The sequence below is a fragment of the Scaptodrosophila lebanonensis genome, unplaced genomic scaffold (assembly GCF_003285725.1).
Source record: "Scaptodrosophila lebanonensis strain 11010-0011.00,11010-0021.00 unplaced genomic scaffold, SlebRS2 tig00000001-arrow-pilon, whole genome shotgun sequence".
Classification (NCBI taxonomy): domain Eukaryota; kingdom Metazoa; phylum Arthropoda; class Insecta; order Diptera; family Drosophilidae; genus Scaptodrosophila; species Scaptodrosophila lebanonensis.
In genome coordinates, this window is record NW_022060529.1 from 7,766,533 (window position 1) to 7,824,769 (window position 58,237).

The 58,237-nt window shown below is 38.8% G+C and overlaps 1 long non-coding RNA gene across 1 annotated transcript; it reads left to right on the plus strand.

Annotated features, from left to right (window-relative positions):
• Nucleotides 1-13,775: 13,775 nt before the first annotated feature.
• On the plus strand, nt 13,776-49,468 carry LOC115634525. Its single transcript, XR_003996445.1, has 3 exons — nt 13,776-13,890; nt 26,470-26,513; nt 49,452-49,468. It is a non-coding gene; the product is annotated as an uncharacterized LOC115634525 (long non-coding RNA).
• Nucleotides 49,469-58,237: the final 8,769 nt, after the last annotated feature.

Genomic DNA, 58,237 nt, shown 5'->3' on the forward strand with positions numbered 1-58,237 from the left:
AATTAGCCTTCGTGTTGCGTGTCTGCTGCTGCTGCTACTCCTACTGTTGGAAATTGTGGAAACCCCGAAAAGTTGCGTATGACAGCGGGATGACTGTGTGGGCGGGGCGGTATGGTACGGCATTGTGCTTAGATTCGTTTGACATCCTTCGGCAGTCCTCACTGCTGACTGCTGGCGGCCTTCGTCAACCGCAAATGTTGTCATTAACAATCAGTCGTGTTGCCAGCCAACACATTAGCCAGAGATCCACATACACAAAAAGCAAATTCAGCAACAGCAACTGCTTACAGACTGCCACAGTTCATTTATTTATTTAATTTGGCAGCTTAAAAGTTTTAGCTCTTGCTTTTTTGCACGTTGATTTAATTGAGTTTAAAGTTGGAGCAAAACGAAGTTCGAAGTTTTCAATCTAAGTAATTGGCACGGCAGTTTTACTTTTAAGAAAGTTTTGCGCAGATGTTTAAGATAAATCGCTCTGGTTACATTGAAAATTGATTCTTATATTTCTCAGTCTGAGCAATTAAATAAAGTTTCGACAATTGAGGCCATAGTCGCAGTTTATTTCCATTTCTTACTCGTATTGAACATACTTTGTTACGCCGGGCATGCGTATGCATAAAGTTCTAATTAAATCGATTTTTGAATATTCACCGATGCTTTTGTTGGAAAACGAATCAAAAATGTAGCCCAAGGGGATTTAATAAGATAGGGTTTCTGCCAATAATCCTCAACTCTTTTAAAGTTTCAAGTTTTCAGTTATATAAAATTGTATTTTCTTTTTTGTAGTAGCCATAAGGGCTAAAGGAATACCTTTATGTTTGTGAGGAAAAATATATTTATGCCAAAAGAATTTTGGTGAAACGAAATAGCAGAAGCAAATAAGAAACATTGCCTATATGAAACTGGTCATTATATCATTCATTTCAATTCATTAACTTTGGCTCATAATATTTTAAATGTTACTGTTTCAACAAAATCAATTAAAACAGCAGTGTTTATTTATATATTTTGGTAAACTAATTGAAATGCATAGAAATCGTAAAACCCGCTTTATTTAAACAAGCTAGAGTGAGCCAAAACTCTTCGTTTAACCTGCTCACAAAATGTAGCGGGCCAAAGAGCATTACCAATGTGTGCTCTTCTCACTCAACTTAATGTGGTTTTACGCACACTCGCATGAATAATTGTATGGGTTCCATCAGTTTGCATGTAATTTGAGGTTCATTTATCTTGGATTGCATGGGAAATGTGTGGTGTTGGTCGCCATTCAGTATAAAAAGAAGGAAATCATTTATTTGTATTTTTCTGTAATTTTCTTTGAAGCCAGCAATGCTTGGAAGTGTGTTGTTAATGAGCTTACCTTCAACGGCGTCTCCTCTTCACCTGCCTATGTCATTATCAGCTCTTAATGCGCACATCCTGATGGTGAAGCACTTGCTTCCTTTCATGAGCACTCCTTGCCCGGCCACTTGGCTATGCGATGAGCACTTCAGGCTCAGCCACTACAGTAGCAGAGCTGCAGAGCCGCAGAGCCGCAAAGCTCTTCGCAGCTCTTTTGCATAATTGAGGCCAATTTGTGAGCATTTCCTTGACACGTCAATCAAATGAAATTGTCTAGTGTATAACAGCAGCCGACATCAATTGACAGCCAAACATTTGATGATTCATTTCAGTTTTTGGTGATTTGATGAAATGAAATGAATACGAGCGCGCCGGCTGTTCTCTACTCATTATTTAGACCAAAACATTTCAGCGTGTCCACCACGAATGCAACCAAAGTGACTGCTAGTGCGACTGCGAGCTCGAGTGCTCGATTGTCACTCTGTGGCTAGTTACGAGCGTGTCCTGCGCTGTCCAGTCCTGTCCTGTGCTGGCCTGGGCTGGCCCCGAAAGCGTGCCCCAGAGAGACAATGAAATGCACTGCCTTTTATGCTAATGCGGCTATTAATGTGCGTGTCTGTCACCCTCCAAATGTGTGTGCGTGTGCATGTGTGTGTGTGCGTGTGTGTGTGTGTGCTTGCATATCTAGCGCGCAATTAGCTTAATTTGTGCCCGTGTCCAGTCAACTGCCACATACGTCTGTCCCTCAAGCTTAATTTGCATGCAAAACCATTTGATCAGCGCTAATCCATTTCAATATTGGCTGGGCGTCCAACTTTTTGCACTGATTATTTTATTTTACTTTTTTGCCTTGCCAACGCCAAATTATAAAATGTTCATATTTATGTTTGAATCATTTGAATATTTTCTGAATATTTTAACTTCTAATGTGCAATTTTCACTGTCCACTGCTGCTGCTGCTGCTGCTTTTCCCTTTTTTGCTGCATAACTTTTTAACTTGTGCCTATTTATACATACGTTATATGTATACTCGTATACATATGCATATGGAGATATGCATAAAACGAAAATATCAAGGGATCGCTGATTAGCATCGTTTTAATGTTTAATTAAAGCTCCTGTGGCTTTTGAAACGCATTTGCCACCATTAGCGAGACATTGTGCAACAACAATATTTACAGAAATGGAAATGTCTACACAAATTTACAAAATATTTGCATAGCGTTGTTTACTCCTATCTGCTTTGCCACTCTATTGCCAAAATTAATCTGCGAAAGAACAACGTTTTTTTTTTTTGTCAATTTTGTTTTTAATGCACAATTCATAAATTATCTTCCGTGGCGGCTGCAGCCAACTTCTTGTACAGGCGGCTGTTTTTGGCTTGTTTTGGTTTTTATGGCTTTCCATTTTGGCTGCCGTATAATTTTTGGTTTAATTACAAGCAGCAGCAAGTCTAGTGCATAAAACGCGGCGCTTGTTTATTTTTTAGTGTACTACGCTGACAGCAACGGAAATATTTGAAAAATATACTGTAATATACGAAATATTTCTATGTATTGTAAAAATGAATGCCGCCGAATTTCCCCAACCTAGCTGGCTAGTCCATGAAATAAACAAATATATGCCTGTGGCTTAGACGGCCACACAAAACCCATCTAAAACCGGAACTCAATTTAGCGACAAAATGCCTGAAATGCAGTTTGCAACTCAGCGATATAGATATAGATACTTGTATATATGTGTAGGTACTCATATGTGCATCGACGAAGCCTGCACGCATGCACACTCCCATACACACCCCAACTCACACTCTCAAAGCAGAGATGGAAGCGTGATCCGGAACTGTTACTTATTGGAATATAGCCAAAATATATTTATTATAGAAAGATGTCGTCAGCTGAAATAACATTTTTACAATCTACAACGCAGCAGAAAAACAGATTAATAAATTAAAGATTTAAACTGAAGACATTTTCTATTTTGCAATGTTCTTAAAATTAATACATTTATAAACATTTGTATTTATTAATGTGCATCAGCTAGGAAGATATATACATACTTTGTAAGATTTAACATAGAAAAGAACATATGATTTTCAAACATGATATGTCTCTCAACTGGTTTATAATAAGGATAGCGGTTAAGCAGGAATGCGATTGAATAATCCAGTTATAAGCAAGGATATTTTTAAAATAAATTTGTTTATTATATTTTTATTATTTTGTATTATTATATGAAGCTATATGATATATTACAAATAACAAATTGTTCTTTGTTAGACTGCGCTGTTTACCTTTCTTTGGCTTTGAGTTTCTGAATTGCAATACATTTGAAGATTTCGACCGCATAAAAAAAAACGTTGTTTTTAATTAAACTTTCAATTAAACAGGGTTATGCAGATATTTTGGTTTTACTTGTAGAATATATAGCTGTGTTTTTGAAAATACTTAAATTCAGAAAATGAAGATTATGATCTGAAACTTTATCTGTTGAAATATTTCATCAGAGATCTGTTTAGTTATTGAGATATCAGAGAGATATTTTATTTTATTTAAATTCTTCCATTCATTAAAACGTAGCGCATCCTTTCATTCAAATTAAAACAAATTCTCTACTTGTACTGTTTGTTAAATGGGGCTCGACTGCTCCATGAATTGGACTTGAAATATATAAACTATGAAGAACATTATTAATAAACATAAGAATGTTGCTGCCTTTTGACGACCCATCTAATTGATAATTCCGTATGCAATATACTAACTTGCAATAAATAGTAAGTAATTAGTAGATACAACAATCTACTTACGTAGTAGATTGTTTTGCTCGTCGAACGCTTTCTAGCTTATGCAACGTTGAACGAAAAGTCAGAATTGTAAGTAACGCGCACACCGCTGACACACACATTCCCGCACAATTCCTCACACTCCCGCACACTCCCGCACACTCCCACACACGCATGCATAAACATTGCATCTCATGCTCGTATTTTGGGGCATATCGAAACTTGTGCGGACATTTTTGCAAATTTTGCATATGAAAATTTTACGCGGTTAATAGGCGACATGTGCCTGTGTCATTGTGTGGGTGAGGGTGTGGGCTTGTCAGTGTCTGCCTGTGTGTTTGTGTGTGTGTGTGTGTATGTGAGTGTGCTTTTACACATATTATTTTTGCGATATTGTGCTCCAAATTTAATAATAATTTGCGCCCGCGCTGACATTTGTAATGGTACTTGGTAAGTTTGCAACTAAAATTGGTTTGTAATTTAATTTCTTGTCTGCGGATTTTCGTGTGTTTTTTTTGATGGTGTTGTTGTTGCTGTGCTTTTTGTGGCGCGTCATACGCGTCGGCTCTGAAATTAAATACATTCAAGGCAGTGGGAAATTAAAGGGCATGCAACTGAAATTCTGAGCTGATCTTGCAACGGCAGCACTTCACTTAATCAGGCGTCAAATGCGAGTGGCGGCAACAGCTTGAGCGCTCAGCTAATTAAATATTTGCATGCCAATTGTGGCAAGTGAAAAGGCAAGCAGGGCAAGGATGCGGACGTTCACGCACACACAGGAAAATAGTACATGCACTCAGAAAAATACATTACTCTGTAATGGAAAGCTTTTGAAAGTATATTAAATTTAAAGAAATAGAAAATACTTTTCTTAAAATAAGAAATCACAGTCTTATTCCAAATTTCTTCAAAAGTTTTTATATGGTTACTATATGTTCAAATTGGTAAAAACTTCCATTGTTACGGAACAAAATTTTCAAAAATGTGTGGAGTTATTTCTGAAACCTAGAAACTACTCTCCATTACATTAAAAAAAAAAAAATTTAAAAAATTTAATTATTAAACAAAATTAATTAATTAAATTAAAAAGAAAATTTATTTAATACATACATAGAAGACATGTTTATGTACAGTTTTAACAGTATATATTTACATCATCGTGTCTATGCGTTATATGCGTGCAGCACAAAGTTGAACCAAAGCAGCAACAACAACAAAAGCTGCGGGCAGCGCTGCGAGCAGAGGTGCAGAACATAAGAACTAACTGGGTGTAACTACTAAAATTGATTTCAAAATTCCAAGAATTACGGAATTTATAAAAAAAACACGAATTGCGGGGGAGTGGGGGGTGTATCAGAATAAAAAAATAAACTTGACCTGCCTAGGACTTAGGTTTGGTTATTCTAGCTCTTGTACTTCCTGAGATCCTTGCGCTCATACAGACAGACGGACATGGTTATATCGACTTGTCTTGTCATCCTGATCAATAATATATATACTTTGTGGGGTCTGCCACGCCTCCTTCTGTGTGTTACTGTATGTACATTCGCACAAAACTAGTATAGCATTTTAACCTTTGGGTACAGGCTATAAAAAACACTAGTTTTTAAAATGGCACACTCTTCAAAATACGCAAATTTTCGGGTGTTTTTGGATTTTTTGCAAGTGTAGACAGACACTTGCTCGCCGGCGCACTTTTCAGCTCAAGATGTGCTAATAATAATAATGAAAAGCAGCTCGGAGCATAAACCCAAAATGCGCAAATAATAATGAAGAAAAGGGGTGGGCCAAAGGGCCGAAAGGAAGAAGGTTGTGCTCATAAACTTGCACGACTACAGAAAGTCGCGGCGCCTCAGTTTACGACCGTGGATGGGAGGTGGTGGGGGTGGGTGTCTCATCCGAGCCACCCACACACGGCAGCTGCTCTGCTTAAGCGCTAAACAAGATAAATGTAATAATGTTTACGGTAGCTGGTATTTTGGCTGCTGTCTCTCGTTTGCTGTGCGCCGCGTTTAAAACGCGTCGCGCGACGTCGTCAGCTGACACACACAGACACACACACATGCAAACACCTTTTATGTAGGAATGTGCAGGCTGCGTGTCTGCACTGACCTGCCCCACGTTGGCCGCCCTCTCACTAGGGTTTTGTAGAATTCAAAAAGAGAACCGCTTGCTCTTAAGTCCTGCATGCGCTCTCGCCCATTTCGGACTTACTCTCTAGCCGCTCTCACAATATTGTATTGGTTTGAATTAAATTTTATGCCGCGCCAGCAAACAGGCTCTGCCACACGAGTGCCTCGGCAGCGTCGACGATGTTGACGTCGACGTCGAGCCGAACGGATGCACTGCAAAATGCCGGCTAAATTGAAGCTTTCCGTGCGCTTCCGCTTTTTGTTCGCTGCCGGCGTCGCTGTCAGAGACTATTGCACAGTTTTGTGGACGGGGATGAGAGACGGCCTCAAGTGCAGGCTGAAATAAATATCCCTCTTACCAACACTTCGTTGCCATCGTTGTCCTACTCGGCATTGTTGTTATCTCTGTGTGCGTCTTGATTTACAAATGTGTGTTCTTGCTTTATGAATACGAATAATATCGCTTTTGATTCCGGTATGGCTGTCATTAAATAAACAATAAAATTTCTTGCAATTGTTAGTCAACAACAACAATAATTTTAAATATAGTTTGCAAATTGTTTCAACTCATCTTATAACCTCCATAAAAATGGCCCAAAAGAATGGAAGCAATGTGTCCAAAAAATCAGTTCGCAGCACGTCAGCAGCGCTGCGTCGCCGTAAAGTCCACAGTCTGACGCTGCGCAGGCCACGTCAACGTCGGCACAGCGTCGTTCGCCAATTCGGGGAATTCCTTTGTGCGAAATTCTATCTGAGCGGCAGTAACAACAACAAGGCTGAAACGGCAAACAAAGACGATGATGCCCAAGTAAAAACGCTGAAAAGCAAAAGCAGCCGATTGCAAATAAGTACCGTTGTACGATGTTGCCACACGACTACGCACGAGCACGAAGCATGTCCAATACCGCGTCGCTGCAGACAGACTTGTTGATGAGCGATGTGATGTGATGCGATTCACAGTGCTGCCAATTTAGCTATATTCACGTCAAATGCCAAAATTCAATAACTGATATAATGCATTAAATACTGTTAAGCCTTAAAATTCACCCACACCACTTATCACATTTATACATACATACATATATATACATACATACGAAATTACCTGATCTACTTGTATAGAAAATATAATTACATAAGTGCCTCATCCGCTTAGATATAGGTTGAATTTTGTACATATTAAAATTAGTTTAAAATATTAGTTTTTAGTCAAACAAAAATAAATTTGTAATAAATGAAATTATAATGAAACTATAATTTTATACCAATATATATATCAGCATTAATTAAAAATCTGCTTTCAACACGCATTCTAATTGTTGAGACATTTCTGGCATATTTGAATTGCTGATCTGGCCTTATTTAACGCGCAAGAAATGGCAACATCGACGATGCGATGCGTCAAGTGCGCATAAAACCTAACGGCATTGAGAAGAGAGCCCCATCGAGAGCGAAAAAGAGCGCAGCGTCAAATGCAGGCGGCAACGGCGTCTGCCGAGTGAGGCGCCTCGTGCAAAGTTTAGTATGCCAATGCACTCGTCTGGCGCGCCTTGTCTGCTGACCGCCCAGAACACCCAGTTGAGCCGCCCAGACGCCGCACCACCACACTAATACCAACCCAATAAACGATTCATTTGTGCATTGCAATAGAGCGCCGACGCGTGGTGACAGGGCGCTCTTGTTCTCTTTCTCTCTCTCTCTCTCTCTCTATCTTGCACATTGAAGCCACCTTCAACACTGCCACAGCTTCGTTTACTGCTGACTGCTACTGAGACTGCAGTCGGCGTCGACTTCGGCGTCGTCTGGTGCCCGTGGCCACGTTTGGAGTTATCGTTGGCGCTTTCGAATGCACCACACAGCAGTTCTGGTTGTGCAAGTCCCCGAAAAGCTACTCGACCGCCTGCATGCCAATCCGTTTAGTTAAAACGGAACATTCGCTAAGTACGGTGCTGTTTACGGCAGTCAACCAAACTGTTCATAGCCCATGGTCCAACACAGTCACAGTCAGCCATTAACCCGAAATAAAAAACACTTGCCACAGTCGAGTTTAGACGTCGACCTGTGCGGAAGAACTCTGCAGACCAGATTTCAACTCCAATGCCATTAGCATGCGTGTCTAGTTTGTTCTGAGCCCGGCACGTAGCAGACAGCATAATGACACTTAACCGTTTACCGTTCAGCTTGTGCTGCAACGCAGACAGACAGAAACAGAAAGCAGCAGAGTTACTGCCGACGTTGCGCATACGCACTGTGTGCACTTCAAGTGCCATCAATCACACAGATTAGAAGTGTGTTTAGGTCAGGAAAAAATAAAACACGAAAAACAAAAGTAACTAAAAGTTGTAAAACAGCAAAATGAATTGTAAAAAAATAAACGAAATATTAAATGAAAATGTGCAATTGAATGTGGTGACAAAATTCATCAACAGTTCGTCTTTGCTTTAGTTGTAACTTTTCCATAATTGTTGTTGCTACTGTTTTCAAGCGAAAAAAGTTGGCGCGTCTCATGCAAAACGATCAACAAAACTCGAGACAAGAGAAGCAAAATGCATACGCAAATACAAAAAGTAATACGAAAACGTGCAATGTGAGTGCGCAAAATCAATTCACGGTAAAACCATATTTGCGTCGCGTCAAATATAATAAACAAATAACAATATTAACAATAATAATGTACTGGAAAGCAAAAAACTGCAATCAGCGGAAATTCCTCGACTTGGGAGCCAACACACACGTTATACGTAACATGATGACAAGCTGACAGGTAAGTCCAAGTTCTCCGCCATCTAACACAAACAGAGAGGAAGGGAGAGAGAGAAAATACTATATAGTTAGTTTTGTTCAAACTAAATAAAGATTAAAAATACAATTATAAGCTCAAGGAATGTAGTATCTAAACATTGCAAATTTAAGTCTATTTATTATGAGGAACATTTTTAGTTTATGGCTGATTTTATTTCTTAAATATTGCCTTAAGTAAGAAAGTGCATCTAATATTTCAAAAAAGATCAGTCTGGCATCGTAGATTTATTGCTTAAGATGAATTTATCTTATGCGATATCTTATAAGCCTTGACATAACAAACTATGCGCTCTGTAATCTTTGATATTCTCTGGATAGCGGATTTCCAATTTAAAGGCAGGAACATTTTTAATTTTATACAATTTAAAATATTAATAACAAATGTTTTCTCTCCTTGAAATCGGATTACAAAGAACGGAGAATTGAGCAATTTTTTTTATTGCAAAATTTTCATCATATTAGTAAATAAAAATAGCAGAAGCGAAATTTCTTTTAATATTAGTGGATTTTAGGCCAGAAATGAACTCTTCTTAAATAAATTTCTGCTTAACTCTTTAAAAATTATCAATTAAGTTGTAAGTTCCTAATCCAGATTTTATGTGGAAAAGAAAGTTCTTGGGTTAGCAACTATTTCTGCTTGTTTATGTTATCGCTCTTAGTCCATGCGATGTTCCTGTTTTATCTGCACGTAATGTTGCTACCAGATAAGAAAAAACCTTGTTGCCAGCTTCCCCCTTGTTAGAACGTGTGCAAAATTTGTGGGCCAGTCGGGCTCGGCCGGTCGGTTGGTCAATTGGACATAAGCACTGATAAATTCGTCTAAGCTAAACACATGTCAGGCGAGTTAAAATGGCTGCCAACACCAGAGCTCTGGTCAATAACTCTGGAGCGCACACGTTCTGCCGAATCATGCGCTATGTTGTTTTTGTTATATTTGTTGTCATGGTTTACGGCTCATGATAAATGGCCCAAAATACGAGTTTTAGTTAGAGTTCTGGCTAGTGCATGATGCGCAGTTCTCAGACTCTGAATCGCAATCAGAATCAGAATCAGATTCAGACTTGGCCTCAGAGTTCTTAAAGTCAATTACGAGCGTGTGCATAAGTTTCAAGTTTACATGTGAGTCGACAGAAAGCGGGTTTGTTGAGTGTGTGGGGAGGTGGGAGGGTCAACTATCTTATCAGCGTAACCACAGAGGCACACATCCGTACCTAATTATCTGTGTGTGTCTGTGCTTATCAGTGTGGCTCAGAGCAACCCCAAATGACAATTTCATTTAGCACTGCCGTCGATTGCATTCGCTGATAAGCAAATTAGCTTGCAAACTGGCCTATAATTGAGTTTGTGCGATTTTCGGGGGCGTAGCCACACAGCAGTAACAGTAGATGGCGAAGCGTGGAAAACAAAAGAAGAAAAACTTCTAAGCACTTTAGCCGACTGACTGGCTAACTACAGTATGCGAGCTCTAGCCGCAGGCGGTTCTCACATTTGTTATGGCCAAGCCAGCGAACTGGGCGCACACATACACACACAAACACACACACACAAAATATGAACGCTAAAAATCATAATAAAGAAAAGTGCCTGCAAAAAAATTGCTTAAAAATGAAATGAGAGCTGCTGAGCTCTGTGCGGATGAGCTAAGGTGAGGTGAGGCGTCAGGTGAGTTGACCAAAAAATAGACAAGAAAAATAGAAGGCAGGCAGGCAGGCGGCACACGAAATATTGGGAGAAAAAGAATTTCTACTTATAACGAGTTTTTATTACAAACGCGCGAAAGCGGAGCACAAACACAAACTCAAACCAACAGCGGCAACACCAACACCAACAAAAAAAAAGTATTAAAAAAGTAGTAAAAATAAGTAAAAATGGCCAGCCGAGCGGCGACGACGTCTAACTGAATTCCAAAGGCCCAACTAGGCACCGGGCTACATAAAAAGTAACAGCATTTTTGCCTACTACCAGACAATGCCGGCTGCCTTCACTCCCGAGGAGATGAGCCATGTTTATGGGCCGCTGAATTTATCACGACCACCAAAAAATCACGGCCGAGTAATAATGTCTCTGTAAAATAGTTGTGCAATGTTCCTCAGACATCAGTTGACAAATTGCTACGAGATATAATTATCATAAAATTAAAGAAACTCAGAACTTTCTGAAGCATTCCATTTAAGCGAGTAGATATTTGCATATTAACACACTAGCACATTTAACAAAGAGACCCGTTTTAAAAAAGCAGTAAAAAGTGACAAAAAATATTTAAAATTACTGTCACTAAAAGCTGCAAATAATTCCAAAACGTCAGTTAAAAATTTCGTATAGTTAGTAAGTGTTTAATTTAAAACCGCATTCAATTTATTTGAGTAGTCATGTTAAATAGGAGAAGTAAATTGCTCATTTGGGAATGTTCCAGAAATATTTAATTCATTCCTCTTAGATTCGTCTTTGTTAATATGAAATTTGTTGGTTTTATTATTTTTTTATTGGACCGTTTTTTTGTAAATGTATAAAAATTAAGAAAAATTTGGGGTTGCTTCAGCTAAAAAATTAAACGAATAGATTGCGTTTTAATTTTTGTAATATATGTAGATACTGGAAAGGGGTTACAGTAACATTATATTCCAAGTGTTGCAAAAATGTTATTAAATGATTCTTGAATCTGTCACCGCAATATGAGAAACCACCGTGTTGGCCATCTCTAGTTTGCCGACTCTTAGGCTGCCTCGCTGGCTGTGGCTGTGCAGTTGCGAGGCAAGATGAAGACCAAGACTGCGAAAGCATGAAGCAACATTATTCAAAAGAAAGCCAAGTTAAGGCATGCCAAACATACACACACTCACACAAACGCACACACACCGGTACACAAAAATACAAACAGACAGATAAAACTACATGGCAGCATAATGCAGAGACACAGCGGCAAATAGATGATGGAAGCAGCTAGGGGTGAGGTGGGCTGGTTAGATTGTTAGATGATGTTTGTGTGTGTGTGTTTGTGTGTGAGAGAGTGTGCGGCAGCTAGCACAGTTACAACTACAATGGCGGATCGGGCCAGGCATTAAACATCAGCAACAACAACAACAAGCACATGCCGACATTCTTTCTTTCGTACAACGACCTCGACTTTGATTTGTAGTTTTAGCCAACTGAAGAATTTGCTACTACGTGCTAAAGAGAGTGCGTGCGAGAATGAGAGAGAGAATTGCTGAAGAGCGTGGGCAAAGAGAGTGTTCGTGCAGCCCCAAAACTTGACCAAAAGTAGACAAACGGCCTCTAGACGACCTACACAAATGCTCCCACAGACAGACCGAAGCGTGAGCGACAGAGAGATAGACAGAGAGAGAGAGAAAGAGAGCCATAAGTCCAATACGAACGCCAACGTTGCGCTGCGCGTTGCGTTGCGTCGCTGCCGCAAGCTCGTGAGCGCCACTCGTCGGGTCGACGTCGTTGGCCGCATGGCATCGACGACACTTCGCTGCTTGGCTCGCTCGCCAACTCCATTCATTCGGGCTGCGCGTTTTGTCTGTGCCGGTCGCTAGTGCTGCTTGCTGGCCAACACTTTGCCCGCATAGTTGTTGCCGCATTTGTTAAACAAGCACACTCAAACATACACAAACATACATCTATACTAACTCCTAGCGCTCACTATAGACCTCTGTTCTTAGTGGTTGGTTGCCTATTCGAAGTGCAAAAGTACAAAATGAAATAAAATCAAAAACAAAAAACAACGCAAATAAAAGCAACAAAAGCAACGAAAATAACAAAGACCGCAGACATTGCAAAGAGTGTCAAAGTGTAATTGCCAGCTGTAAAGAGTGACGAACAAGTAAAATAAAATATGTAGCGACATTTAAAAATGGAAAAAAGCTAAAAGAAGCCGACGCCTGTCTGCTACAACAACAAAAATAATAAATACGAGTATATAAAAAAAAATTCAAAAAAGAAGTAAAATTAAATTGTTCAAAAAGCCAACACGACGTCATGCACTCATTCAGTCATTCAGACATTCAGTGATTTTGACAAGTCAGTCGTCAAGTTAGGCAGTCAGTCAGTCAGTCAGTCAGTCAGTCAATGAAAGCGTATGTGTCTCATATCGCAAACTAACACACACACCGACACATATTCGCACACACGCCAGACATTCGCACATGTACACGTCCGTCCAGCAAATGAAGCGGCGACGTCTCGAACAGTCTCAGCTACAGTTATCAAAAGCGCTGACGCTGCGCTGACTGCAGCGACGCAGACCGCAGGCAGCCGCTGACGCGCACGCCGACGCTGTCTGTATTTATATTTCATGTATGCAAGCTTGTTTTTTCTGCTTGCCTTCATTGTTGAGGTCGTTGTTGTTGTTAATGTGAGCAGTGCTATATCAGCTAACCGGATGTTGCACTCTGTGTGCCACGCCATCTTCATTAGCCCTGCCATGTAGTGGCCATCTTGGCCGGATTCGACAGAGTTGACTGCAATTTATTTATGATGCTGCCGATCTTACCTTGAACCGTAATTTTCACATTACTATCATCAGCTATCCAGTCCGATGCTGGGCCATGTTGCGCGCTTGCTAACTAACTGGCTTTGACTTTTGCCTTTTGTGACTTCAAAGTAAATGCTTTATTTTATGGCCGCAAATATAAAATGAAGAAAAAAAATAGCAAACGAAGAGGAAAAAAATGAATAAATCAAGCGAAATATTCTACAATACGTAAAAGCTTACTTCAATATTTGTCAATGAGCGCGCGTATAGCTTGAACTGAGCACCGAGCCCGAGATACTGGTGGTCTGCTAGCCTGACAGCCAACTAGCAAATGGCGCTGAGAGCGAGAGCAAATGGTAAGCGTAAAAAAACCTTACGATCTCACTGGCATGTTTGTTATTAAAGCTCAGTTCACACATGCAAATTATTTTTACCAAAGTGATGTTTGTTTCAAAAAGAAAAAGTAAAAAAGTACACAATTTTGTGTGAGCAGCATTTTTATCTGATCATACCAATAGTGTTTTTTCTTATCTTGTTGGTAATTAAATCTTACAATTAGCACATATATAGAGTTTTTTTTCGGAATTGGGGAATCAGTATATTTCTGAGTTCTGGATATCTTATTATCAAAGCATTTACAAATTGTTAGTAAAAAATCAAATAGTGAACTGTAGCATAGAGCACTCTACAAAGTAATCTGTGTTGATTTATTGGGATGTAGCTGGAATGTGGGAAAAGCAGAAATCATTTGTATTATAGTGCATGAGCATAAAAAATTTGGCTTAAAATTTTAATTGCTTTTGGAAGTATTTGAAGTCGAAGTAAATAAAGTAATAATTAACTAATTAATTAAATGATAATGGCAAGTGTTTTTAATAAAATTAAAAATATACAATTCGTAAAAAATTCTTTATCTTTTGGTAGAATATTTTGCCAATAGTCTCGATTCTATTTATTTTCGACTACCCCAAGTTTTTTTTTTTCGTTCCGCTTCCGATCAACGAATAATCATTTTAAATATGTAAAGATAAAATAAAAATCAGGTTTTTAATAGGAGGGAAGATGAAGGAATTGATGAAGCAGAACAGAAAATATTGTATTCTTTTTGTATGCATGTAAGGAGATTTAAAGTATTAAGCAACCTATTTACGAAAACGTCATTAATTTATTAGAATAATATGTAATTATTTTTGCATATAGAAACTCATTTAACTAATTTACTAAATTATTTATTCAGATATAAAATATCAATTTTGCACCCAGTTATATAGCGTATTTAATATAATTTGTTACCCACATAGCTTCTACTTGTATATATGAAATGGCCATTAAAGAGCCGCAAACTAGAGGCACGCTTGCAATGCCAGTTGCGCTCGCAAAATCCCCACACACGCCCTGGCCACAAGTGCCCGCATGTGGTTCAGCATATCGTACAAAAAACGATGTACGGGGCATGCTCGCAAATTGTGGGGCGCCACCCTCAAAGTGCGCTAATAAAACATTTAATTAAAACATTAAACGTCAAAGCGTCGACATCCACGCCTACGTCACATAATTAAACAGCGAACCACACACAAATACCCACACACACACACACATGTACGAGTAGAGAAAAGAGCTCCCATAGCAGCTGTCAAGCACCTGAATGACAGCACCCCAATAACAGATAGACTGACTGACAAAACCAAATACGCCCACTTACACGAACCCGAACACGGACATACACATACACACACACACACCGCACACATGCAGACGCCCTTTTTGATATACACTGACAATCATACTCATACAATCAAACGCTAATGCCCCCAGAGCGCACACGACAATTGTAGCACTAAAACTTTATCGCCCGCATTAAAAAACCATGGATTAAAATTCTACTCCAAATGAATGCGAGCAAGCCAGCGAATGCATACGAAATTCAATTCTTTTTTTTATGTAGCTTCCCTTCTTTTTGGAGCCCCCACATTTTGTCAGCTTTCTTTGCCCGGCTCTTTCGTTTGTAATAAAGATAAGAGCGCGAATTGCCAATCGAGGACTCTGGCACACCTGCAAAAGGTGTTGGCATTAGTGTTGGCATTCGCGTTGGCAAACAACTAAAACAACGGGCATTGTTCGACTGCCGCCGCTAATTGTGGTGCAAAAGCATTTTTCAAGCGTTTAACAATTTTGAGGAACAAAAACCCCCCAAAAATATAAATATATGTATGTATATGTATGTATATATACTTGTAGACGGGACCTAAAAGTCAGATAGACAGTGCAGACAATTTCATATAAAATGCATGAGCATGAAACCAATTCAATACTCAAAATACACGCCAAAGCAGCTACGCAGACAGCAGACAGATAGTCAGACAGACAGAGTGGTAGATTGGCAGACAAAGAGACAGATGGACGGTGGGACAGATGGATGGGATGTACATCGCAGCCATCGAGTCGATTCGAGTCGAGTAAAATGGATGTACGAACGAAGCCGTTAAATGCGGCAGACAGCAAACGGCAACAACTTTGCAGTAAACCGTGTAGCTGATGTCGTTGTTGGCGCAAAATCCAAATTACATACAACGACAACTCACGCTAACAAACTTATAGATACAAGATACTATGCCAAAACATGGCCAACACACACAAACACACACGCGCCAAACATAAAAAATTACCAAAAAAAAAAAAAAGAAAAAGTGAGGTGGATAGAGCGATATGGAGAGGGGGAAATATATCGCGAATTTAAAACAGTTTCGTTTCGTTTGGCAGAATTTAAAAAACATTTTCACGAAAAATTAAAAGCAGCCAGGATTGAGGGGGTAACACAAATACTAGTGGCTGGCAGCGGCAAAGTTTTCGAATTAATTTATTGATGCGACGATAAAGGAAAGAAGCAGAAGCAGCATCGGCATCAGCATCAGTAGTCAGCATATAAAGTCCAGAAAGAGCAGCATGGGGAGAAAAGAAAATTCTGGCCAGCAAACTAAAAGTGTGCGAGATAAACGTTTTATAGCCGCTATCATCAATGGCTGGCAATGATGGTAATGGACGTGAAGCTGGCTGAGAGTTCAGAGCTCAGATCGTACCGTCACATTCACTGCCAACAGAGTTTAATCAAATGCAGTAAAACATTTTTTGTTGGTGCTTTCAATGCTCACTGAATGAAATAAAAGTTGAAATACAGGACTGAATGCAGGACTGCATGCAAAGTATAAATTAAAAATACTTCTCAAGATGAAGTTGACGTTCTAAGAAATAATTCACTATGGTAATTGTATTTAAAGCTAGATACCTGTATATTTCAGCAATAATTTGGTGAGGTGCTCAGGCTAGACTCGAGTGCTCATTTATGCGAGATAAAAATCAGGCTGGTTGGAGGGGGGGGGGAATGATAATACTAGCAAGAAAAGAGACTCCCAGAAGCCAGCCCAGAAAACCAGTAGCTAAATTTAGAGCAAACTAAGTACATCAGAACTGTGAAGCAGTAACTAGACCGAAAATAAATATACAATATATTAACACTAGAGATCTAATACTCACAAAAATATGCTTAGAAATTTAATTTAAAATGTTATAAGTTTGATGTCAGTTTTTAATTTGTTTCATCAACAAAATTCTGCATTTAAGTTCAACTTTAGTTTTATCATCCAATCTTCCGTTGCCCCCCTACTGCCTACGCCCTTGACTCTGTACATGAAATGTACAAGAGTATACTAGGTTTGCGGGAGCTGAAAAATGTGACAGACAGAAGGAGGCGTGGCAGACCCCACAAAGTATATAAATTCTTGATCAGCGTGACACGACAAGTCGATTTAGCCGTGTCTGTCCGTCCGTATGAACACCTGGATCTCAGAGACTATAAGAAATAAAGACACCAAATTTTGCACAAAGATGCCTTCTGTGTGTACGCTATACAAGGTTGTTTTATTTTTGTGATTCCCCGATTTTCCATTCGTATAATCGCCTATATCTCAAATTTTAGTCCCAGATGCCTTATGGGAATACGCAGAAAATTTGTATTTTGGAATTTCCCTTCCTCCTCCCTCTCCCCCGCAAATCGTAACTCCCGTAATTCTTGGAATTTCGAACTCAAATTTTGGGGATATAAACATTATTTAAAGTAAATTCTAGTAATCAGCTCTTGGAAGTGTACAAATGATCGGTTGGTTATTATGTATGCCTAGTTTCACTATGATAGACCGATTTAACAAGAAGTTATGCCCATAAATATATTTGCTGCCCAAGCGCTGCCCGCAGTTGTTGTTGATGCTTTGGTTGACTGCAAACATGTTTACACATACACGAATAGACTCACATAGACGTAATTGCTTTGTATATGTGCAATTATACACCCTTTACGTGAGTTCGAATGCCGATAGAGGTAAAATCAATCCAAATTTGTTTTTTAATTTTCTTAATTTTTTTAATTTCTATAATTATTGTAAACAGAGTATTTTAAAGTCGGGACATCGGACTTTAGCTTTTTTTTAGTTGTTTTGTATTTTACAACCCCATTTCCAATGTTTCTATTTCGTTACTTATGTGTAACATTAAACCATAGGGAAAATTGCCGCCGGAAAAAGGTCTTATGTCTCACTCGTTTTTATACCTTTCCGTATCAATAATTCTTCTCATTCAATTAAAAAAACTGTTGTAATTACTTTAAGACACAAAAAATAAATAATTCAACACTAGGTTTGGGAACATCCAAAACTATTTAGAATTCTAATGTTTAGAATTGATGTTACTGATATATTTTTTCTTAGTGTATATACTTTGTTAATAAGAAGCTGATAATTTTTGTATATTTATTGAATGATCGGGGATATAAACATTATTTAAAGTAAATTCTAGTAATCAGCTCTTGGAAGTGTACAAATGATCGGTGAATATCACTTACCAGCATTTAAGGAGATATATCTGAACTGAGGAGCTTTGTAAGCAAGTAATTCAACAGTGAACTTGTGAGCACTGATCGCATCATTAACTGAAAATATATTACTCATGCGCACCGTTTCCAATACGTAGGCATTACGCATACGCCTTAAGTAAATGTACATTTTGTATTTACGTATGCGAACAAAAAAGAAATTCCCAAAAGTAAAGCGAAGCAACGTTGTATCTGATTAAAAGCGTATAAAAAGCCATACGACTTGGTCGAGTCGCACCTACACACACCTACCAGCAGACAGACATACAGATATATGCATATATTTACATACATACGTACACATTGGGGTGTCACAAATAAAAAATATGCACATACCAAGCAGTCATCAGTCGCTAAGTTAGAAAAAAAACCAAAACACACACACGCACACACCTAAAGCGTTTGCTTTTTTCTTTTTATTTGCTGTACAATTTATACAGAATTAAAAAATGTATTTCTACTTGTTCAATAACCGATAACATTTCGCTTTCCGACTTTGACTTTGCACGCTTCTTTGTATTTATAGTCAGACATATATACTATAGACTATATATAGGAAAGTATGTTTGTACGTAGCTTGTTTGGATTTGTTGTTGCGGCTGCTGGCATATCAGCAGTTTAAGCGCAGATGCAAATTTGTATTCCGTTTTTATACGTATTATGTGGCTCTCAATCGCTATTGTAGCTGAAATAGTCACCAAGCTTGTTTTTAGTGCTTCGAAGGCTTTTTGTTGGTGTTTTTTATTCCCTGTATTTGTTTTAAAACGATTTGTGCTTTTTGTTTTCATTTCTATTTCATTTGTACTGTGCGATTTATTATATTGCATTCCACGCGGCTGCTGTTGTTGCTTGCCTGTGTATCTGTATTTGTATCTGTATCTGTGTCTGTGTATCTGTGCCCTTCTGACTGTAGATATTTATTGTTGTTATTGTAAGTGCGCATTGGCAACTGCTGCAATTTATGGCCAAGGGACCCCGAAATATGCGCTGCTGTAGCTAATAAAATATTGAAACATAACAATTTCCATGATTTTTGCCAAAGTTGCAAAATAAACAAATAAAAAAGCCACTTCTGATAGTTTCGGATGCAAATATTCTGTATTTTATTTTATTGTTGTCGAATTCGGTACAGCTGAGTTTTTAATTGAGAGCATAAAAAGATATTGAATAAATGCGTTGAAAGCAACGTGGAAGGGAATTAGTTATGTTGTATGCATAGGATATTGATGATGGATTGCTATTGACATGACAAAGCACAAAACAAAAAATATATTTTAGGTATATCTTCCAAAATATTTGAACATACCAAACAAAGTTTAGTTGGAAAGAACCTAAACCCAAGTCCATGGGTGCTACACCAAGACTGAAATAAAAAGAAAAAATTTGTTTCAATCTTTGGCATGGCTTTTGATTAAATGATTTATAGTACATTCCTTAATTCACATTCATTCATTCAACTTTTAAAATATAAACACTTAAAATATGAATTATGAGCTACATAAATTAAATACACACAAAACAACAGATACTTACGACTATACGAGTATTACAACTCCGATCTGGCAGCGCGCTTTATAAGACAAATAAATTAAGCCCTGCCAGTTTATTCGCAATTAATGCAACTTGTTACTGAGTTAAGTAGAGAGAGAGTATTTTGGGGTGGCTATAGCAAATAAATGAAGCAAAGGATTATAAAGGCAATAATTAAATAAAACACTCACAGAGTCTATAGTATTTACAATTCGCATTTTCAATCAGCAGTCATTGTCTTGTATCTGGCTAAGTATTTGTACGGAAAGCCCTTAAATGCAAGCATACTTAGAGGCGTTAGGCCATTTGACTAAATGGTCAACGTTTTGAAAGCAGTATAATAAAATTAACTGAAGAAACCATTTCGAATCGCTGGGCCAACACACAATGCGCAAAATGTTGGCTATTTTCGTGCGTATTACGTCAACAAGCGAAGCGACGCGCCAAATTTATACCGACCAGCAGAGAGTCATTCAAACAGACAGACAGACGGACAGTCAAACAGACAGATACATAGTATATAGCACACTGTAGTACAAACAGATAGGCAGACAAAAGGACGGATAGACAGGCCCACATGTTTGCCGTTTTTGCATATGAGAAAATGCCGCTACAATTGCGAATTGCGCAGACACATGTGTGCGATATATGTATAAAAGAGCTATAAACAAATAAAAGCACGAGGGAGACAACAAAAGTGAGAAAATATAAAGCACAACCAAATTCAAACAGCGAACATACAAGTGTGTATTGTGTTTTATGTTTACAGAAAACAGCCGACAATACAACACGAGATAAAATTTTGCTGAATGCAAGAACAGCAGGCACCAAAGTAAACAAAAAAAAAAACCAAGAAATAAGAAAGAGGAAAATTTGAAAGCAGCAGTTATCTAGATTAACATTAATTTTCCATTAGAAGCAACTAATGTGGTTGTGGCTTAAGGACTTGAGCAAGCTTTCCTAATTTCCAATTCTGATTTTATTCGTTCAACCAGCAGAGGGCTACATACTTTAATAAGTGATCGTCAGACATTAATCCAGCTAGGTTTCTGATGGAGCTAACCTATTGCACATATTTTGTATCATTGACATGTATTATTATTGAGGAATAAACTATATTTTACTCTTACTATATGTTCCAAAATATATCTGTTTTATATATGTTTGTATATGTTTTAAGCTTGTTGCAAGGCAAATATTATTATACAGGAATAAATAAAGTAAAAACTATAAGTTGCGTGAGTAAGTTTGAAATACTCGTAATCGATTAGTCAAATGATTTAAGCTTTTAATTATATGTAAGCATTCTTTTACAAACACAACTGACTTTACAAAAGTAGACTTTATAAAATAATTGCTTTGATAACAATTATTGATCGGCCAAACTACATTGCCTTTAGGAAAATGATAAACTAATCAAACACGCCTACAGTACTTACTTACAATCAATCCAAAGGCATGAATGAACAGATATTTATTCACCAAAATAAAAGATTCATATTGATACTGTTATATTATTCTATATTATATGAAATTTTATTCATATTACTGTTTTCATCAAAGTCTGCAAAACTGCGTTTCCTGCCCCTCTCTGAAAAGGAGTAAAATGAAACTGTCTGACTGAAGCAGAAAATCCATTAATAACCGTAGCTTATCATTTTGTGCGTTGGCGTTGCTTAAATATGCAACCTCAGTCCAAGATAATGCTGCGTAACGACAACACCTGTCGCTGCTGCACATTCATGTTGTTGTAGTCTTTGTTGTTGTTGTTGTTGATGATGATAACAGCGACGATTATGTCGTTCAACAAGCTGTTGCTATATCTGTTATTTCTACTGCCACTGCCAGTTCCACTGCCATTGCCACTGTCAACGCAACTGTTGGCCAGCGTCGCATTTAATGTGCTCACATAAATTTTGCAAATCAAAATTGCGTTTTATGAACGCCAAATGTCGACGTCGTCATGTTGCGAGTCTTCATTGTTGTTGTTCTTGTTCTTGTTCTTGTTGTAGTTGTATCAGTAGCTGTAGCGGTAGCGGTAGCGGTAGTTGTTGCTGTGGCTACTGTTGATGTTGATGTGTGTTAGTCGCAAAGTTTTCGGGCAACCCATGAAAATTTATGGCATTTACAAGCACGTAGCCACTATACACACACATACATACATACATACATACATACATAATTCCCCGAAGCCACATAAAAGCGTGTGTCCGTGATCCGTGGTCGGTTTCTGGTCGCTCTTCGAATTGACGCAGACGCTGCGGCGCCAGCAACGTCAAGATTGATGGCCCGTTGAATTGCTCGTGCTGGCTTGGTTGCTGTCCCAAGCCACCGCTCGAGCTTCTTCTGCTTGCTGCCAACAGCTCGCAATATGAATTACTCATTGCTCATTTTTGTTGCAATTTATTTGGCCTGGTCATTGTTGTTGCCTGCCACTACCACTACCACTGCCACTGCTGCTGCCACTGCAGCCACTATCGCAATTGCAATTTTTCTCGCGCATTCTTTATGGCAAGCTGTTTTTCTCACAAGATTTTTCATGTCTTCGTTGTCTGCCATTTCTGGCATATTTTGTCGATCTTTAGTTAAAAATACACAAAGGACTTGAACGTGTGTCTCTCAGTTGTAGCTGAGTGTGTGCGTTTTTATTTTTATTTTTTTGAAGGGGGTGGGTGTGCTTACTCTAATAGTCCTTAAATTATGTTGCCATCGCTTTAAAATGATTACGTTTGCCTGCTTTTCATATTCGTTGCTGCCACTTACACACATGCTGTCGCAATTACAACTAATGTGGTAACTGCGTGTTGCAAATGTGGCTGACATCATTAGGAGCCAACACACATACGCACAAGCACAAACACACACAGCTAGCCAGTTGGCGAGCAGTTAACTTCCGTTAGTCAGATTAATTTCCTTAGCGCGGCACAACATGGCGTATGTGTAATCAAGTGAATTGTGCCACACACACATACACGCACATTTGTATTTACAGTAACAGCTCGATAGTACGCAATATAAGAATAACATATTCCTTCCTCCAAATAACCATGATTAATAAAAAAACAACTTCAGAATATCAATTAAACATGTTTTATTTATGTCCTTAGCTTCGCATAAATTTGGAAGGGCTAAAAAAACTTTGCGACTTAGTGCGCTCAAAATATGTGAAATTTTATCAGAGATTCGCCAATGTGCGTATTCACAAAATGTGAAGCGTTTTAAGCAAACATTTTGGCTATCAAGCGGTGTATGCATGATTTGGTTCGCACAAATTGACGGACACTCAAAAAATTGTGTGAAAATTTATCACTTTCAGCATATTTTGTGAGCCACATTCGCATGATGTGGCAGCAGCTTTTTTGAAAATGACATTTTCGGATGAAAGGAGCACTAAAGGACATCCCTTCAAAAGATTTCAAGCACTTTTGCATATATTCGTGGTTATTTCAGCATTATCTTGTCACAGCTCATTCTTTGCATATAGTAGAAGCATATATTATGTACATCGACTGCATTGTTTGTCGATGAAAATAAATAAATAAATAAATATTATATATATATTATATACATTAGGGAATGCTGTTAATAAGGAAAAACGTAAGCCTTTCTCAAATAAGGAGAAGAAGTACCCGAAAGTAAAGGTAGACGAAAGTGATATTAAAAAGATAACTGTTAAGTCTATGAACACTGAAACAATTATCAATGTCTTAATTAACGAAATTTTACTGTACATACTTATGTATGTATGCTTAATCATGAAAACTGCCATTTTTCATCAAAGTAATTACGGCGCATTTTTATTTGTCTGCCTGTTACGCCCAAAAAGAAAGCAGAAGGAAAGTACAATGGCTAAGAGAAGAAACTTCTTTTTCGCATGGTGGGGGGAGGTGGAGGGCGACAAAGCAAACGGAAAATGCTCAGCACGCACACACTAGTCTAAATTGTACTCGCACAGTCACACGTACAACGGAAGGACCTTCCTTGTCCAGTGGACCCTGGGGCCAGGGTGCTTGTCCATTTTTATGTAGCGCCAAATTAAATCATTTGATATGCATTAAAATTTTATGCGCCATTTTATTTGCGCACTCAGACAGCGTCAGACAAATGACAATAGCAACAACAAAATACAACCACAATGTTTTTGCTTTGTTTGCAACTTGCTTGACATAATTTTTTGCACAACAATTTAGCATAGCCTACTTATGTGGGCGTCGAACATTTTTCAGCATAAATTTTTTATGCGGAATTAAACCGAGCAGAGCATAGAAATTTATGGTCATACAATAGAAAATTAATATGCCAAATATGTTTTTGGGGGAGGCGGTGTGTTGGCAGACATGCCCATGATGTAGCGGCTCTGAATTGGCGAGCCACCCTGCTGGCTTATATAATATGTATTAAAACTTATTTGTATATGTATATAAGTATATAAAGATGTATATTTTGCATGTTTGTTTATTTCTTCAGTTTTTGTGTGTATGTGTGATTTGCTTGTTGTATTTGCGAAATGTTTATTGTAATTTTTGTTTTTGGCAAGCGCAACAACATGTAAGCCCTTCAACAGACGCCCGCTGTGCCCAAAAATATTAACGAGCCAAAGTTGCGCGAGCCAAAAAATAGAGATGTCCGTTAAGGTGAAGAGGTCGGCGCAGAGGTGTGGAGTTGCTTGCCTAGCTGATTGCCAAAAACTGTGCAAGTCCTTGGCGCAACTTGAAAAGGAAACTATGTTTGTGATGTTAGGCGCCACACCCACACACACAAACACACACATAGCAACAAACAAACATACACATACTTGTTAAAGCAAAAGGTGCTGGCTCACATTTTTGGCAATGAGCTGAAGCATTTGCTCCACGCTCGTTTGTTTTTGGCCATTTTTCCGTATAGGCAGCGCGTTTTATTGTTGTATTGCAGCCTTTTTAGGTGCATATTTCCACCCCGCACCGTACCAGCCTGCTTGCCTGCCAGCGAGCCTGCAATTGCCTCCTTTTGGCAGTGCCATGTGGCTTGGCAGTTCTCTTTTTGCAAGCTGAACTGCAATTTGAAATACAATGGCATTCAGGCAACGAAGCCAACAGCCCAGCTGCCAGCCTTCCCTCTCTCTGCCTACATTTTTACCTTCCGGCCACCTGCCCCTTTGTCCACCCCACCTAACTTATATTGGTGCTGCTGGCAGGCACAGGTTGCCATAATTTTCAAGTGACCCAACCAAACCAACAACCAACAAGAGCAAAAACAGCGCATATCTGCAGCTGCCTCTACAAGTATGTATGTGCTTGTGTTTTTGCGTTGTTATCACACACATACATGGCTACACTGAAAGAATTATGGCTATTTTGGTCACTTACCAAAAATTGAAATATCTCCTCGAAATCATCACCATCATCATCAGAAACCAATGTTGAAGTTTTGATTTTAATCTTGGACTAAAAAGGAAGTGCACTTTAAAGGGTGTGTCCGCATTGACGATGGTAGACACAATAGTATCCGGCCTGATGAGTAGTGATGATTGTTGTTTGTTAGCCACTTGTGAGTTAAGCGTGCAAAGAACCTCATCTTCTTATGTGTTACAAAACTTTGATTTGAAATATAAGACGGTGCTAGATTTTTCACAAAGGAGTCTGCCCTTATGCAAGTATTCCAGCAGTTTTTTGTTGGGTGCCTAATTAGACTTATTAATCAATAGTGTTTTATTTATATATTTGTTATTAAGACTTTTGATAAAGGAATTATTAAAATTACTATCACATTTAGAAACGTGAGAAGACTTGAACTTTTATGTTCGACCTGAGAATTAAACAGGTTCATAAAATGCGGTTCAGATCTATAGAGTTATAAAAATTAAGAAATTCGTTATATTTTTATGCGACTTATAGGTTGTCAATTCATTTATTGTTAAAACCTTTATTATATGACAAAGAAAGTGCTTTGTAAATTTTTTCTCAAAATAGTCAAACATTTTAAAATTAGTTCAATGTGCATAGTCCAGTTATTTTAGGGAATTTGATGGTCCCTTCCTATAAACATGATGTTGAAACTGCTCAAAACAACTATAATACACTCCTAAAGAACCTATGTACAAATTATATAATATATATTTTTTGTTAATTTATTGGATATTTTGATTAAGGATATGGATCAAAATAATGATCGTAGATTATGGACTCTTCTAGCTGATTTATCAAAAAATAAAACAAAGATCTCCTTTCGATTCTCTTATTCGTTCGCATTATCGCACATTTTATGAAATTGAAGAAATATGCTCACCGTTTATTTCTCTAGGTGCTGCAGGTACATTTATATCTAGAGGTGTATGGCAGCATTGTTGGTTGGTCTAAATGATTTATGGAAACTGCAGCGTTCGTAATTTGTTTTCGTTTTTTGTTGTGTGCTAGTTATACCTTTGATATTGTCATTCAGGCTAAATCAGTAAGCCAAATACTATGTAATTTAACATACTTTTATGTTTTTCATATTCTTCCAGCATGCTTGGTCCTTCGCTCGTTTTCCTCATCCTGTGTGAAGCTGGTAAGTACATGGCACATTTCCTCAGCATACGTATATTTACTTTGCCTTGTGTGTCGTTGCCTTTGAGATTGAAAACCAAATGGGGCCGACATTGTAAGCAGAAGAGGTTGCCTGTTTACTTTTGTGGTGCGCTCAATGAAGTTTTATTTTATTTTGTGCGCCGCGGGCGTCAGATTCTCGAAGGTTACTTGATGTCTGGGCGGCAGCTGTTTGGGGGCTGCCTTGTGGGTTTCTCATTACTGAAAATACCCAACGCGGTCATAGCCACAACAACAGGAGTGTTTATTTTCACAGGATTGTTAAAGCAATTGAAAGAGCCTCGACTTGAATTGAAAGTGGAGTTAAGTTGTATGCTTAGCAACGCGTGGGGCGGACAAAGTGGGCGACGCAGCCACGAGTGAATCTCTTAATTATAAGTGGCAGACTGTCAAGCCCCAGCAGGAATAGATGGGTTTGCTAATCAATGGCATAGGGCAGACCTTACATCCACGGCTCAGCTATGTACATTTTAAATTGCCTTCAGGTCACAATGTCAAGAGTTCATTAAAGGCTCGTGTAAATTGAAAGTTCAGTCAGTTGGCATTTTATTAGGTGAGCTGTCTGTTTGAATTTTAAATAACTTTACCGCAGGGCCTTGGCTCCACAAAAAATATACTAAAAGCTTGTTTAATTAACTTAAACATGACTTAAATATTGCACTAAATACTTAATTATACGAAGATTATTTGCGAAATGAAGTCAGATTTAGAAGTTACAGTCTTTTGCATTTTAATTAAATTAACTTACATTTGTTGCAATTTAATTTAAATGTTAATTTATAGAAACTTAGTAGCAATCCAGTTCGAAGAAAAAAGGAATATAACTATGACAGGAATAGGCAGGACTTGCATTGGAATTTAGTTGGGAGCAAATACATAATGCTGTACATTTTTAAACACTACAAATTGTTTCCAATAAGGAATGCTTTTGCGTTTGCGTTTGCTTTACTTAACAAATACAATGAGTGCATTATTCTATACTATCCGTTACAAATACTATATTTTGAGCGCTGCTAAATGCGACAAAGCTAACAAGAAGTGTATGTGTATTATATGTATAAATACCAATTTGTGTTCCTGTATATTCAGCTCATACTTCCACACAATTCCTGCATGTTTTGTGAAATATTTGAACCGAATTTGCGCTGCATGCCATTCAAATATGTTTTGTGGTAAAAATTTTAACAGCTGTCGTTTTTTTCTTATATTCGCTGTGCTTGTATTTTATTGTTTAGAGCTACATGAGCAACGCATAAGCACACACACACACACACACACACGCGCGCGCACACACATAAACGGACGCACAATTGTGCCATTGTCTATGCATTTTGTAGTCTATTTTGTTGCTGGAGTTGTTTTTGTTGTTGGTGCCGTTGTAGTTGTAGTTGTATTTGTAGTTGTTGTTACTTACTACAAATGTTTCTTTGCTGTGTTTTGCTTAACAAGTCGGGGGAGTAAGGCAGACAGCGCCGACAGACAATACAGCTGTCTTTCTGTCTGTCCATCCCTTCATCCCTCCATTCTTCTGTTCGGCTGCTTCGGCTGTCTCTTTGGTGTCTTTTGCTGTCTTTCCATTCAGCACAAACACACACATAAGAAAAACTGTATAGTTGTGGTTGTAGTTTTGTGTTGAGCATGCGGTTTTCTCAATTGTTGTTATTGTTGCTTCTGCCGCTGCCTCTGCTGCTTCTGCTGTTTCTGCTGCTGTGCATTTGCAAGTTTTAGTTTTTGTTTGGCTGCTGCTTCTTGCTTTTATATGTAGTTTTTATAGACTCCGCACTTGTCGCAGTCTATTGTCTTGGCAGACGCACCCACACATTCACACACACAAACACACATTTACTCAGCGTGATAGACAGCCACCCACTTACACACACACACACACACACATGAGCACACACTCAATTCCATACACATACACATCTTTTTACCAACGCTTCGTTTACTTATTTTGTTAGTCATGTGACGGGTGCTCCCGTTTTTGCGCTTTTACTTACGGTTTTCATGGCTTGCCAGTTTTTGCTTCCATTTGCTATTTCGGTAGCTCCTGTGCATTTACTTGTAGCAGAAATATGAAAAGAAAACATTATATTGTCACTGCAACAAAAGGTAAGTCTAAGAAAATAAGCCCAATCTGCTATTCTACTTTTTCTCTCGATTTTTTTTTTTTTTTTTTTTTTTTTTTTTTTTTTTTGTTGACAACTAATTTGGGCGTATTATAAAACTTAAATGCGATGTAATTTAGTTGGTTAGGCTAGCCGAGGAGGATAGACTCCAACTGGGTTGCCACTGAAATATGACAGCAAAGTACACTTTTGAGCGAGGTTGCATTTGGGCTGTCACTTTGGTGAAGTGGCCAACGCACATGGGACAAGGAATTTTAGTTTAAAGTGGCAAGTTGGTAAAGTCTTTTAATACCTGTGTAATTTAACCATAAGTTTAAGCTGTTTAAAAAGTTTTTAATAAATAAAATACGATTCTTTAGGAACTTACACAATTCAACTTTCTCAACAAGAGAATGTTTCGGTTATGTTTAATTTGTGGCTATTAATCTTAAACAAAATGGTTTCTTTTTCCAAACAAGAAAGTGTGCAACAAAGTAGCAAGTTTGAAAATGATTCTTATAAATGAAAGTTGGGTTTTTAATTATTCTATATATTATTTAATTATCTTTTCTTTAATATCTATTAACCGAAATGCTAACTTGTACATGTAGGCCATGAAGGGTCAATCTAAAAGCAATTGAATGTGTACCATTGTTATTGTTTCTTTCCTTTTTTGTTGAGTGTAATGAAATTACATTACACTAAACGGTTTATATGCCTGCCTGACCAAAGCTAAAGCTGCTTTTTGAATTCATTGGCATTGTAAAACCCATTGCGTCGACTAGGCATCACATTTTTATATAGTTGTTACATGCAGTTGTCGTCCAATGAATATAAATGTATGCGTATGTCTCGCCTTAGCTAAAAGTTGTATTTTAAAGCCACTCTTGTGCACGCCCTTCATACGTCAATGTCATTGTCCTTGTGCTGATGTTGTCGGTGTTCCTAGCGCTGACGCTGGTGCTACTCCTGCTGCTGCTGTCATATTGTGTCACCTTTGTTTGTGTCAGCATGCCACGCCCCTTAAATAGCTGGCGGGCAGACGTCGCGTGCGGACGCCATTGCAGTTAACAGTCAACAGCAGTTCCGTTTCATATTTGCGACGACAGTGATGGGAATGTTAAGAAAAAGGGGGCGGGGGGCGTGTGTGATGACGAGAACGAGGACATAAAAACGTTGTCGTTTTTTGTTAGCACTGATTATATCGCCATTATTAGAAGCCGCTGCCTTAGCTGCCAACGCTGCGTGTCTGTGCGTGCATGGGAGTGCCAACATACTTGACGTATATGACGTTGCATGCATGCTGACAGGCGGCGCGCCAGCCCTTCTCCTATCCTTACCCAATCTCTATCCTTACATGGGGCACTTGCTGGGCCCACTACGTGCCTATCAGTGCATCCCATGTATCGTTGATGCCACAAATGCTGCATTGCATTGCTGTTGTAGTTGTTGTGGTTGTACGACTGTCTTCGCTAGGTGTTTTGCACTAATTGTTTGCGGTTTTGCTTGCAGTTATTAATGGCACAAGCCTTGCCTTCTCTCCCCCTCTCCCCCTCTCTACTTCTCCATTTCTCTGCGTCTTTTGCGCTCTTCTGATCTTCTCTGACGTCGTAAATTCTAATGAGGTCATTGCTTGACAATCGCATTTGCCATGCAACATTTGCTGGGCGCACTTGCTGTTGTTGTTTGTATTATTATAGTTGTTGCAACGCAAACGCCATCAACATCGTCATAGCCATCGTCATCGTTTGCCGCCGTCGTTGTCGTTGCCGTTGTTGCTAACGTCGCCGTTTTTCATTCTGTTATGGGCAACGCCGCTGCGCGTTGCTTTCATTTCCGTTTCCGTTACTCCGGTCTACTCTTCTGCCACCTACTGCTCTTGTCTCCTGCCCGTGCTCGTGCTCCTGCTCGTGCTCAGTGTGGTTGTCATTAGGCGATGCGCCTGTCGCCCTCCACTCAACGCCACATTTCATTTGATTTTAGTTCATTTTAACTGTCTTTTGTTTTATACGCTTTGGCAGTCTGTGCCATTGGGCGCTTGCTGGTGGTAGTGGTTTGCTGGGTGGTTTTCTGCGACATAATTTATGCGACAAGGCATGCAGGAGATAAATTTCTGGCGTTTGCCATTTTTTGCTTGCGTTCGTTCGTTTTATTTGGGTCTAAATAAATTAAAGGAGTCGGCGGGCCAACGAATCACCCAACCACCCATCCAACCAACCAACCAAACACTGAGGCACCCAAAGGCCGCCATCAGCGCTGCCTGTTGATTAATGCGCGCTTTTAATTGCGCTCAAAAACTGTCCGAGGCGACACGCTCGCCTTAATTTGCAAAACACAATAATGCACTTGCATCAGCCCAAAAAAGTATGCTCTAAAAAATTTCAAACTCCACCAATACCACCAATATAGTCGCACGCACACAAGCAAGGTGAAAGGCCATTGTTGTACTGTTGTCATGCAGTAACAACATTAAAGGCAACCTTAATAACAACAACAAACAACAAAAACAAACTACATTGAGGCCGCCACAAAATCACAGCCGATCCACACGCCGTATACGTAATGTGAGCTAAAACCAAAGTCATGCTTTAAATTGCACGCAGCCGGTGGCATGTGCAGTAGCAGTGCATGTGTATAAGTAGTAGGTGTGTGTACATATGAAATGAATACATACATAGATATATACTTGTATGCATATACTATATGTCTGTTGCATGAGCACACTAATTTACAAGTCAGAGGCACTTACACACATAAGGGCGACAGCGTATGCCACTTACCTGTAAGCTGCAACCGGCAAGGTGAAATCTGCAACCTGCAACCTGCAGCCTGCAGTCGGCTGCCAACTTGCAGCTGCCATCTCTGTGTGACATGCACGAACATGTCTCATGTAAAATAGCATTTTCATGCGTTTGTTAATTAAAAGTGTAAATGTCGGTTGTTGGTCGGGCCCCGTTCTGAGTGTGCGTGCGTGTGTGTGTGTGTGGACATGGATATGGATGTGAGTTCAGTTGCCACTGCGCCGATGCGTTTTTGAGGTAAACCATAAATAATGAATGAAATTAACAACACAGCATGGGCTGAGAATTGAAATTTGGAGTGGATTGTGGTATGTGGCGTGGTATGGTGTTGCGAATTTGTAAAAACCTTCATGTGGCACACACATTCGCATATACGTTCACATATGCATTTGTGTATGTGCATTGAATTGACTTAAAGTTGCACGCATTTATGCAAAATTATAGCCTATTGCGGCAATTGTGATTTACGTGTGTTAGCTTCAAGCTCGCCCTTTCATTGCGCCCACTCGATGCCCGGCGGCTGCTTTTAAGTGCAGCATGGAGAAATAATGGTCGCCACAAAGAACTCTCGATGGGCGACGCTTGTCGGTTGCTGGTCGCTGGTAGCTGGTCGTTGGTCGACACTTGTGCCCAGTACGTTTTGGGCCATGCGTTTGACGCTCTCTACTCGTAGGTGCAAGTTGCGTTTATTTTGTGCCTGTGGACCTTTGAATTATGGCCACCATAAATTTTGGCTAAGGCCAAGCGCAAGAGTTCACAAAAGCAAAAAAAGGAAAAAAACCAACGAAAAAAAAGCATGGCGACTGAAGTGGATATAAGAATTGAGCAGGGAACGAATAGCGAACAAAGATCGAAATAATGATAGGAATGCGGCTGTTGGCCAAAGCAGTGCATTATATTATGCGTTAAGTAAGTGCCAAGCTAATGCTTTGCCTTTATATATTGCGAAATTATGCAAATGACTTTAATTGAATTGAATTGAACTGAATGGAAAGGTATATTTTACCAATCGTATTTTTCTTCCTTTACATACAAAGATCTTGTACCTGTTGGCTATCTAATTAGTTTTTTAATTTATTTAAAAGCACTGTCAATCGTTCCTCGCCTTAAATACTTCTGCCTTTTCAATTTCATTTGAAATATACATTTTTTGCGCAGACCTGTTTTTCTTGTATTTTATTTTGTATTGTACTGTATTTTTATTTTGTTGTCCTTATCGCATAGTGAATTAATTCAAGCAAAAAGCGCTAAGGGGCTATATACCTTTCACCTTTTTTCAATGTGATTCCAATTTCTTTATAAAATAACAATTCTCTGTTCCGGTGTTCTGACAACAAAATGTTAACTAGGGAACAAATTGAGTAACTTCAATGTAAATGCTTAGCGATTAGCAGTTTGGTAAATCAATGTTGAAAACAGTCTTTAATTTAACCGTAAGTGGAGTCCTTAAGTATTTTCAACTGCTTTTGTTGATTATACGCTTCGCAAGTGGATATTATATTATTATATGCAACACATAAATTACCTTCAACTGTCAGAGTATGAAAACCGTTTCAAGCGCAGGCTGTTTAATTTGAAAAGGCGCAATATATATGCGCCGTGCTGTTTAATGCGGAACGGCTCGTTGACTGACGACGTCGCGGAGAGCTGCCTGCTGGGGCGCATTTCCGTTTCCGCTTGAGCGCCAAGCAAACAAAGCGCGTAAAGTTTGCCAGTGACGTCGCTGTCGCTGTCGTGGTCGTCGTCGTCGTCCTCATCGCTGTGGCTGTTGTTGCCAAAGGCGCTGCCACAGTTGCATTGAGCTATCAAAATGTAACCAAAGCCAGAGCCAAAGCGAAGACGCTGGGTTTGGCATTCAGATTGTGTGATTGTCTGAGCTTGGACACATTATTTATGTGCGCAATTACTCAGCTTGGCAAATGAAACGCTTGCACACTTTCGAGCGCACGCATAATTTGTTTAGTGCACTTCAATTCAAATTGCGGACGCGATTGCGATCTCAGATACTAATTTAAATCGCCAGCAACAGCAATAACGGTTTTTGTTGCAGTTCAAGCCAAGCCACAACGATTTTCTAATTGGAATTTTATTTTTTGGCTCACACACATACTACTTGTATAATAGTTACATGTGCCCATCCATACATACATACATATGTTCATAATGTGATTTACTATATAAACGATGGAGATGCCATTTCCATGTTAATCTGGCGCAAAATATTCATTTATTTTGTTGGCAACGCACACGAAAAAGGGACCACAACAATTAACAAGCCCACACTTGGCCAGCAAGCAGCATGGGTGCTGAGGCTGAGCAGCGCATGAAGGACATGAGGCCGAAGGATGTGTGCCAGCCAAATAAATTATGGTAAGCGTCCAACTGCGCAAGCTGGCCAGTCAAGTGGCTAAAGGCAGAGATGCCTTGCACCGCCCTTGTTGCTGTTGCTGTTGTTGTTGTTGCTGTGGTTGCTGCCACTGCCATCGCTTGGCACTTGCTTATCTCGCGCCGCTGCATTTTCATAATAAACAAATTTGTAAATGCTGTTGGCTGGCAGACTGTCGGGTTGTCGGGTGGTCGGGCAGGCAGGCTGGTTGACTGGCAAGTGAGTTGAAAGACAGAGCGTGGAGCTGAATGGTTGTGTAATGAAGTCGTGTGGCTTTAGGGCTACAGTGTAGGCAAAACTAATATGCATTGCATTGTAAGACAATGGCAACCACATTAAACATTTTGCAAAGCACTCCAATGCTTTACTTCCCCCTGTGGCTCTCTTCGCTCCCATCTAAGCGACTCCCGACTGTCTTACACTTGAGTAAGCAAGGCAATTATTTATATTTTTGGCTGAGATTTCGCCCTCTTGCGCTTGCGGTTTGGCCAAAAGGCTTCCAACTTGGCAGCAACTCGCAACCATTTAAAGCATTTAAGGGCCAAATGCTTAAGCTATTTTTCAAAAACACACTTGCCTCCTTTATTTCAATAATTCGGTCATAATTTCACGTTTAATAGCCATCAGACATCAACTTAAAACATATACTCATAACCATCGCCATAAAAGCTAGTGGGTTATTTAAATAAATGCATACTAAAAAATGGTTTCCTGTAACTTATCCAGACTAAATTGCATTTACAGCCCGTAATAGAACGTGATGCTGTACCATTATTCTCTAAAATATAACTCTGAAACTTGAGGATATTTAGGAAAAAGAAGAAGCAGATTATTTAACAAGGACATATCCAATGAAAGGCGATACTAAACGAACTTGAACATGTAAGAGAAATATAAAGTACTCTGTACGGAAGGCAATAAAATCCTATCAGCTTTCTCTAAAGATAGAGCTACTTAGCAAGTGCTAGAAGGAAATTTCAAATTGACTGCTGCCATGAACTACGGAATTCTTGGGATTTATCAGCCAACCACCAGCCACGAATAATTTGGCCTTCATTCCAAGAAATGTCTTGCAAATCAAAAAGTTAAAAGTTTGTAATTATGCAAGATGAAAAAAAAAACAACAACGAACCTTGAACGTTGAAATGGTAGCAGAAGTTGCCGCGATTGGCATTGAATTGATGAAGCGTTCTGAATGAGGGAGAGGCGTAACGAGAATTTTACAAATGGCACCTGAAAAAGCTCTTTGACTACCAGAAATGAATAAAAAACGAGCTTAAGTTACAAAACTAAATCAGAGTATCTTTAAATAATCGATGTAGTCTTAATAACATCTTAAAAGCAAGTGAAGGTCTTAAACATTTTTGAGCATCTTATGTGCCTCCCCTAACCCCTTAAGCGTAATGGGAACTTTTGTGTGCAATACATTTATATTGAAAACGAAATTAGCTCGAAAATTGGTTTTAACTCTGAAGCACCAAAATCCAACTCTATTTCACAATTAAAAGCAAAGCTTTAGATATTTGCAAAAGGAGTTGTAATAGTGGTGCTGGATTCTTAGGTCTTTGTAGAGTTTTGGTCTGCTCGTTAGATATAAAGGCGGCCCATTAACATATGTAGTTAGATATGATTTACATTTTATTATGCAATCGACTTAAGATTCTATACCATACGCTCAATTAATTGCCTTTTGGTCGCTTAGCCATAAAAATTAAAAGGATTTGCCTAACCTTTAGGCAAATCACACCACCAACTACGCCCCCAGCGCAGGGCTTTAATGAGTTGACATTAAAGTCACAGCTAAAAGCTCAATAAAAATTCGCATAGCGCGCAAAACGTGTCGAGCACAACAACCAACTTGGCCAGAATAGCAACCGCTGTATATGCATTTTATAGCAAAATAGCAAACTGGACAGAAACCAAAGGCGCCCTCAAACCGCTGTCTGACTTTGGGACAAAGTACTTTTCATTGTTTTGGCTGTGTTAACTGATGTGTGTGTGAGTGTGTTGTAGCGTGCCGGTGGATTAAACAGAAAATTATTCTATCGAAGTAAATTCCTGACCATGGAGGAGATAGGAGGCGTGCACTTCTCGCTATGCTCGGGATTAGCTCGTCGGATGGGGTGGGGTTCTTCCTCACTCCTACCAGGTAACACACTGCCACAATAATTAAGTGCACATGACAAAGAAAGAAACTAAAGTACATGCAAACTACTAGCAATATTCCCCGAAATAATTTAGCATATAATCGACAGATGCAACCGCGAATTAGATCGATTTGTGAGGGTATCCTGATGTTGGTGGAACCCTATTCTTTACCCACCCTACCTAGACAACACCGATGTTGGTAATTAAGGGTTGTCCCTACTATAACTTCTAATTAAGCTACTCGGTTTGTTCAGTCATTGGCCTGATGTCCAGCGATAGACCCTTAGAAATAAATTTTAAGCGTTCATGTCTATTTTTCTAATAATTCAAAAGTTTCTTGGTTTATTTGTACCTTAAAGGGGAAATTAAAATTCATTGTTTCAAATTCGAATTGAATCAAATGTGTTGACCGTTAAAAATTAATAAGTAAACATAGTTTCGAAATAATTAGGAGAATATTAATAAAAAATACAATTAAATTAAATATAGAAAGAAATAGGCGGGTATAGTTTCAAATAACTGGTTTAAATTAAACGCATGTAGGTTATGTAAAGGAGTCATGATCAACTATAAAAATACATAGGTTTGACTTACCAAGCAATGCCGTCGTTGAGCTCAATGAGACCATGCTGGAATTCTTAGAAAAATTACAATTATAGTGGATCAAACTTTTACATAAACATGCGTGAGTTGAAACTTTTAAAGATTACAATTAATTACCAAAGAAAAAATTAAATTAAAGTATTTTACTTTTTGTTTTTTTTTAACGCATGGTCCATTATCATTTCATTTAACATTTTTTTCCTTTTTTCTTTTCAAATCAGTTAAGATATTAAGAACACTTTAAAGAAAAAAACTATTTTTAACCTGAAGTGACGTAATGTGACGCAGCACCCGAATTGCCTGATAAAAAAAAATACAAATAAATTAGCAATTCTTTTTAGTCACTTAAGAGTGATCCACGATTTTCATTATATAAAGCAAAGCGAAAAGACCTAGCACATCATTGGGAAAATTGGTCGTTTCAGAGATGGCATCGCATTTTTCCTTCGGCGATCCAGAAATACATTTCGGCGACGCTCAGAAAAAAAGTATTCAAACATTGTCCCGTTAGACAGCATCTGGCTAGGCTTAGAAATCACCACGCCTCCAATTTGATGAAACAGCTGCAGCTCCAATTGATATAAAAAACAGCCACAGCGCAGTTGCCGAAATACAGAAAACGGTCGCAGCGACGCTTGCAGCGCTGTCGCCAGTAACTAAAGCGGCGACTGCAGCCTAGTCATGACGTCACCGTCAGATAAGTGGGTTTTATATGAACCTCCACGTTTGCTTATGCGTGCGAAGATTTACCACGCATAGATATATATATGTGACATATACCCGAGATTTGGGGCGACCCTAATCAGGAATCAAAAACCCAAGGGTGAGGGTAAGGGCACTGGCACTAGGCACTGTAATTAGTTGAAATTGTAGGCTACATTCATAATAGAACGGCACTAAATTACCTGGCCACTCCAGTAGAAAAACTGAATAAACACTGGTTTTGGGGAATTTATATTTACTTTAACTTTTTGTTAAATTCAATTCTTGTTAATTCTTTTTTTTTCCACGTGCAATGTATTATAATCGGCTCTTGGACACAATCACTTGTCAGACTTAGTCTGCTTCACTCAGAAGTCGGTATAGAAGTGAACTGTACCCCATGCAAACACTTTAGCTAGCCCTATGCAATTTTCAGCCAAAGCCGATCTTGAATCAACAACAACATTAGCGCTTAGCCGAAGTCTGCAAAAAAAACGTATGTACTGATAAGCAACGGCAAAATCGTATGATGCTGCTCCGCTTATCCAAGGTGACCGCAGCATAATAGATAAAATATAAGAGTATGACAACTCAAATCATTTATGATTGCCCCTGTAGGAAATTGGACACTACAGCACAGTTGATGGAACGCTGGTTTCACCAGTGGGGCATAAACTGAAAAAAGTACAATTTTCTAGCACATTATTTCACACCCTTTTGCAGATCTTTGAGGTGAAAAACGCCTATACTTTTTCCCTCTGCGTTGGCCAATTGGTAAAAGGATGGGCTTACTTTTCGTATTACCTCTGCAGGAATGAAAACTGGTGCTAGCTTAGAGCTGAATTTCTTACTAGCATTGCTTTGACAGAAATTTCGGGCGTAAACCTTTTCGCCAACTTTGAATTGTATTTTTCTACTCCTCAAATTATACGATTTAGCATTTTTCTCATGTGCATCAGAAATAGCTGTTTGGGCTGCTTGCCGTATAATTTGCAAGGCATCGGGCGGGTTAATTCTTATATCATCTGTAAGCAATTGCAGTCGCCTGAGTAGGTCGTAGTCTTTGCCATTCATAACCATGTTTTGCCCAAAGACCGTAAAATACGGTGAGTATCCAGTACTTCGGTGGACACTTCCTCTTAAAGCCGCACTTATTCCTGATAGTTTGGCATCCCAGTTGGTGCGGTCTTTACCAATATAGGCACGAATAGCAGCTAAGAGTGTTCGATTTAGTCTCTCACTAGCATTTGCTTGAGGCGAATAAATGGCCGTGCAGATTTGAGAGACTCCAAATCGCGTTAAGAATGCTTTGAATGCACCGGAAACAAATTGGGAACCATTATCGGTTAGTATGGTTTCAGGGACTCCGAAGGTTGGAAAAAGTGTATTTTCAAGATATTCACAAATTCTATGCGAAGTAAATTTTTTTAAAGGACAAAAAAAATGAAACTTTGTGCAATGATCTACGATTATCAAAAGCCCTATATTTCCCATTTTCGATCTAGGGTATGGACCTAAAAGATCCATATAAAGTTTTTGGAACGGCCTATCAGAAACCATCGGCTTTCCTAGAGGAGGTCTTAAAACTTTATTAGGGTTTTTTGTCTGATGGCATACTTCGCAGTTGGAAATATACTCTTTTATTTGACTCGCCATTTTCGGCCAAAACACATATCTTCGCAACTTTTCAATTGTTTTTGCCATGCCACAATGGGCTGCATTTGGAGGATTGTGTGCCCTTGAAATTACATCAGCAGTGAGTTCATTAGGAATCCACAACTTCCAAGAATATTGGCCAGGGATCTCTGTGGTGGACTGTGTTCTTTTATAAACAAAATTATCAACGACCTTTAAATCGGGTAATTTTGCTGGAGCGTTTTGAACTTGTTCTATCAAATTTGTGTATGCAACAGATTTAAACGCAGGTGACCTAACATTGACTATAGGGCCTTGTTCATCTAACTCCACTTCGGCCAATTCCGCCTGCCTGGAAAGTGTGTCAGCGACTACATTTTCAGATCCCTTTCTATGGCTAATCTTGTAATTAAAACCTTGCAATTTGATTGCCCATCGTGCCAATCGACCAGTTAAATCTTTCTGCGCACTTAACCATTTTAATGAGGCATGGTCAGTGACCACTTCAAAGTCTTGTCCCTCAATATATGGCCGGAATTTCTTAATTCCTTTCAATACTGCAAGACACTCCAATTCAGTAACAGTATATTTGCTCTGCGCCTTCGAAAGCTTCCCCGACATAAAAGCAATTGGTAATTCATCCCCTGTTTCATTTTTCTGTGCTAAGACACAGCCGATGCCATGCGTACTGGCGTCGCAAATCAAAAGAAAAGGTTTTGAAAAGTCAGGAGCACATAATACTGGTGCTGAGGTCAAGCTATGTTTTAATTGTGTAAAAGCTTTATCCGCGTCGGGATTCCAAGCGAATGACTTGGGGTTTTTCAGAAGGTCCGTTAATGGGACACTTGTCGTAGAAAAGTTATCGACAAATCGGCGGTACCAACCTGCCATTCCTAAGAACCGTCTAAGTTGCTTGACTGTTTTAGGAATAGGAAAATTAGTAATAGCATGTATTTTACTAGGGTCAGTGCGGAGTTCGCCTTCGCCAATTAAAAACCCCAAATATTTTATTTCAGTCATGCAAAAGTTTGACTTTTTAATGTTGATAGTAAGGTTTGCCTTGCGCAAATGTAAAGCTACTTCTTGCAACAACAGTAGGTGTGAATCAAAGTCATCAGACAACACTAGTAAATCGTCTAAGTATACGAATACTCTAGTGCGCAATTGGGCCGGTATTACCTGGTCCATGAGCCGGCAAAGTGTTTGTGCGGCATTGGTAAGACCGAACGGCATAACCTTGTATTGGTATAAGGGCCGATTTGGCACCGTGAAGGCCGTATATTGCCGTGAAGACTCATCTAGCGGAATTTGCCAGTAGGCGTGCTTCATGTCCAAGCCAGTAATATATCTTGCCGGTGGCAGTCGACTGAGGATGCCGTCTATATGTGGCAACGGATATGCATCTTTGCGGGTATGCTTATTAATTTCCCTGGAGTCTAAGCAAAGTCGATTTTTAGATCCTTTTTGTACCAAGACGCAATTACTGCTCCAAGGACTGTTCGAAGGTTCTATTACTCCTAGGGATATCATTTTCTCAACCTCGTCAAACATTAGTTTTTCCTTGGCCGGTGAGATAGGCCAGTGTCTTTGTTTGACTGGAATTTTTGTTTCCATAACAATCGAATGCTGTATTAGGCTAGTTCTCCCTAAGCCTTCTCGCTCGAATGACGGAAATGCATTTATGACAGTCTCTAGTCTAGCTTTTTGTTCCCTACTTAAAACATGCATTTTCGGCTTGTCTTCGTCGGACGCGTCTTTGCCAGTATCTAGTTCACAAATGGTAGGATTATCGTCTAAAAGACTCGTTAACAGACCAAATCTTTGAAAGAAATCCATGCCTAGATAAATCTCTTGCTTCAAAGCTGGTATTATAAAAAACTGCATTTCGTCTTTTTGGGTACGGAATTGAATTGGCATGGTTAATCTTGCTTTTACTACACAAGACTCATGGCTTGCGGTTCTTATTTTCCCTGAACACCTTTTTGCCTTGGGGTGCTGTTGAAAATATTCCGCTGCTTTACCACCAATACAGCTGACGGTTGCGCCAGAGTCTAGCAGTGCTTTATACGTTTGTCCTTCTATTGTCAAGTCCGTGTACAGTCTATTGTCTGAACTCATAAAAATTGCCGAGATCAGTTTCTTCCTGACTGTTTTTATATCTTTCCAATATCTCCTTAATCTAGTTGTAGACCGCTTGGGTCTAGAAATATTACTAAAATAACTAACATTGCTATCTATATAATTATCATTACTTGTAATTGTATGTTTAATCCTATTCAAATTTTCCTGTATATTCTGTTCGGCCAAGCTATCTTCAATGTCTTGGTCCTTATCTTTATCCAACATAATTTCTGTTTTATTAGTATCTAACTGGTTTTCGGATGTGTCACACTGGTAGACCTGTCTGGCACACCCTTCTTGCCGCGAAGCTAACCAATTCATAAACAGCTGTTCGCTAATACCTTCTCTAGTAATTCTTTCCCTATAGACCGAGTCAGAAATCTAGGTCGAATTCTGTACTTATTGAATTAGATAAAGCCGAATTAGGTTGGGCCCCACGTTGGGCGCCATTTGTGTAGCGTGCCGGTGGATTAAACAGAAAATTATTCTATCGAAGTAAATTCCTGACCATGGAGGAGATAGGAGGCGTGCACTTCTCGCTATGCTCGGGATTAGCTCGTCGGATGGGGTGGGGTTCTTCCTCACTCCTACCAGGTAACACACTGCCACAATAATTAAGTGCACATGACAAAGAAAGAAACTAAAGTACATGCAAACTACTAGCAATATTCCCCGAAATAATTTAGCATATAATCGACAGATGCAACCGCGAATTAGATCGATTTGTGAGGGTATCCTGATGTTGGTGGAACCCTATTCTTTACCCACCCTACCTAGACAACACCGATGTTGGTAATTAAGGGTTGTCCCTACTATAACTTCTAATTAAGCTACTCGGTTTGTTCAGTCATTGGCCTGATGTCCAGCGATAGACCCTTAGAAATAAATTTTAAGCGTTCATGTCTATTTTTCTAATAATTCAAAAGTTTCTTGGTTTATTTGTACCTTAAAGGGGAAATTAAAATTCATTGTTTCAAATTCGAATTGAATCAAATGTGTTGACCGTTAAAAATTAATAAGTAAACATAGTTTCGAAATAATTAGGAGAATATTAATAAAAAATACAATTAAATTAAATATAGAAAGAAATAGGCGGGTATAGTTTCAAATAACTGGTTTAAATTAAACGCATGTAGGTTATGTAAAGGAGTCATGATCAACTATAAAAATACATAGGTTTGACTTACCAAGCAATGCCGTCGTTGAGCTCAATGAGACCATGCTGGAATTCTTAGAAAAATTACAATTATAGTGGATCAAACTTTTACATAAACATGCGTGAGTTGAAACTTTTAAAGATTACAATTAATTACCAAAGAAAAAATTAAATTAAAGTATTTTACTTTTTGTTTTTTTTTAACGCATGGTCCATTATCATTTCATTTAACATTTTTTTCCTTTTTTCTTTTCAAATCAGTTAAGATATTAAGAACACTTTAAAGAAAAAAACTATTTTTAACCTGAAGTGACGTAATGTGACGCAGCACCCGAATTGCCTGATAAAAAAAAATACAAATAAATTAGCAATTCTTTTTAGTCACTTAAGAGTGATCCACGATTTTCATTATATAAAGCAAAGCGAAAAGACCTAGCACATCATTGGGAAAATTGGTCGTTTCAGAGATGGCATCGCATTTTTCCTTCGGCGATCCAGAAATACATTTTGGCGACGCTCAGAAAAAAAGTATTCAAACATTGTCCCGTTAGACAGCATCTGGCTAGGCTTAGAAATCACCACGCCTCCAATTTGATGAAACAGCTGCAGCTCCAATTGATATAAAAAACAGCCACAGCGCAGTTGCCGAAATACAGAAAACGGTCGCAGCGACGCTTGCAGCGCTGTCGCCAGTAACTAAAGCGGCGACTGCAGCCTAGTCATGACGTCACCGTCAGATAAGTGGGTTTTATATGAACCTCCACGTTTGCTTATGCGTGCGAAGATTTACCACGCATAGATATATATATGTGACATATACCCGAGATTTGGGGCGACCCTAATCAGGAATCAAAAACCCAAGGGTGAGGGTAAGGGCACTGGCACTAGGCACTGTAATTAGTTGAAATTGTAGGCTACATTCATAATAGAACGGCACTAAATTACCTGGCCACTCCAGTAGAAAAACTGAATAAACACTGGTTTTGGGGAATTTATATTTACTTTAACTTTTTGTTAAATTCAATTCTTGTTAATTCTTTTTTTTTCCACGTGCAATGTATTATAATCGGCTCTTGGACACAATCACTTGTCAGACTTAGTCTGCTTCACTCAGAAGTCGGTATAGAAGTGAACTGTACCCCATGCAAACACTTTAGCTAGCCCTATGCAATTTTCAGCCAAAGCCGATCTTGAATCAACAACAACATTAGCGCTTAGCCGAAGTCTGCAAAAAAAACGTATGTACTGATAAGCAACGGCAAAATCGTATGATGCTGCTCCGCTTATCCAAGGTGACCGCAGCATAATAGATAAAATATAAGAGTATGACAACTCAAATCATTTATGATTGCCCCTGTAGGAAATTGGACACTACAGTGTGTGCTTCATTTTTATGTGCGACAACGTTGTGTTGTGGCCACAAGCAACAAGGACTTCTAATTAGCACACTGTCAGTGTGGCGGCCGAAATGGCCGACAGGCCGACGACAATTCACGCAGACAATGGCACAACAAATGTGCTTAAATGGTCGAGTTAGCCAAGTTAGCTAAGTTAGCCGCCATTGGTGGTCGTTGCACTGAACTGGACTGAGTCGTATTAAAAACTAAAACTAGGAAGACCGACAGAAAAAAAATTAAAAATAAAATTGCAGCAGCGACCAGAGCGACAAACGGAAACCGGCCTGGCAAATGGCGGCCCTGAGCTCTGAGCCTTGAGCCCAGCTCACACAATGCTGGGAGTGTCGCGAGCCTTTAATGCGGTTGAAGGACACACATTTGTTGTAATGTGCCACATGACTGTCAGTTTGCTGTTTGTTGTTGTAGTTGTTGTCAGCGCGGCCGTTATATATGCATATAAAACGGCATTTTACTTGCAACTTCACATGACAAAGCTAAACGAAAGCCTAAGCGGCGTCATTGTTACCACTGTTCTTATTGTTGTTGCTCCTGTTGTTATTGTTGTTGCAAGTGCAAATATGGCATTTGCATGTGTGGCACACGTGTGCGTGTTGCCCGTGTTGCCAGCTTGGTCATTTGTATATATATGTGTGTGTGTGTGTGTGTACTTTATGCGCACTTTAACATTATTATACGAAATTCTTGTGTGTGCGAGTGTTTTTTTACTTGATTTTTATTTTCATTTTTATTGCTCGACGCTCGTTTGCGTTTTTCTTTTCTTCTGCTTGCCTGCTTGTTGTTTTTGTTGCCAGTTGCCCACAAATGTATGCAACACATATTCTGTATGCAGAGGCCGCAGCACAAATCCGCATGGAAACGCTAAAAGCTGGCAGCCTGGTCGTATCCACATCCACTGGCCATGGATATGGCTGGCGGCCTCGGCCTCGCTACTGCTCGTACAATGGGCAAACAACGAGTCGCCACTTCCGTGCTGCTGTTGCTGTAGTTGCTGCTTCTGCTGGTGGCGGCGGAAACGGTCGCGTCAGGTCGCCTGACACCGTCCGTGGGGCCAAAGTGAAACTGGAAGCGTCGCCAAAAACACATGCAGCTGGCCAATTGAATAAGGGTGAGCATGTGTGTGTGTGTGTGTGTGAGTGTGTGTGGCTACGTATGTGGTTGGTTGTTTGTGTATGTTTCAAGTGCTGCCACTCTACTAGCACTTATTGCATGCGACAAACGACAATGGCAGCAAAGAGTCGTGCCTCGAAATTGGTCTGGGAATGAGCGTCTCTGTCTGGAGTCTGGGTCGCAACTTTTTCGTTGTCGCTCGTCGACTTTTTTTACCAAGCATTTTCTGTTGTTTTATGCCATTTTTTTTTTTTTTTTTTTTGCCAGTATTGAAGTGCCTTTGCAGTCATGGACATGCGCCCACTTAAAGCAGTTAGCACGATGACCATCATTGGCATATCATGTAGCCATATAGCAATGTGGCCATATAGCTAGTTGTCTTGCTGTCATGGGCGTCAACTCTTTCATTGGTTTTTTTTTGTACATTTTCCATTGCTCCTTTTTCTCTAGTTTTAACAACATTCGCAACGCAGCCGGCAACACATGCTGTATACGTAATTGTTAAAGGCAAGAATTGCGTTATTAAAGCGCATTACACATACGCAGTTTGCGACAGCGTTTCGAGCACTTTCATTTCATGTACAGGATAGTGCTCGTAAAGGCGATTTAACACTCCCTTTTGCACCTGCCCCGCTTTTTGCGCCTAAGCAGAAAAAACACACGAATGGCTGCAGTTGCTCAAAACCCAAACTCCGGCTTACCTGGCCGCCAGGCAACTGTACGTAACTGCAGTTATTACTGCCGTTATCTGTTTTTCTGGGCTGTCATCGTCGTCTACCGCTGCCGCTGCCGTTGCCTGCCTGCAGCTTATGGCCCTGGCTGCCGAAATCTGCACAACTTGTTTCCATTTGGGAAACTGTGGAGCATCCAACGTTGGCGTTATTCTTTTTTTTTCATAATTTAATATTTACAAAGTAGAGCGGCAGCAACGGCACCGAACGACAGCAAAAAACAAAAAGAAAAAATAAAAAACTGCAAAATAATAAAACGAAATTAACAACGAGACGCAGCTCTGAGGCCATTGCAGGCAGGTTGGAGTGCTGGCATGCTGGCAGGGTATGCGCTATATGAAATGGGAAGGGAACATAAAGGGACCTAGCGATGCGGTATGATGCGATGAGAGTAGGGACGGGACGGGGCAGGGTGTCTCTCTCAGGCGTCTCTTGGTCGCAAAATCTGGCGCGCTGCATTAAAAAACGCTTAGCGCAGCAACTTTGTCCAGTCCTGCAGCCGAAGGAAGCACCGGTCAGTCGCCTGGTTACCACAGGAGCGCATTGTTCATTGACAGTTTTTGGCGCTTGCTCTTGCTATTCCAGCCAAACCAACCCGCCAACCAACCAACCATCCAAGCAACCAGTCGATGGGCCAACTCTGGGACATGCTTGCTGCCCGGCCCGGATTGTCGTGCATTTTGAAATTTGTTTGTTTTTAATTAATTGCACGCGGCGGGAGCAACAGCGGCTGCCTTTTGCTCAATGACCGTTGCATGTGTCACATATGTGTGAATGTGTTTGTGTGTAATAGCGTGTAACACGTGTCTGTGTGCACATGTGTGCGTGTGTATGAGTCTCACACACGAAACTAAATCAGGCCTCTGCGTGCTGGACAGTGATTAAGCGACTGCATGGCGTGCCACGATTTTAAGATAAACTTTTTTTTGGCCTAATGCTAAGCAGCTGGATGGCTACGGCTGCGTATGTGAGCGTGTGTGGCTCGACTAGGCGTGTCTTGTTAGTGGGTATGTAGCTAGCACTGGTGATGCTCGAAGAATCCACAACACGTGATTTTGTCACCATAGAACTATATTATACTCGTACAACACTTTCGATGTGTTCTTTTAATATCACATTTATTATCGACTTGATTACGCTTTTGGTTAAATCTTTTATTACACATTTATATATTACATTATTTCTTTATTATTATAATAATCTTTATTATTTTATAATTATCATTATAATAATAACATGTTTACCATTAGTGATTAAATGTTTAATAACCATTTTCATATTAACATTATTTTTGTTATTATTTTTACGACTATTATTTTTTTTTAAATTGTTATTTACCCTTAATACTTATTATGTTATTTGTATTTTAATTAAAATTATTATTATTCAATTTCAATTTAATAACTTTTCTTAAAATTATTATGAATTTACAAGTGAGGCAAGGATATGTTAATGGTAAGAGTCCAGGCATCTTAGCCTTTTCTACTTTAATAAATAAAATGGAGAAAAAGTTAAACAAAGCGGGAAAAAATACAAGAAAATCCATAAAGCTTAATAACTTAAACCTAACTAAATGCTAAACTAAGTTAATACAAGTTTTAATTATTTAGAAATTATAGATTATTTATATGCAGGTATGTAGAGTACATACATCTGCTATTGAACCTAATTTTTAGGCGAGCAATCCTTTCCGCAACTATTCAACCTTTTGCTATTTGGTGTAAATATGTAGTGGAGAAGTGCTAGTGAAGGCTATCCATCATTTTAAGGATTTTATTTTGGATAACTTGATATTTTTAAATGACGATTTGCAAAATTGTGATTGCAAAATTGTAAATAGTAGTAGTTATATTTATTATTAATACTACCATTATATGTGTTTATTATATTTTAGTTATTATAAATGCTATTATATATAATAATTATTATTTCTGTTCAATTGTACATATGTATTATTAAAATAGAATAATGAGATGTTTATTTTATGAGACAACCAAAGAGAATCGACTTATTAGAAAACAAGCTGCAGTGATCCTTGTAGAATCACTTTAATTAATTTGCACAACACCTTCGCTAATGGCTTCAATTAGTTAATCTGTTGTTAATCATCGTCGCCGGTAAAGAGGCCGTGAGCACGAAATATGCTATAAAAGTCTCACTAACAATATCTGAATTATAGTTATCAATTAATCGCTTCAGATCACGCTAGCGAACGAATCACTTTTCGGATCACCGCAGTCAGTTACGCGTCGCCCCAAAGTGTGCTATAAAAATGTTGCCAATACCCGCATTCTCTTTCCATTTTGTCGTTTTGTGCGTTTTATATCCAAGCTTTAGGTTTAATTTCGATTAATTTGACTTGTGCAATTTTCAACACCCACTGCCAAATAAAATCAAATTCAACTTTTTACCATTGCCAATGCGCATTGCGTTGCCCTCTGTATGTCTGTCTGACTATCTGCAGTGGCGGGTCTGTGTCTGTGCCTGTGCCTGAGTGTGTTTGTCCCTGTGTCTGTGTCTGTGTCTGTGTGTGGTTATAACCATTTCCTGGCCGGCACGAACTGGCGTACAGCCCTAAGGGTTGACAGCATAATTTGCATAAATTTTAAATTTCAATTTGCAAGCGGCAGCAAAGAAAAAATGAAGAAAAATTATACATGCCAAAAACGAGCAAAGTTCGACATCAGGCAGAAAGAAAAAAAAATAAGAGAAATAAAAAAGAACAAAAATTCCAATGAAATTAGCAGACAACAAAGGACAGCCGAAAAAGGGGGAACATACTGACTAGTCACGCAGCAAGAAATCAGCAAATAACGGTAGCTGGACCGCCGAACCCTTTAATGTCTGCATCGCACTCGACTAGTGGAAGGGGAGCAAAGGGGAACCAAGAAACCGTTTGGGCGCTGCCTCTTTGCGTTTTGCTTTTGGCTGCGACTTTTGCGTTGTCGTTGAAGTTTCTGTCGCCTCTATCACAAGTTTTCCTCCTCTTTTTTTCAGTTAGGGAACTAGCATGGCTCGTTTTACAAATTCTTACACATCCTCAAATGTGTGAATATGTGCAAGAAGATTTGTGTGTGTGTGTGTGTGTCTCTCTGTATGGGTGTTGTAGTGCCATGATATAACGGAAAAGGAAACAACTGGCATTGGCAGCCATACGACGTTAAGGATAATCGTGATGACAGCATATTTTGCCCCCTGACTGTCACACTGCAAGTGTCTGTGTATGTGTGGTAAGTTTTCTGTGCTTCCGCTGCCAATATAGGCGCACACATACACACCAGAGTCATACATACATATGTACACACTGACAGTTATGTATGTACTCGTTGAGTTACCCTTAGTGCCAGTTTGTTGTTTTTAAAACGACATTAAAGTGGTCAAATGAGTTTAGCGAACGCCTGGACAAGCGCTTATCCTCCGCTTTGATCCCTACACATTATTTTTTCTACTCCTTCTCGGTAAGGGAGCACAAAAACGCAATTTGAAATAAATCACAACACAAAATGCCGAGACAAAGTAGTTGGAAAATGATAACACAGCCTTCGTTGAGACGTATGTGTATCTTTTAAAAGTCGTTTGCTTGAATGTGTGGGTGTATCTGTCTCTCTATCTATCCATCTGTATGTCTGTCTGTTTGTGTGCCCTGCAGATTGATATATAAGATTTTTGTCTGTTTGGCTCGGCTGTGGCTTCTTTTTTCATACATACTTACATACATATACACATGAATGCATATGTATGTGTGCTTTTTTGAGCTTTAAACTTTTGACAAATGCGATTTTTATGTTGATTTGCTTGAAGGCAACTTCCTGTAGTTCCTGTTGTTGTGTGGTTTTTCATTTCGAGCTAAAGAAATGGAAGAAATCAAAGTTCTGCCATCTAATCTGTGGGTGTGTGTTTGTAATTGTGCTGTGCGAAAATTGCAAAACGAATTGTGGACAGCAAACTCAACAATAAATTTTCTCCTTCTATTTTTTCTTGCAGATCTCACAAGACATTCGTATGATTTTATGGCCGAGGTGACTTCAAATCGAGGTAAGCACGTGCTGCTATGCTGCTCCTGATGGCAATTCCTTCTAAATTGCATTCGAAAACTTAAATCTTAAATTCCGCAAAAAACTTGTCCTTTAAGAATTGAGAAAGAAGCCCACAAAATATGTTGCCGAAAATTCAATTGGGGATCTTTTATTTTTGCATAATTGGATCGTTACAATGTTAAGGAATTTTCGTGCATTTTAATTACGAACATTTTCTGTAAAATGCTTTTATTCCAAGAAAAATGCATGCAGATATTATTGGATATTTATTTCGCCAACAGATTCTCAAATGAGTCAAATATTGGGCAACAATAAACCATTAATTACGACCACATTACGTATACGCGGTGTTGACGCCGAGCATTTATGCATCATTTTCACATATCGGTGGCTTCTTTGAGCAATTCCTTCAGTCTTTGTTGCCAACCAACCAGCAATGTTAATTGAACAATTTTTATTTATGGCCAGCATTTTAAATGCGAGGGCCAAGTGCTTGGGCCGTGAGCTTCCTACGTGCCACGCCCATTGTGGCAAGTGGTGTGCTATAAATTGTTAACTTTTATCAGCCGCAGCAACAACGACAAGAGCATGAATAATAATGTACATTATATCGAAGCTCAAATGAAACTCAACTTGCGGTCGTACACCAATACACGCACACACACATACTCAAGCACACACAATCAAGCCCACATACGGATACAGATACACATACGCATGCAACATACAAGCACAGTTGAAGCGGAAGCACGCATTGTTTCCGCTTTTAATAAGAGCTGCCATTGTGCGGCATGGCCCAGCAAGAACAACATGACCAATGCATATGTTTGTGCATTACACATGCGAGCATAATAAACCATTTATGTATAAATAGCTTCTGCCGTGGGTAAGCTATAAATTGCATTAAATTGCATTTAAATGTGTCGGACAGGTTAACAAAGCATTGCAGCAGCAAAGCAAGCATGCAAGCAAGCAAGCGAAACGATACGAAACGAACCCATTGCCGATCAAGGCGTTAACATTAAAATAATTGATTATAAATTGAAATTTGCATAGACAAGCCGCAGACAGAATTGAACACACCGGTAATAGAGTAACTGGTTCCAAAGAGCTGCAGAAATATGGCAAGGATTAATATTTAAACAGGTTAAAGCCTGTGTCGGACCACAGCATACTCGCATAAAATCAATTATTAGAAATAGTAGAATTGCAAGTCTAGTATGTATTGTGTGTGTGTTTGTTCTTTAAAAATGAAATATAAATATATAAAATTAGCAAAAAGTGCAGGCATTTGCCGCTAAATCACTTTTTGGATCCTTCGAACTCGACTACCGACCAAAGCAGAAATTCAGCAATGTGTCTCTCAGCTCTGCCGGCTTTGGTTTTCATGTTTAAGTAATTGAAGTGCATTGGCACCATTTAGCAATTTTTCAGTGTTCTGGTTATTGGAGATATCACACACAGAGTTTTGACATGACATCAAAATCGAATTTACAATTATAATAGAAATATCTTTTACAAAATTTCAACCAGCATCCGTGCAGCTTAAAAACTCCAATATTATTAATGTATACTTAAGCAAAATTCAATTGAAAATGTTGCTTTGTATGTGCACCTCAATAAAACAAATATATACAGAATAATGTAAGCATGTCAGTAATGAGGGGATTAAGCTGTAAGCATCTTTTCAATAATATTGAGAGAGCGACAGAAGGGAATGGCAAATTATCAGTTTTAATTTGCAATTATACATATAGATAATGCCAACATTCGAGGTAGTCTCATCATTAATAGAATAAACTGATAATTGAGTGCAAAATTTAATTTTGTCACCCGTTGTTTCCACGGTGCAATACAATTTTCCGTTCCGCATTTTCTTTTGTATTGCATCGTTATTTTAGCAGATTCTGCTGCTCCAGCGACATATGCAGAATATGTTTGGCTATTTTAATGGCCCGGTACATTATGCAGTGGCTAGCATGGCGTGAGCTCGACTTTAACTTTTAACAGCCACATGCCGTTGAACAATGCGAGTATTCATGTGCGAGTACATACTCGTTTGCATGCCCAGCTCCTTTAAGCCAGTGGCCAAAACGAATTGCCTGCAAATTATTGCTGTCGCACTGCAGGCGATGTCGAAGCACGACTCTAAGGCAGCAGCTGCTCTTTTTGTGCGGCGTGGCACGCGCTGGGCCTTTTCCCCGTACGACACGAGTAATGCCACTTTTTGCCATAGTCTTTGGAAGAGGGCTGCTTCGACCGTCCAAAGTTTCCCATTTAAATGCGACGAAGTTATGCTTATGAGCATGAAATAAGCTAAGCTCGAGAAAACTTTTACGTTCACGCAAAAAACTTCAATTTGCTTGGGGGCTTTGTTGCTGCTGCTTCTGCTGCTATTCCTGCAGCTATTGCTGCATGGCGTAAAACTTTAATGTCTGCTTTTGGCAGGCATGGCTGCGATATAGTACCTCGACGCGCTCCATCGACAACAACAACAACAACAACAGTAACAGCAGGACTGGCCTGCTCGCAAAAACCAACAAGCCAAGCACTTTTGTAGTGCAATTAACAAGCGAACAAACGAGTGGCCAAGTGCCTGCTTCTTCATCACACACACATACATGCACACACACATTCTCAAATATATATATTTTACAGCTCTTGAGCAATTTTTACTGTATGCCATTTGATGCTCGTGTGTGTGTGCCGTAAACTATGGCATGCTAGTCGTCAATTAAATAAATTTACCATACATTAATTGTGCCAAGAGTTTCAGCATGCGTGGTGATGTTCCGCCAGGCCCCCCGGTCCTTTTTGCCTGCGACCACCTGGCGCTTGGCGCTTGTCGTTTGGTGCCTGCAACTCCAAGCTGGGCCTTGTGCTGGTCCTGGTGCTGGCGTTGGCGTTGGCGTTGGCAGCACGCACTCATTTGTAACACGCCCCCCTGTGGCAAGCACTTGGACGCCATTGTAGTTCATTCTTCTTTATTTTCAGTTTGTTTTTTTTCTCTTTCCTTCCCCTTGGCAGTTACACAGTTGGACTTGACTATGATATATTATAGTGATCCGATGGCACTTACCATTTTTGGTTGTTGTTGTTGATGTTACTCCAACTACGACATGTGTGGACATATTTACTTAAGCATAACGAAATATGCGTTCACTTAAAAGGACCAACAAGTTACCAAATTAGCAAAATATTGGATATGAAATTGGTACAATTGTTTCAATAACTCAGTTTATTTATTAAATGAATACAGAAAATGTGGGATGTTGGCTTATATAAAAAGAAACACTCATTTTGAAAAGAAAAAATTTCCAATAATATTAGTTAATATCTTTGGGGTAAAAGTTTTCTAGAATATACAACTAACAATTAATTTATGAAAAATAAAAGATAAAATTGATTTAACAGATGCCACAGACTTGACTGCAAATAAATTATTTTTCATTAATTATTTTAGCTGCGAAGAGTTTATAATTCCAAATCGTTGTTTTTAACTTTTAAGAAAAAGGGTGTACAAATTTCAGTTATAATACTAAAATGTAACGTACTAAATATTGTCTTGAAAAAATCATTGCGATACAAAAAATCGCAATTAATTCAGTATATAAATAAAAAAAACGATTCAATTCACAAATATTCGACGCACATTTTTACAGTTCTAACTGAAAAGTAATGTCATCTTCCTTGATAAAGTCAATTTTAATATCTGTCCAAATTCGAACTTCAAGTAATTTGAACCATTATTTTCAGTATGTTATCCAACAGAAAGGCAACATACTCTTTCCTGTATTCAGAGGATCGTCCCTTTTCGTGAAATACTTGTATATGACATTTTATTTCGTAGTTTTTGCTGTCTGTTTAATAAACGTTTTCGATAGCTTCCAGTGCGGTTTGATCTTCTGAATTGTATACTGGAATTGATGGAGGCAAATATTTTAATTTCAATCAACAATAGATTTAAGAGAATTATTAGAATCTTTCGATTGTAAGTTGTAACGTGCATTCTATAGTATATAGTATGCTAATGTACGGGACTTGAGGGCACCCTTTTGTGAGTTGATTAGCATTTTCCAGTGGTGCCTGTGCGCCTACATATTTCTTATTGTTTGTGCGCTAGTGAAGTGCAGGAGCGTGTCTATTGATGCGTGCTAATTGCGCAACTTACGCGTGCGTTTTACAAGTGTCAGTGTGAACACGCAGCCACCTCATCCACTTCAGCCACATCAACCACCTAAACCACTTCGACCCAATATCGAAACCAAACGACTAACCACTGCATTAGGCAGCCAAGTTTTTGCAAAGTAAGCGCAGTCAGAGCGTTCGATGTATGTGAGTGAATCGTATAGAATGGAATGGCTCCTTTACTCGTATACTCGTACTTGTGCATAACAAGGAAATCCGTTTTGAGTGCAATCCGCCTTCTAGCTAACACACAGAGAACTTTGTCTTAGCGGAAGTTTTATGGCAGCAAATCTTATATATTCTGCATGTGTGTGCATGTTTACGAATGTATAGTAAGTATATAGGTAGTGGGTACATATAAGTGGCTTGTCGCTATTAATACGCTACTTTGCCTGCTGACTAGCTGCTTGTCTCCTTGTCTGCTGGCTCTAGCTCTCTGTCTGCCAGTCTGTTCGTCTGTTCGTCTTTGAATTGAATTTCGAGTGGAGACCTTTTCAGCCCACTCCTGAAGGCAGACAACTCTGCCCGTCTATGTGCGAGCTGCAGGGCTATTGGTCTTGGGCTTCATTTGTCGACTGCAGTTGCAAAAGTTGCATTTGTTGGAAATTAGTTTTTATATGTAGGCTGATGGGAGTGTATGTGCGTGTGTGTCTATGTGTGTGCTTGAAAGTTGTTCGTATTTATTTATTATTGAATATTTATGCTGTACTGTGAAAGTTGTAACATTGTCAGAGCTTGGGACTGAGTGGCGATGTCTGCTCCTGGTCTGTGCATTAGTTGTGTGAATTGAGCAAAAGTTTCGAAAGCTAATTGGATCACAGAAAATAGTTAGCTAGTAAAATAATATGCTATTTAGTGAGTAAGGTAAACATTATTGTCAGGAGTAAAGTATTATAAAGCTAAGAACAAGCATTTGAACATGAAGAGTACAAAATGAAAAATGAATATTAATTTCATTAAATTCAATTAGTTAATTGTTTCTATAGCAGATTACCTTGCGCGCAGCAAAGTGTGGTTTTCTCTCATCTTCCTTTTATGAATACTTATCTTTAACAAAGATATCATAATATTATGATATTTAACAATTAAAAATATAATATATTTGGGTTCAAAAGTAGTGGAAGAAGCTACCAAAAATTTGCGTGAAACATTCACGTTTAAAGTCAAGCTGAGTCTCTGAGATAAATAATGAAATACTGCAGACTCCTTACACTTGTAGATACTGCAAAATATCTACAATTCATGGAAACTGGCAAGTGACTTGCGGGAGCCATAGTAACATACAATTTGTATCCAGTTCTTTACCCAACGATTGTGCTTAAGCTCTTATCTGTCGACCTCAAATTTATCCAATTCATAAACCACAGCAAATGCTTCCTCATCTCGATACAGACGACTCAGGCAGCTCGTGCCATTCACACTCTATAAAGGAGCAAGCCAACCCTGAACTGGCAACGCTTATCAAAACGTTCGATCAATCAATCAATGAGTTGCCAACTAAACTGCACAAAAGACATACGAACTGTATAACAACAACAACAATATTACTCATACGCCTATTTGTAGCGAAAAAAACCAGCAACAAAATGAACACATAAGCCTACGTAAATCTGCTTAGAATCGTTTTGTGCAACAAAAAAAAAAAAAAAAAAAAATGAAAAAGGAAAAGATCAACAGAGGCTGTAACAGCAAACGTTGTAATCAAAATACACACACACATACACAAATACTTATGGATGTGTGAGCATATAAGTGTAGTGAAAAAAATTGATACAGAGAACATATGGCAGGCAGGTCGGTAGGTGCAACAACTACAAACAGCACAGAGAAACACATGTCTTCAGTGTCCCTGTCCCTGTCGCTCTCCAACCCTCCCCCTCGTGACTGGTTCTTTTGGCTTCATTGTGTGTTGGTGGCTGTGGAAGCGACTGCGGCTTTGTGTTCACTTGCTGACCCAAAGACCTGGGCCGGAAAAAACAAGGCAATGAAGAAGCGAGGACAAATCAGCACAAATCACACAAACAAAGGCAACGACAATACCTGAGCTATTGCTGTTGTAGTTGTTGTTGCTATTATTGTTGCTACTCCCACTGTCACTATCACCCTCCCCTCCTCCCGGTCAGTGTATTTTGTAACAACCTGCCGGGCGGCCTGTTGCCTTTGACAATCATCGCATACACGGTACATGCTATATATGTACAAGTATATGTATGAGTGCGCCATCAACGTCAGCATCGCGCAAATGTCAACGTCAGTCAGTTTGTCAGTCAGTCATTTAGTCATTCAGTCAGCCATTGAGTTGGCTGACAAGCCACGCCCCAAAACTGAGACATCCAACTAGCAGCGTCTGTTTTTGACATTCTAGTTGAGTTGAGTTGCCATCGCCTGCATTCCGCAGCTAGCAGCTTGTTTGGCATTTGTAGCTGAATTTTGTATCTAATATGAGGAATGAAAAATGGAAAATGATTCAGAGTTGGGAAAACTTTTTAACAGCACACATTTACATATATTTGATAAATGTTAAGAGCGCAACATCTTGCACATAAATTTATGCTCGCAACGCTTACAACACACATTCGCAAATTCACAGATACTTCAAACATCCACACACACACATATATATGGTTATATATGTATATATAGAACCGCACACATTGGTAGATTGCGGCACATATTTGCATATTATGTCTATATGCAAATACCGCACGCAGCAGCAGGAACAGCAGCGGCAGCAGCAACTACGTCTGACATACATGGTGTATACGTGCTGCATTAACATATCAATCATATTGTGCGTCTTTGTATGCGAGCGTGTCTGGCTGTTTGTGTGTTTGTGTGTATGTGTGTGGGTGTGTGTGTCAAGACATTGCTGCAACGACTACTCATACATTTTATGGCATTTCTTAGGTACAATGTAAACATTTAGTTAATATACTGCTGCATACTTCGTAACCAACATATAGATGTTTGTTCTTGTTCCTTTTTTTCTGGATACAAGTTTTCTTTGCTTTTCATCAGCTGTGTTTGTTCACATAGGAAAGTCAAATAAATACATGATGGAGGAAAGTATTTTGTTATCTAATTGAGGCTTAAATTTTTATGCCACTTGAAGAAGGAGAGAGCAGTCATCAAAAGATTCGCAAAATATTCACATTTTTCCTGTTGAATACGATTTTTCTGATATTTTGATATACTTATTCAGTTGGAAACTGTTTATTTAATACAGTTAGAAATTGACTTATGCATCTACTACTACTCTTGTTATTAGTTGGTATAGCTTCAAGGATATTGTCTCTGTGTGTGCAGAGCAAATTTAGGTATACACTTAATTATGTCACACTAATTACAATTCACGATCACATAAATTAAGCGGCGCTGAGTTTATTGAAAAGTTAATTGCCAGTCGCATGTCAAGTGTTGTCCAAATACAATAAATTAACGCCAACTAACAACATTGTCAACGATATCAACTTCCTATGCCATATATTTAAGCATGTGGAACAACAGCAGCAACATCAACAACAATAGCAATAGGATCTGCATCGTCAACAATTGTAATTGTTGTCTGCTGATTGTTTAATTGCGGCCATTTTGTGCGCACTTCCGGCATTGTCGTTTGTTATGGCGTCGCATGCAACAAATAAATTGTCATATGCCTTCATTTTTTTTATGTGTGTTCGTATTTGGAAAAAATATGTGCGCTGATTTCGTCAACCTGCATTTAAATCATTTACAGTCGTATGTGTGTTTTTTTTTTTTGTTCATTTTATTATTATTATTATGTGAGGAGGAATGCATTTTTTTCTTTGAATATTTATTCTTTGATTTTTATTTTGACACTTTGTATTGGGCATGCATTTATTTGCATATTAATGGCATGAATTTACATTTATTTGCTTTTTCGCAATTTGTTTTCCAAACAATTGGCGTTCATTTATGTGTTTGTATTGCCGTTTATTTGGTGTTTTTGTAAATATTTTATATATTTGCATTTTTATAATTTGTAGTCAGTCTGCAGCAATTTATTTGAATATTGTATTAATAATATTGTTATTGTTATTACACATTTATATGCAAGACTCATACACAAAAATGTGAGCTGAGAGCTGGAAGGGAAGATTTTAAGCCAATATTTTTATGGTGTTTAAATTTTAAATTCGCATTAAGTGATTTTAAATTGCCAACAATGTTCGACTATTATCCCCCACAGCCATGAATATATAATAGAAATAACACATTATTATAAATATTTCATTTCTCATTAAATAGACATTGTAATTGATGGGATTAGTTTAAATATTTCAGCTCATTTACTAAATTCTAAAATTTTAATCAAATATCGTTTCAATTTAGACTATTTTGTGCGTAAAGTACTTTAAAGCCTTTTTGCAGCAGTCCAGTTAATTATAGTTTTTTTTTAAACAGCTTGACTTTTTTAATTTATCAATTATTTAGCGTAAGCGCAGAGCAATTAAAATTACTCTCTGCAAAAATATTGCAACGACAACAAGGCGTATGATTAATTTTCCTGAGGTTTCCAATATG